The 72089-nt window shown below is 40.3% G+C and overlaps 1 protein-coding gene across 1 annotated transcript; it reads left to right on the forward strand.

Annotated features, from left to right (window-relative positions):
* Window positions 1-9491: 9491 nt before the first annotated feature.
* On the forward strand, window positions 9492-54826 carry LOC118556959 (NACHT, LRR and PYD domains-containing protein 12-like). Its single transcript, XM_036125727.1, has 7 exons — window positions 9492-9747; window positions 16359-18144; window positions 32659-32844; window positions 46543-46713; window positions 47980-48153; window positions 53091-53261; window positions 53943-54826. Exons 1-7 carry the CDS (start codon window positions 9492-9494, stop codon window positions 53962-53964), a joined length of 2766 nt encoding a protein of 921 aa, XP_035981620.1. The 3' UTR covers window positions 53965-54826.
* Window positions 54827-72089: the final 17263 nt, after the last annotated feature.

The following is a 72089-nucleotide window of genomic DNA, read 5'->3' on the forward strand; positions in this document are numbered from 1 at the left end:
TCACAAAGAAAATTGTAGTTTGGAGGAGTTAACTCCAACAGAATATGTGCTTCATTAAGGTCATGTAACCATGTTTAACATCAAGATTATTGTCAATATTGAAGTCATTAATTAAAAGGGATTTTCCTGACAGATAATTAATGTTGAATAAACCCAGTTTAAATGACTTAGTTGTGGATGTTGTCTCTTTGGGACGTTGCATCTGACAGTTTGACTTTTAAGTAAGATTTTTTATTCCTGTTTGTTATCCTTTTTCTTTTGTTATTTCTGCCACGTATCATAACAGATATTCCATAATCTCGGCGTCCATAGGAGAGTTTTCAGTTACGTTATGCAAACCTTGACAGGAATCTACGACAGTAAGCAGTTTGTGAAGAGGACAGCTTCACTTGTCAGAGAGGCAGAACTTGAGTTCACTCCGTCTGACCTGGTCAATGCATCTCTGGGAGAAGCTGGAGATTAAATGTGATTTTTAGTTATTGATCAAAACGTACTGTTAGGACCTGCAGAACAGCTGACTACCTATACTGAAATACTGAAGTCAGCAATTAATTTGTGGCTTTTTGATTCACCAGCAAACCTGTCATGGTTGATTTGATAGCCTCGACACTTTACATTATTATTTATCCATAACCAATATTTGTCCAAGGTGAATATTATCAATATAAAAACTAATGGTTTAACAATGCAAAGTGGAAAACAGTTTTCGGCTCTCAAATTTTTGAGAAGAAACATTGGAGGTAACCTGCTCCTAACTAGGTTAGGAGCAGGTTAAGCAGCCTTATGAGGACACTGAATTGTTCACTAAAACAGGATTAGACTGGTGTAAAAGTCAGGGTGTGATAATGATCTGGTTGATAGTGGCAGGTATTCAAATGGGTAGAATATCCACTGATACATGAAACCACTGCATACATGAAACCTCAAGTCACCTGTTTTAACGACCACCGGCCTGTTGCACTGATTCCCATCATGATGAAGTGCTTCGAAAGGTTGGTGAAAGAACAGATCATCTCCAGTGTCCCCCCAACACTCGCCCGTAGACCAGTTTGTCTACGGGCTCCACTGAGGATGGCATCTCCTCCGCTCTTCATCTGAGCCTGGCACACCTGGAGGAGAAGAACACGCCCGCGCGGATGCTGTTCCTGGACTTCAGTTCAGCATTCAACACCATCATCCCACAGCATCTGGTGGGAAAACTAAAATATCTGGGCTTCAGCACACCCCTTCGCAACTGGCTGCTAGACTTCCTCACCAACAGACCTCAGTCAGTCCGGGTCGGTCAGAACAACTCCAATGTCATCACCCTCAGCACGCACCCCCCGTTGAGTTGAGTTACATTGAGTTATTCACAACTCAACGTAAATGCATTTTTGCACAAATGCCTTTTTGCACCATTATTTTAGCACATAAAAATGTTTTGAACATTCTCCTGCACACTGTGATTTTACACTGTTTTTCTCCTGCATTGTTTATTCCACCTGGAATCTCATTACACTCTTGCAAGCTGTATGCTACGAAATTTTGTTCTGTATGCACACTGTACATACAAAATGACAATAAAGTTGTCTAGGTTATTGTCAGTATGTAGAGAGTACATACAAAACGAAATTTCGTTGCATACAGCTTATGACAGTGTAATGGGATTGCAGGTGGAATAAGGTAACGTTACAATATAAAGTGCAGCATTGATCAGATGTAACAATACAAGAGAAAATGTAATGTTTATATAATGCCTGATCACAACAACAGTTAAAATGTCCTACAGAATAGATCTGTTATTCAAAGAAACATTTTAGTTGGAGCTTTCTCACAAAAAAGATGTTTGATTTTTTATAGATCCCAGCAACATGGTGAAGTGAGAAGTGTCATGTTTTGTAACAAACCGCCTGCTTTCCTGTTAATGAGTACGGGAGGGGCAGGCTGAGCACTTCCTGTTTCTCATGTGTACTTGCAGCAGGAAGTGAAGCTCAGGTTCCATTTAGTCTCAGAAGAACAAAAAGAAGAAACACGTTTGTGTCAGAATTAAAGGTAAAATCATTTTATTCCAACTTTTCTTCTGCTTAGTGAGTCTTTTCTTTGGAAAGCCAGAGTTCTGTTTGATCGTCTGTTGACACCCAGATCTTTGTTACAGAGAATACTTTATAACCGCGTCAGAAGCTATCAATGTGTTTATGATGATAGTTTCTGGTCGTGGGGGGGGGGGGGGGGTTGTATGGACGCTGAAATAGCGGTCCAATCAGCTTTGTTTCATATTTATCTGACCAGACATGGAAGTGGATATGTTTTACTTTTATGAAACTAAGGCCTCCAAACATGTTTGGAGGCCTTAGTCGCAAATACCCCCCCACACACACCCCCATCGCAAATCCCCCCGGTCCTTCGCTGCATGTCTCTCCACCTCTTCCAACCGATTCCTGTCAGCCTACTTTTAGATCCCAGCAACATGGTGAAGTGTTGACTTATTTAGCAGCTTTCAGACACGGGTTTGTTCAAACTGTAATACAGGAAGATCATAGAAAAAAAATAAATCACCTGGAAGATTTAAAAGATTGACAAAGAACCACAGAAAAAACATCAAAACGAGAGACATAACACAGAAAACACAGATGTTGAAATTACAACATTTTAATTATAAAAAAAAAATTGAGAGAAGATGCTGATAATAAATCAATCTCTGCCTTTATTGGTAATAGTCTGGCAGTAAATTGTTTGCTACTGCTGGTGTTTATCAGATCATATTACATTTTGAGGCTTAAATATCTATATTAGGAATATTGTAAAAGGCAAAGGGTTTCTCTGTTAAAATGAACAAATACTTTAAATAGAAATATCAAGATTCGTAGTAGAAAAATGGAGCAGACTTTAATTAAAGTAAAAAATAAAATTATTCACCTTACCAGTTATGAAACCAGAAACAGATAGTGATGATTTTAGAGCAGCTATACTTGTAATGTGTCTATTTAATATCTCTAAGCAGTTTTAGAAATATTAAACTAACTAAAAAAGTATCTCCTTGTCTCCTTAAAAGGCTTCATGTCTTCTTGAAGTTAAAATTATCCTCCAAATTACTGAATGTCTTTGAACACATCGTGTTTGGTAACAAACCGCCTGATTTCCTGTAAATGAGTACGGGAGGGGCAGGCTGAGCACTTCCTATTTCTCATGTGTACTTGCAGCAGGAAGAGAAGCTCAGGCTCCATTTTGTCTTCGAAGAACAAAAAAAAGAAAAAACACGTGTGTGTCAGAATTAAAGGTAAAATCATTTTATTCCAACTTTTCTTCAGCTTAGGATGTTTTTATATGGGAAGTCAGTTCTGTTTGATCCTCTGTTGACACCCATTTCTTTGTTACAGAGAATACTTAATAACCAGACCTCAACTTTTATCAAAAGTTAAGAGTGAGATTATGCTAATTTTGGGGGTGGGGCTTGTTTGGGTGGGGCTAACTAGACCCTGGAAGAGCCGGTGGAGTCAACTCCATCTCATTTTTATCCCACCAGACATTGAAGAAAACATGTATTACTTTTGTTAAAAAAAAGAAAAAGACGTGTTAATATTTTATTGTTCAGTTAGTGGATTAAAACATAAAAAACACACAATTGTAAAAATAATACTGAATAAAATAAAGTAGTTTTAAGTTATTGACTGAATTATTACACAGTTACACATTCATCTACGGGCTTGGTTATCATTGTAGATCTATAACCTATAGGCTGAGTTTCATCAAGCCTATACGGCATATGGCATATGCAACAGTTTCCCCTGAGCAGCAACACTGAAGCACACAGAGGTTCCCGCTGTGTCTTTACGCACAATCCTGCTGCTGATGTCTCCCTCTTTTCAGCTCAGTGGACTTCTAGACTGTTACAGTTTATAACATTCTCATCACCTTTCACAGCGACAGGTTTCTCATCTCAGTCGCCGCGCTGACCAGATAAATCTCTATTGGTCTCATCAGTGCGCTCTGGGCGGTGACGTGGGCGGATTTTACCCCCGTGCGCTGTGTGCGACGGATAAACAGCGGGGAAATGCATAAATAAAGACTGTAAAGGGCTTCGATAGAGAAAACAGGGGGACTGACGGGTCTGAGATCAAGCCCCTGATGTTACAAGTTATTTAAAATGACCCTTAAAAGTGCGCACCCAAATTACATGTAACATAATTTTGAGCACCTGAATTAAAGCGCGAGGCAGCAGCCCACCGAAGCGCCACTGGTTCTATGTTGTTAAAAACAAAAGAGCATGAAACACAGTTAGTAACTCTCCTATTGACTTTAACTGGCACACTTTGCTACCGATGTGAGGACATTAAACGTAGTGATTCACGTTTTGAATGGTGAATGGTGATAAAAGCACCTGGGTCTGAGGGAAGGGAGGGGGGAGAGGAGCAAGCGCTGAGGAACAGAAATACGGTGCATGTAGTTAAAAAATGCAGAATTAATAAAAACGAAACTTATAAACAGACTAAGTGGCGTTTTAAACTGCATCTGGTTAGCAGAACTGTTTTATGATCCAGAGTGCAGCCATGACTGGTTCTAAATGAAGGCAATATCTGGCAGCAGCTCTTCCCCCAACCCCCCCCCCCCCCCCTGTTAATAACCCCATCAGAAGCTATAAATGTGTTTATAATGATGGTTTCTGGCCGTGGGTTGGGGGCGAGGGGGGTGTATGGACGCTGGAATAGCGGTCCAATCAGCTTTGTCTAATTTTTAACTGACCAGACAAGGAAGTGAAACAGTGAAACGGGCGCGCTGATGTCACAGTGGGTAGCGCGACCCATGTTTGGAGGCCTTAGTGGTCCGTGTACCTTCAGGCAAATGTTTTTTTTTTGTTGAAAACCAATACCAAAAACGGATACTACTTCTGTTTTTCCATTTACAAATCAAAAACGGAAAAACGGAAAACAAAGCCGTTTTTCCTTTCCTGTCATCAGAATTTAGAAACGAAAAACCAGAAAAACGTAATGAAAAAAAGGCCCTTCTTTGTATTTTGCCAATTCCTTTTAGCATTTTCTTCTTCAGAGTTGAAAGACAAAGACGGTTTCACGGCTGGCCCGGAAGTGCGGGAAAATATTTCAAAATAAAAGCCTAGATGTACGCGTAACACAATGCAAGCATGAAGAAAAAAATAATGACGCGTAGAGATGTCTGTAAAAAAAACACCAAGATTGAGATTGTTCAAATTTCTTTAAAATTTGTTGTTAGATTGCTGTTTACAAATGCTATTATAATAAAGTTTATACATTTTATAAAAAATATTGTTTTTAAAGCAATGATTTCCAATGAGGAAGAATCTTTCGTTACTGTCTTGGTTCTATGTGGAAATACAGTTATTTGCTTGATAAAGCATGAATTAACTCACAGTTTTTGGGTTTGATGTCGCCAAATTTAGACATTGTTAGTTGTTGATATTAGAATCTTGAAAATCCCTGCAATAAAACCTGTACACTGTAAAATGTAACATTCAACAATGTCAAGGGAGCAGAACTCAATTCTCATCAACTTGTTGTTTATACTGATTTCAAATAAGTATTATGAGCTGTTTAGATTAAAAAATGCTTAATCTCAAAATACTGAAATAGAGTCCATGCATAAAAATTAAGTATTTGAAAGAGGTGGAGATTTGTGCAGAGCAGTTTAACCTCATTGGCAGATTGTTTTAGCCATGGGTGAGGTTTGTCAAAACCATGCGTGAAGTTTTTATCATGATTAACGGGAAATATTTAATATTATGGAATACAGGACTTACTAAGAAGTCTAACATGTGATCTATTGGTGGTTTGATGACTCAAACAAATCCTTCACCCAGATAAAGAGTCAATTGTCCTGACTGATAAGTCTTGTCAAATTGTAAATGCAGAACTGCATGATTAACAAAAATAATGTTCCTCTGGGATTATTAAAGTATTTCTGATTCTGATGGGAATATAATGGGGAAATATACAAAGTAGTTTAGAATCCAAACAGGATGCTACCTGCTATCCTGCAAAGTTACTTTATACTGGAATCCACTGCAATTCACTGAAATTCTTAAGCTGTATGCAAATGAAATTTCGTTCTGTACGCACTCACTACAAAATGACAATAAAGTTCGTCTAAGTCTAAGCAGATGAGCTCTAAAATCTGACTCACCAAAAAGAGCTTACAGTCACTATTAAGTTAATTCTAATAAAAATTATTTAAGTTCATAAAGTTGTGCAAACAATGTGTTTTAAGTTCATAAAAATGTTTTTATTTGTTTTTTGGATAAGTTTGCAAACTTTTTTTTAAAGCAAAGTGAACTTCATGCATCTCAAAGTGTAGATTAACATGAAGATGGCTAAAAGAACCCAAAACTATATGCCCTCATCTAAATCTGAGAACAGAAGAAACAAAGTCACTCAAGTCTTTCAGTCTGGAGAGGGATTATCACAAGATAATTATGACAGGAAGCAGTTTGTGAAGAGGACAACTTCAAGTTGTCAGATGGAAGGAATTTGAGTTTCACGATCAATGCATCTCTGGGAGAAGCTGGAGATTAAACATGATTTTCAGTTATTCAGCAAAACATCCTGTTAGGACCTACAGAACAGCTGACTGCCTCTACTGCTGCAAAATACTGAAGTCAGCATTAGATTTCCGCCTTTCATACTAAAACGTGGCGGTGGTGAGAAATTTCAAAAGTTGTGGCGCATAATAAACGTCAGATGACAAACAATGCCTAGGTAAATCCAGGTAGAATAAGCTTTTTGCTTTACATGATATTTATTAGAGCTAAATCACTGGGAACTGACTGGTTCTGGTTTCTCTCTCAGGCTGTCTGAAGTCCAGAAGATGGAGGATCTAAAGGAGGACAGAGCAGAACCTCCAGGATCCAGCTTTCACTCTATGAGGAGTGACTGGTCCAAAGATAAACCTCCAGAATTGAAAGAACCTGGACCCTCAGAGTAAGAACCCAGTTTCTAACTGATCCATGCGACTCTGCAGGTGTTGGTTGGACCCATTTGATCCAGACCAGTGGAACCAAGTTTTTAAGATAATGTTCAGTTTGGTCCAATAGATCCATCTGAATGTTTCACTCTGGATCTTTAAACTTTCTGCTTCTCTGCAGCAGTTTGTGTTCAGAGCTTCTTCTCTGGTTTTATCTCAGAGTTTCTCACTGATTGATGTGATCTGAATAACAACATGTTGGTGTTTCAGAGGTCAGAACCACAGACAGAGAGCAGAACCTCCAGGATCCAGCTGTCCGTCTATGAGGAGTGACTGGTCCAAAGATAAACCTCCAGAATTAAAAGAACCTGGACCCTCAGATTTAGAGTAAGAAACCAGTTTCTAACTGATGGATGTAAATCTGCAGAGAAATAAAATGTAGAACATTAGCTGATTGATCTTCAGGGTCAGAATCCAAAATAACTTTATTTTTCTTTTAACATAAAGCTAAATAATTCTGAAGGAAGTGAGTCAGGGAACCATTAGTGTTGAACTGAAGGCCTGAGAATCAATGATGGTTCAGTTTATAAACTGGGAAAACTGGTCTATCAGAAGCATTTAGAACCACGGTGTTATTGATACCTGTGCTGGTGACATACATGAGGACATTTCAAATAGAAACATTTCCATGTTCCATTTAAATCTTAAATAAAAGTCTGCTCAGCATTTTATTGGGGTTTTCTACCAACACACTACTCTTCCTATTGATCACCAGAGTGACGTATATAGATGTCCACCTCCCCCTCAGACCCACCGGGGGGTGGAGTGGTATTGATGAGGATGCACAGTTAAATGGACAGACAGATGATTCTCTATGCAGCAAGAGAAACAAATAGTATATTTTTATATTTATCATTATCATAATATTAAGAGAGAAAGGCAGAGTGAAGCTGGGAGACCAAGAAGTGTCTTTTTACCAGGACTTCTTAGCTGAGGTGGTGAGACAGAGACAAGCATCAGCAGGAGTGATGTGGGTTAAAGAATTTGTTCCTGTATCCTGCAGTGATGAAGGTTTTACCACCAAATGGAAACCCAGTCTCTCACTACAGTGAAAGGGGTAAATTATTTTATCAAGGCCATCTCTACCATGCAGTGACAGTGATCAGCTCACTTTAATGGGCGGGTAAACATTCACTATAATGTTAGAGAGAGCTGTTTCCTGAAAATGAAGAATTAATCGTTATATTTATTGCTATTTTTTCAGTTAATATGAGATTATTGGGAAAAAATTGTTTTGTCTGTGATGTATTTAAATAAATACCAATTATATAACTCCTCTGACAGAGAATCAAGATAAGAGCTCATAAAGTCAGGACTAGTCACAAATGTTCTTGACCTCTATAAGCTATATCTTATTTAGTTTATGATAGGTTATGGTTTTCTGTTTCTTTAAATGTGTGGTGTTAGCTTGTTTGGAAACCCAAGTTTTAGGCTGTTTTTTTGCTTGGGATGGGTTCTGTTATCTTTTGTCCAACCAGTTTATGTGATGTATAACAGACCCAGAGAGTCGTGAGATACAGCAGCAGCTCTACCAAGTGACTGATGAGTGTTAGAGGGGTCTGACAATAAATTTAATTTTTCTGAGGTTTTGGGGGCATTTTATGGTCTGATGTGCACTGATGAGTACCAAAGCACCCTTTCAAGGGTGGTCAGCTTTGCTGCTTTGCTCTAAAACGGTCGGATCAGAAAACAGTTTATCTTTCTAGGTAATTCATATTCTCCAATCACAGCAAACCATCAAGCAAACACACAAGAGTTTATGGGGACTTTACTGAAGATAGTTTAGTGTGAGGGGAATTCAAGTCTACCTGTCCAGGGTGTACCCCGCCTCTCGCCCATTCAATGCTGGAGATAGGCACTAGCACCCCTCAGGACCCCAACAGGGACAAGCGTGATGGAAAATGGATTGAATTCAAGTCATGGTTGTCAAATAAACTGATTAAAAAATGTCTGCACCAACACGGAAGGTTGCAGCCACAATGGTGTCGTTACCCATAAGTTTATTTAATTTCTAAATGCTCGTTAATGTAAGAAAAGCGAGTTTGTGTTTGGCAGACAGCTACATAATGTAACTGTGTTACAGGTATGCTGGCAGCTAGTTCTCTTTCTCTGCTTCAGTACTGCGGTGAATTACTGGGTCCCAGCAGCATATTCCTGTTTCACGGTGCGCCGTAGTGAGCTCCCCCACCATGCTGTGGTCTATGTTGCTTTGTATTTCGGTCTCACTTTATCGAATTATGCCACCAGTTTAAAGCCTTTGGATTTAGATTAATATTCTTTTAAATTAAATTCTTTGGAAAAGCTACATATGCAGTAATAGCAACTACATGAAATGGTTTATATGGTGATGTCATGGCACCATTAAGTTCTGTATTTGCACTCATTGTGCTTCCATGAAGAGAAAGCAAAGCTGAGGTTCTATTCTGACCCAGCTTCTTGTCCGCTGTTTGTGGTGGACTTTCATGAACATCTCCAGCTTCAGGAGGACAGCCCCACCCTGTTGGTAGTGAACTGTTTCACTGATGAAGAAATGTCTTCACAGATGGAGGAAGAGGAGCATAGTTGGTGAGGAGGAGCAGCGGTCCTGCTGTGCTTTGTGTCAGAAGGTCCTGATGGATCCGGTCTCTACCAGCTGTGGACACTGGTTCTGCAGACAGTGCATCACGTCATACTGGGTCCAGTCTGCTCCATCAGGACCCTCCTCCTGCCCCCAGTGTGGAGAAAGACCCAGAACCGGAGATGGACTGCTGGCAGCCAATCAGAGCAGCTGTGCTCCAGGTGAGACTGAACATCTCCAATCAGAACTTCCTTCTATCGTCTCTGTTGAACCAATTCCACGTCTTTAGTTGGGATTTGGAAATTCAACAACCTATTGGGTTTGCTTTGAAGTGGTTCTGTTTTCAGCCCTTTGTGCTAAATGCATTAAAACTGAACATCTCCTTAAAGGCATACTATGCAACATTTTTCAGTTAACTAATGTGTTCCATACAGTTTTGGATGATTAAATGAGTCATTTCAGGTCGAACAAAGGTTTTCTCGGCCGCCCTGGTGGTCTGTGGGGGAAAAACCATACTTGCAGCAATGGCGTACCGCGAACGAGCTATTTTTAGAAACGTAACGTCACGATGACGTCACATCACGTGGTACGCAGTAGGGCAAACTCCCAAACCCGCCGCTGTTTTGCTGTGGAAGAGACGTGCGTTAACCTAGGTTGTACTCGTTTAAAAGACTGCTTTTTCCAAAATCTAAGACCATGGTTTATAAACATTGTTGCTATGGAACGTGCAACAGCGACTCGAGGTACGCTGATCGGCCGCATATGAAGGATGTTTTCTTCATTACTTTCCCGAAATTCAAGAGTGCCAAGGAGAAATGTGTGCGCTTGGTACAACGGTGTGGTCGGGCTACATATATAGTATAATATACAACAGTTCAACCCGGAAAAAGTTACCAAATTCAAGTACATATGTAGCAAGAATTTTGTCGGAGGAAAGGGCACAACCGAAGAACATCCTGACCCAATTCCAGCGACATCAAGTAGTGAACAGGTAAGAGTATTTTGGTGGCCGACATGTTAATAATGAAGCACCTGCTACCATGATAGCATATAGGCTATCATGGTAGCAGGCGCTAACATGATACCCTGCTACCAGGATAGCCTACTCAAAAACATTTCAAATGAGACAAACATTAAACATATACCGATCCCTGGACGGTGATTACAAACAAAAAAAACAGCCGACGACGCCATGATCGCTGCGCAGGAAAAAAAAACAAAGCTTACCGTTCGATCAACTCGGCCCGTTTTCCGGTCTTTTTAAGCCCTCGACACTCAAGCCATCATTTGAGCTGAAGGTAGGTGTGTTCTTCGATAGTGCGACCAGTAAACCGTGCGCCTGGGACATCGTCTTGGGAATGTTTAATGGCTGCAAAGTCGGTCATATCGCTGGTTCTGTTGCGCGTGTAATAACTGGCTGCTACGGGCGTTCTGTACCTGTCTGCCCTACCTAAGCCCCAAAAGGGGCGTTGCTCTTGAGGCGGTGACGTCACGTGCGCAGTACCCCATTGCAAGAGCCCTCGGCCCGCACCCACAGGCTCAGAAGTCTCGTGCAAGACTGCGAGAGTCGGTCTTGCTTTACGCCGAGAACTCCATGTGTTTTTGCCCTGCCATTCACTATATGCATGCACGAAAGCAACAACAAAGAACCGCGTGTTAACGTCAAATAAACATGCAATTATTATTATTTTTTATTTTATTATTATTATTTTTTTATTTTTTTGAATGTTGGCGAGGCGGTAGCGTGAGTTTGGCGAGGCGGCCGCCTCGCCAAACTCACGCTACCGCCTCGCCAAGATAGCACTGCAGGAAACCCTGATGTTCATACTTTCACTGTGTTAGTCATTGTTTGTACTGCCATTTTTTCGACTTTTCATTGCGTTCACCTGTCTGCTAAGCTCAAAACAACCGCGCCTGGCTTGACGGAGAAACCAGAACAGCTGAGCATCTTTATGACAGTGCACTTTTACTTTCGCCCTCTGGGGGGAGCCTCGCTGGAAAATCAACCCCGGTTGCATAGCACACCTTTAAAGCTGCTGCTCATTTTGATGCATAAAAACAAAAAGGTGGAGAAAACAACCTGCTGCACTGCTGCTTTACAGAAAGAGGGAAGGAAAGTCTGAGAGACAGAAACCTTTATTTACTCTGAAGATAGATCCCAGAGTTCAGAAGATATATTTGTAGAAACATGCAATATTTATATATGCTGTTTACTTCTAAGGGTCAAATCAGTCCCATATCATTTCTAATCTGTAATCATTCTTTAATAACATCCAATCCAGTCTCTGAGGGAGAAAAGCATCTGAAATGTGAACACTACCTGATCCAATGAGCTGTTTCTCTGTCAGATTAGAGCATTTCCTCCAAATTTCCTTCATTAAGGCTGAAAATGCTGCCAGGAAACATTTTCTGTCTCCCTGCCTCTTCTGTAGCTGCTGTGTTTGTGGGAGAAGGTCAGATAGAAACAGTGAAATGAGGACAATGGTGACATGATGCTAAAGAGTTCATGTTGCTGAAAGCTGCTGCATGTTTCTGTCAGCATTTCTTCCTCTGATCTGCTTTGTGAATCAGATCCTGACAGTGAACAGATACTGGCCACAAAGCAGAGACAGAACTCTGCTGTCTGACCATCTAACAAGGTTCTGGTTCTAAGGACGGATCCATTTGTTTAGCATCACATCACGTGAACTAGAAACGTTCAATTTCTGAAGAAATTGAAGAAGGCGCCCGCCTGGTGGTGCGTATAACTGTCAAAGGCAAAGCTTCTGAGTTCCTTGGTTGTAGGCTTTTATTGCTTGGGGATTTTAAATCAAATCTTCTGAGTGAAAAGGATTTGTCTTCATCAAAAGCAGCCGACAGGAGAAGGTTCGCATCGAAGCAGCATGGAAAATTGGTGTTATTAAAACATGATTAAATACTTCAAAGTAGCATGAAAAAATGAAATATGTGAATAAACATGTTAAAGGCATGAATAAATGGTGAGCTGTATTGATTTAAATAGAAAAATGTTTTTTTAAAGCCAAAGGGAAAATAAATATTGGGTGAAAATGTAATGCACTGAATTTGCCGTACCGGGTGACGATCCTGTAACCTCTTACCTGGCAGCCAAACACCTAGCCCACTATACCAAAAACCAGCGCCATGCTCAACTGCGAATTATGGAGAGGTCAATTGTGTTGAAGAGGTTGAAAATTAAATATGTAAACAACATTTTTAAAGGCATCAAAAATGGTGAAGTGTACTGATTTAAATTCAAAAATACTTATTTAAACCAGGGCTTTGAACCGGTTCAAGGAACGAAAACGAAAACCGGGAACTTTTTGTATTTTACAGGGAACAGAAACGAAACCGGAAACGTTATTATTTTTTATGTTCTGGAACTGGAACACTTATTTAAAAATAATGGTAACCGGTTAATACGGGTTTTATTTCGTTCCTCAAAGTTTTCGTTGCCTAATTAACTAAAAAAAAAAAGTAATTATTTTCCTGCGCACGTTTAACCTGACTCCGCCAGCTGTATGTCGCTCCGCCTAGCCCCACTCACATACATCTGGGACATCGCCCATAGAAAGTAATTTCTCCAACCAATTTTATGGTCTGGCCAATCAGGACGCAGGGCTGGAGTTTCATAGATGTGACGTAGTGAAGATGCGACCATGACGTGAGACTGTTTTGATAGCAATGGCGGCTCGTCGAGGAAGCAAGCGTTAACATTGATGCTGCTATTTCTTCCGTGTTGTCTAATCTACCTAATATTGTTTCATTAAAAGAACATCAGAGGACGGCTCTGAAGGCTTTTGTTGGTGGAAATGATGTTTTCGCCCTTCTCCCGACTGGATTTGGCAAGTTTTGTTTTCCGGGGCGCGTCTGCAGAGGACATCTTGTAGGTTAGCGGTTAGCGCAAACCATGTTAGAAGGCCTTTAGTCCTCAACACGGTCGGCCCGGGATCGACATCCGACCTGCGGCGCTTTGCCACCTGTCTTCCCCCCTCTTCCTGTCGGCTCACTGTTATAATTCCGTTTCTGTTCGGAACGAACCGATTGGGAAAAAAAATCGGTTCAAAGCCCTGATTTAAACCCAAAGGAAAATTAAATGTTGGGTAAAAATGTAAAACTCTGAAATTGCCACACCAGGTATTGATCCCACAACTGCTTGATTGGCAGCCAAACACCTAACCCACTGTACCAAAGAGCAGTGCCATGCACAGCTCTGAATTATGGAGAGATCAAATGTGTTGCAGAAGTGGTTTTTGGTTAATTTTTTCACCAGGAAATGTGATGAAGATTTGTCTTCATCAAAAGCAGCCGATAGGAGAAGGTCTGCATCCAAGCAGCATGGAAAATTGGTGTTATTAAAACATGATTAAATACTTCAATGTAGCATGAAAAAATGAAATATGTGAATAAAAATGTTAAAGGCATTATAAACTACTAAAGGAAGTACAAACTCTGTGAAGCAGAAGTTGGTGAGACCTTCCTAGAGCTACTTCCGGTTAGCAACATGCTAAGCGTTAGCCGCTAACATGGTTGTGTCCAGTATGACCGGGTGATGGTACTCTGTTAGTTTGGTCCAAATCCTGTACTGGGAAGTTCCTCAAAAAGGGTGCCAATACTTAATGTCACCAAAGCTCACCAAAGGCCATGTGTCAGATCGGCCTCCTTTAGCAACTAAGCCTCACCAAAAAAAAACAGCCGACAGGAGAAGGTCTGCATCCAAGCAGCATGGAAAATTGGTGTTATTAAAACATGATTAAATACTTCAATGTAGCATGAAAAAATTAAATATGTGAATAAAAATTTAAAAGTCATTACAAACTACTAAAGGAAGTACAAACTCTGTGAAGCAGAAGTTGGTGAGACCTTCCTAGAGCTACTTCCGGTTAGCAACATGCTAACTGTTAGCCGCTAACATGGTTGTATCCAGTATGACCGGGTGATGGTACTCTGTTAGTTTGGTCCAAATCCTGTACTGGGAAGTGCCTCAAAAAGGGTGCCAATACTTAATGTCACCAAAGCTCACCAAAGGCCATGTGTCAGATCGGCCTCCTTTAGCAACTAAGCCTCACCAAAAAAAAACAGCCGACAGGAGAAGGTCTGCATCCAAGCAGCATGGAAAATTGGTGTTATTAAAACATGATTAAATACTTCAATGTAGCATGAAAAAATTAAATATGTGAATAAAAATTTAAAAGTCATTACAAACTACTAAAGGAAGTACAAACTCTGTGAAGCAGAAGTTGGTGAGACCTTCCTAGAGCTACTTCCGGTTAGCAACATGCTAACTGTTAGCCGCTAACATGGTTGTATCCAGTATGACCGGGTGATGGTACTCTGTTAGTTTGGTCCAAATCCTGTACTGGGAAGTGCCTCAAAAAGGGTGCCAATACTTAATGTCACCAAAGCTCACCAAAGGCCATGTGTCAGATCGGCCTCCTTTAGCAACTAAGCCTCACCAAAAAAAAACAGCCGACAGGAGAAGGTCTGCATCCAAGCAGCATGGAAAATTGGTGTTATTAAAACATGATTAAATACTTCAATGTAGCATGAAAAAATTAAATATGTGAATAAAAATTTAAAAGTCATTACAAACTACTAAAGGAAGTACAAACTCTGTGAAGCAGAAGTTGGTGAGACCTTCCTAGAGCTACTTCCGGTTAGCAACATGCTAACTGTTAGCCGCTAACATGGTTGTATCCAGTATGACCGGGTGATGGTACTCTGTTAGTTTGGTCCAAATCCTGTACTGGGAAGTGCCTCAAAAAGGGTGCCAATACTTAATGTCACCAAAGCTCACCAAAGGTCATGGCTCAGATCGGCCTCCTTTAGCAACTAAGCCTCACCAAATCTGGGCCCAGAACTCAACATTTGACCAGAATGGTGTGTAGCATCATTTCCCACAGGTGGGTGGTGCTGTATTGGCGGGGGGGGGGGGGGGGGGGGGGGGGGGGGGGTCATGTCTGTGCATCATGCCAGGTCCAGTTGGAGTCCAAGGGCAAATAGGAAAGCATGTGAAATCCAAAATGGGACACAAAAGTGACTCATGGCTGATAATCTCTGGAAAATTTTAAATTGTTAAGAGGAAGTGACTGTGCGAAATTCAGATTCCTACATTCATCACAGCCAATGCAGTGGGTGTCAAAAGGTGCTCCCAATGGAGGATGTCCATGACCTCATTACATTACAAAGTTTTCAATTATTAGGATAGCCAGCGAAATGCTCGTGGCAGGATTTGACAGGAAAAAGAAGGAGGTTATGTATTAATATAAAATACATTAATAAACAATACATAAAATACTTTAATGTTTTCTTAAAACGTCTGAATACAAACTGTCACAAAACATGTTAAATAAAGTCCTTTATGTAAAAAAAAGAAAAATAATTTTGGGGGCCCCCAGCAGGTTGTGAACCTAAAACCTTTGGAGTGCCAGCCTAACACCTAGCCTACTGTACCAAACACCACTGCCAGGCCCAGCTTTGCATTATGGAGAGCTCAACTGTGTTGAAGAAGTGGTTCTTGGCTAATTATGTCGCCACTGTAACTTTAAATGGCGTGAACTACAACTAGCACACTTTGCGGCGTTGAGACGCCGCAAAGTGTGCGGCGGTTCGGCTACGGTTCGGGCTGTATTAATGGTGACGGAAGAAAAATAAACTATAAAAAAATAAAGAAACCCTTATTAGGTGAAGATCAATAGGCCCTGCGCTGCATGCAGGCGCCCAACTAAGAGACCTTCTAATGATAACACCTCCTGATGTTCCAGATGTTTCTGTTCCAACTTCATCACTAAATCAGGTTTTTCCTTCAGTTGTCTTTTCTTCTCTGTTCCAGCAGATGTTGGTCTGCAGGAGGTTCTAGAGGAACATAAGATCAGTCTGAGGAGGAGATGTGAATGTGTGACTGAAGGAAGTGATGAACCAGGAAGTAGAACCCTCCTCAACAGGATCTACACTGATCTCTACATCACAGAGGGACAGAGTGAAGAGGTTAATACCCAACATGAGGTGAAGCAGCAGGAGAGAGTTTCCAAGATCCAGAACCTCCATGACTCTCCAATCAGGTGTCACGACATCTTTAAAGCCTTACCTGACCAACATGGACCTATCAGAGTGGTTCTGACCAACGGCGTCGCTGGTGCTGGAAAAACCTTCTCAGTGCAGAAGTTCACTCTGGACTGGGCCGAGGGCTTGGAGAACCAAGATGTCCGTGTGGTGGTTCTGCTGTCGTTCAGGGAGCTGAACCTGATCAGAGGTGAGCAGCACAGTCTTCTCACGCTGCTCCATGTTTTCCATCCAACCCTCCAGAAGCTCCCAGCAGAGCAGCTGGCTGCCCACAAACATCTCTTCATCTTTGACGGCCTGGATGAAAGCAGACTTTCTCTGGACTTCAACCACAGTCGGCTTGTTTCTGACGTCACACAGAAGTCATCAGTCGACGTTCTGCTGACAAACCTCATCAAGGGAAACCTGCTTCCCTCAGCTCTCGTCTGGATTACCTCCAGACCTGCAGCGGCCAAACAGATCCCTCCTTCATGTGTTGCCAGGGTAACAGAGGTACGAGGCTTCATCGACGCCCAGAAGGATGAATACTTCAGGAGGAGGTTCAGTGATGAAGAGCTGTCCAGCAGAATCATCTCCCACATCAAGACCTCCAGGAGCCTCCACATCATGTGTGGAATCCCAGTCTTCTGCTGGATCACTGCTACGGTTCTGGAGAACATGTTGACCACAGAGCAGAGAGGAGAGCTGCCCAAGACCATGACTGACATGTACTCTCACTTCCTGCTGGTCCAGATCAGAAAGAAGAAAAACAAGTACCATGAAGGACATGGGAGGAGTCCAAAGGGGCTGGTGGAGGCCAACAGGGAAGTTCTGCTGAAGCTGGGTAGGCTGGCGTTAGAACATCTAGAGAAAGGAAACATCATGTTCTACCAAGAAGACCTGCAGCAGTGTGGTCTGGATGTCACAGAGGCCTCGGTGTACTCAGGAGTTTGTACAGAGATCTTCAAGAGAGAGAGTGTGATGTTCCAGAAAGCAGTCTACTGCTTTGTTCATCTGAGCATTCAGGAGTTTCTGGCTGCAGTCTACATGTTCCACTGCTTCACCAGCAGGAACACAGAGAGGGTGGAGAACTTCCTGGGACAAAAATACAGTAAAACATCTCTGGAGGACTTCCTGAAGAGAATCATGCAGAAATCCCTCCTCGGTGAAAATGGCCACCTGGACCTGTTTGCTCGCTTCCTTCATGGCCTCTCTGTGGAGTCCAACCAGAGACTCTTAGGAGGCCTGCTGGGTCAGACAGAGAACAGTCCAGGAACCATCCAGAGAGTCATCAACAACCTGAAGGAGATGAACACTGGTGATATCTCTCCAGACAGAAGCATCAACATCTTCCACTGTCTGATGGAGATGAAGGACCTCTCAGTTTATCAGGAGATCCAACAGTTCCTGAAATCAGAGAATAGATCAGAGGGGCTCTCTATGATCCAGTGTTCAGCTCTGGCCTACATGCTGCAGATGTCAGAGGAGGTTCTGGATGAGTTGGACCTGGAGAAGTACAACACATCACCAGCAGGACGACTGAGACTGATTCCAGCTATGAGGAACTGCAGAAAGGCTCGGTGAGTCCAGATGTCTTCATTAAGTGATGCTGATTCAGCACTATTGTCATCCTGTTTATTGTTCATTATTCAAGTTGGTTCTGGATGTTTTTGGCCCTTTAACTTCTTCTTTCATACTTTGGACTGTTTCAACCATTGAGATTTCTAAATCTTCAGCTCATTCAGGTCAGCTCTGCTCCAGCTTTTGGTATTTAGAGATTTTTATCTTTTAGAAAGATACAATCATCCAGAGACACATTTTAAATAGCCCAATGAGCTCTTCACTCATTGGGCTGTTATCCCATAATTCACCTTTTTAGAAAATCACTCTTTAAGTCTGGGCTATTGAACTGATGGTGTGTGGGCCACTGCCAGTCCGTGTGTGATGGTAATCTGGTCCGTAAATGACTTCTTTGTAAAAAAATACATAAATAATTGAACATCAGAAACATTGTGTGAAAAACACCGCAGATGAGCGGCATGATTGAACAGCCTTGGTTTGTATGCTGTTCAGTAACTAACCTCTAAGTAATCTCCAGCCTCTCCAGCACCCCTAGACCAAGAAACCAGGAAAAAGACCAATCGAGATCAAGAAAAATTGTGAACAAATGAACAGTGTCCTGGATTTTGTTAAGAGAACAATAAATTCATGGTGTGAATAAATTACATAAATAATATAATAAATAAGTTAATAGTTTAAAATTATTCAAAGTAAATCCACGCTAAAAATAGTTAAAAAGGTTTTGTGTTTGATATTTAATCAGAGTGAGACATCCCATCTTTGTCAAATTTGTATGTGAATTACATTAGGGAGTGATTGCTTGTACCTTTCATTATCTTTGATGTAGTTTCTCCGGGAAAAGCAGCGTTTCAGTCCATAAGATAGAAAAACAGCTAATGTTCAAGCTAAATGTGTTCTACAGGCTTGCGCTTTGAGAAACATTCATCTTTGTGACTATTACTTCGTTCACAAAGCAGGTCAAGATGTTTTGAAACTATTTTTGGTAAAGAATAGAAAAATATGTCACCACTCTCTTTGTGTTGAAGCTAAGCTAGCTGAGTATGGAATGTACTGGTGATATTTAGACATGGGTATTGGTCAGTAATTAGCAGGGCTCTCAACTCTCACATATTAACCGTGTGACACATGCATTTCACTGACTTCATATGCAACACATGGTCATACCTCTCAACTTTTAGTAATAGTAATAGTAATAGTAATATCATCTTTATTGTCATTGAAACATACATTACAACAAAATTTGTTCTCTGCTTTTAACCTATCACCCTTGGGGAGCAGTGGGCTGCCATGTAAGGCGCCCGGGGAGCAATCTGGGGTTAAGGGTCTTGCTCAGGGACCCAGAGTGCAGGCACTGGGGATCGAACCGGGGACTTGCATCCTTTTCTGAGTGCAAGCACACTGCTCTAACGCTCCATTCTTGACCTCTTCCTCTTCACTTCGTCCCTCAGAAGTCAGTTATAAGAAAACAGTGTTTAGCCTTCTCTTTTAGGCAGAAGACAGTTAGACTTCTATGACACTTTTATGACAAAAGGAAAGTAGTTGCTCTAAAAGTAAACCTTTGAAAAGTTGATGTTGTGTGGGCTCCTTGATGTCTCTAACATCAGTGTTGACGTGGGACCTTAAAGTCAGTTTCTGACACTGACAGCTGCAGACCTGAGTGTAAGACTAGAGAATAATTTTAACTTTAATGCTCAGTTAAAATCTGTGTTCTAGTCAAGCTTTTTCAAACTGAGACAGCTCATTTAATATTTTTATCTATGCTTTAATTACAACTTGCTTAGATTGCTGCACTGCGCTTTACTCTGGACTTAATAAAACTCCAGTGGCTTGACTGCAGCTGATCTAAAATGCTGCTGCTCTTCTCTGAACTGCTACCGGAAAATGAGAGCACATTTCTCCAGTTAGCAGTAAGTCATTGGTAAATGGTTCACATTGGGATTGATTTTAAAATTATTTTATTTGTTTTTAAATGTTTTCATGGCCTTGCTTTCCAGTACGTCAGATCTGCTTCATATGCACGCTCCCTCTTGTTTGCTCAGGTCTGCAGATTAGTTTTTAAAAGCCATTCAAAAAACGAAGATTGCTTATAGGTAACCACATCTTCTCTGTTGTTGCACAAAACTCTGGATTCAAAAATGTTTACATATCAGGATGGCCATTTCACTTTGTGGGTTTAATTTTCTCTTAAAACACAGTTTGAAATTTTAGTGTTTGAGGTTTTTATTATTTGTTTTTGTGGATCTGCCTTTTATTTTACATTCTGCTGGCATTAACTTTGTATTCTGTTTTGAATTACTAGGTTTTTAGATTGTATAAATAATGCTGAGTTAAGAATATCATTTTTAAAAAGGGGAAATATGGTTGCTTTGCTCAACACTATAAAACAATATTTTTTCCCCTGATTTTTACAAGGAAATATTGTGGTTGATTATAAAAGGCAAAATCTGAATGATCAGATTCATATCCAGGCAATGAAAATATCCCCAATTACCATTAATCTATGAGTTTGTTTAACAGTGTAGATATATTACCTCATTGGTGAATCAGGCTGAGTTTCATCAAGCCTATACGGTCTGACCTTTTTCCCTCAGGTTCAACACTTAAAGCACACAGGGGTTCATGGTGCGTCTTTACCCATGATCCAGCTGCTCATGTTTTCCCTCTTTTCAGCTCCATGCACTTCTAGCCTGTTACAGTTTATAAGCTTAACCATTGTCATCACCTTTCACAGTGACAGGTTTCTCATCTCAGTCTCCGGCGTAACCAGACAAAACTCCTATAGGTCTAGAGGGCTCTCTGAACATGTTTTCTTTGTGGTGGCGCAGATTGAATGATTACTTTCAGCTTTGCTTTTAGCCCACTAATAGTCTTAAAAGGGGTCCTATAGGAAATGTAGCACTTCTTATGCATCACTACCCCAGAATTGATGAGTATAAGCGCAGCTTCTCAAACTCTGCGATCACTGGCTCCTGTGATCACAAGTGACTGTAGAAAAAACACTTTTTTTGGTAACGTCTGGTATCAGCATAATTTATACTTAATTACACCTGTTTGAGGCAATAAGGGCGGATTTTACCCCCATTGACCCAGGCCACGTGGGGCAAACCCAGCCTGATGTTGTATGTCTTCTCAGTAGGCACACTGCCAGAAAAGAAGAAAGAGCATCTTCACCTTTTAAAATCGCTTCCATGGCAACGAGATAAGGTTCCCACCGGGGCGGTCATAGACATAATATAAAGAGTAGACCCCGCATCGACAGCTTTCGCTTGTGGGCGCTGACGAGATTTAGGGGGGTTGTCGACAGCCATGTTCAGTGTAATGTGAATTAATTTTAATCAACTATAACTTGCTGAATTTTGAACAAATTTTTAAGGATGTATTTTGCAAAACACAGCCACACATAAATGTTAATCAGCCGGTGCATGGCAGCCTCGCTTCTGTCAGTCTCGCCCAGGGCAGCAGTAGATACTTACATAACACCACCGTCAGGGTGTGAATGTGTGTGTGAATGGGTGAATGACTGACTGTAGTGTGAAGCGCTTTCGAGGTTGTCAAGACTAGTTAAAAGCGCTATACAAGTACAAGCCATTTACATTTACCATTTAATATATAATCAATTACATTATAATTATGTAGATGTGATGATGATTATTATTTTACTCAATGTTTATAATAGAAGAACAATAAAAATAAACTAAATGTTTTTGAACTTGATATCCATCCATCCATCCATTTTCCAAACCGCTTAATCCCTCATGGGGTCGCGGGGGTTGCTGGTGCCTATCTCCAGCGTTCACTGGGCGAGAGGCGGGGTACACCCTGGACAGGTCGCCAGTCTGTCGCAGGGCAACTGAACTTGATAATTATTGCATATTAACAAGCTAGAACTGGCTATAAAATGGTTGTAACAAAAATATTCTCCTCCAGCAATAAATCAAACTAAAATACACATAGTAAATTTAAATAGGGGTCCCACACTGTAGATAGCAGTCAGGTAGAGTATACTCCAGGTATTATACCACTAAAGAAGTAAAGTGCTAAACTAAGTCACCCACTGGTAAACTCCTGCAGCAGAGAGCATGCTCTGAATTAGCGCTGCTTTATTGATGCAGTTGTAGTGACACACTGTGTTATATTGGAAGTAACGTAACGCCGTTATCTGTTACATTAAGTTATGACTCTCTTTTACTAAATTAAAAATTGACCCTCCTATTTTCTTTGATAAATTACAAGTAATTTTACCCAGTCTGGTCACTTCCAGTAAAAGTAAGAGGGGTCATTTTTATGTATAGTTAAAAATGATTTGTAAGTGAGATGAAGCCAAAACCACCAATTCAATTCAATTTTATTTATATAGCGCCAAATCATGAAACATGTCATCTCAAGGCACTTTATAAAGTCAAGTTCAATCATATTATACAGATTGGGTCAGATTATACAGATTGGTCAGAAATGTCCTATATAAGGAAACCAGTTGATTGCATCAAAGTACCGACAAGCAGCATTCACTCCTGGGGAACCGTAGAGCCACAGGGAGAGTCGTCTGCATTGTACATGGCTTTGCTGCAATCCCTCATACTGAGCAAGCATGAAGCGACAGTGGGAAGAAAAACTCCCCATTAATGGGAAGGAAAACCTCCGGCAGAACCGGGCTCAGTATGAACGGTCATCTGCCTCGACCGACTGGGGTTACAGAAGACAGAGCAGAGACACAACAAGAGAGACAAAAAAGCACAGAAGCACACATTGTTCCAGTAATCTGTTCTACATTAGATGGTAGTAGCGGGTGAGCCGTCTTCTCTGGATGATGTCACAGTTAACAGAACGCCAGACCAGGTGTACCTACTATGAAGAAAAAAAGAGAGAGCAAAAAGTTAAAAGCTGAAGGAGAGGAGAGGAGCCTGATAGCTGAAGGATCTGCCTCCCATTCTACTTTTAGAGACTCTAGGAACCACCAGCAGACCTGCAGTCTGAGAGCGAAGTGCTCTGTTAGGAATATACGGGGTAATCAGAGCTCTGATATATGATGGAGCTTGATTATTAAGGGCTTTATAGGTTAGAAGGAGAATTTTAAATTCTATTCTTGATTTAACAGGAGGCCAATGAAGGGAAGCTAAAATTGGAGAAATATGATCCCTCTTGTTGATTTTCATCCGAACTCTTGCCGCAGCATTTTGGATCAGCTGAAGACTTCGAACTGCATTTTGTGGACTTCCTGATAGTAAAGAATTACAATAGTCCAGCCTTGAAGTAACAAATGCATGGACTAGTTTTTCAGCATCACCCCTGGACAGAATGTTTCTAATTTTGGCGATATTCCTGAGGTGAAAAAAGGAAACTCTGGAAACCTGTTTAATATGGGATTTAAATGACATGTCTTGGTCGAAAACAACACCAAGATTTTTAACTTTATTACCAGAGGCCAAGTTAATGCCATCCAGATTAAGTGATTGATTAAGAACTTTATTTTTTGAAGACTCTGGCCCAAAGATTACAACTTCTGTCTTGTCAGAATTTAAATGCAGGAAATGTAAAGTCATCCAGCTTTTGATGTCATCAAGTCATGACTGCAGTCGAAGTAACTGATTGGATTCATCAGGATTTATGGATAAATATAGCTGAGTGTCATCAGCATAACAGTGGAAATTAATCCCATGCTGTCTGATAATTTTGCCAATCGGAAGCATATATATAGTAAATAGAATTGGTCCAAGGACTGAACCCTGTGGTACTCCACAGGTGACCCTAGAGTTTGAGGAAGATTTATTATTAAGATGAACAAACTGGAATCTGTCCGACAGATAAGATTTAAACCAGCCTAATGCTTTTCCCTTAATCCCTACAGTATGCTCAAGTCTTTGTAGGAGAATATTGTGATCAACTGTATCAAATGCAGCACTGAGATCTAACAGGACAAGTATAGACACAAGTCCATTATCTGAGGCCATGAGAATGTCATTAGTGACCTTCACCAGAGCTGTTTCAGTGCTATGCTGAGCTCTAAAGCCTGACTGAAACTCCTCAAGTAGGTCATTACTTTGTAAATGTTCACATAGTTGATTAGCAACTACTTTCTCAAGAATTTTAGATAAGAAAAGAAGATTAGATATAGGTCTGTAATTTACTAACTCATCTTGATCAAGACATGGTATGTGGTACATATCCATTTACCAAGGATAGATTAATCATGTCTAAAATAGGACCACTGATCAGAGGGAATACCTCCTTAAACAACTTGGTTGGGATTGGGTCTAACATACAGGTAGAAGGTTTAGATGAAGCTAAAATTTTAGATAGCTCAGAAAGCTCTACCGCTTTTAAACAGTTCAGACACTGCGCAGGTTCTAAAGATTCCTCCAATGCTGTCTCACTTACTGAGGACAAGGTAATTATGTTTGGGAGGATGCTTATTTTTTTGTTTTTAATGGAATCAATTTTATTTATGAAGAATCCCATAAAATCATTAATGCTAAGAGCTAAGGGAATGGATGGATCAACAGAGCTATGACTCTGTGTAAGTTTGGCAACTGTACTGAAGAGAAATCTAGGATTATTCTTATTCTCCTCAATTAATGATGAAAAATATGCTGCTCTATCTTTGCGAAGGGTCTTGTTATACAACAATAGACTGTCCCTCCAGATTAGGTAGGATTCCTCTTGGTGTGTAGAGCGCCATTTTCTCTCCAATTTCCTATCATTGTGCTTCAAGGAACGCAGCTCTGAATTAAACCAAGGAGCCAGCTTCCTGTGAATAATCACCTTCTTTTTCAAGGGAGCTACATTGTCTAATGCAGAACGCAATGACGAAGTCATACCATTTACAAAGACATCTATTTGTGAATTGGAAGAAACAACATTGCTGCTATCTGCAGGGTATTTCTGCAATACTGACGATATTAAGAGGGGGACAGACTTTTTAAAGTTTGATGCAGCATTGTCCGATAAAGATCTACTATAATGGAAGGTCTAAAGTATGGAGCCAAGAGTGCGTCGGTTTATGCACATTTTGAGCAAAACCAATTGAATATAGGATAGTTTTAAAAGCTACACTAAGGTTATCTCTGTCCCATAGTGTATATTATAACTAGTGTTGAGGAAAATATTTCAGTTCTATTAATCAGACATTTGTATGGAAAAGAAATAAGGTACTTCTGGCCTCTAAACAGGGTCTCATCTTTCAGGACAAAGAAAAGCACGCAGTTACAGGATGTTTTGGAAGCTGGTTTATGGCTTTTAGGCCATTTGGCTGGACCCCTTTGAGTAATAAATTAGCCGTACTGCATGAGCACCTTAAGAGTTGATGACAGCTTGAAGCCATGGATTCTGCCCCCACAGATCTACAGCCTAATCAGGAGGGGGTTTTTGGTGTGATAAAAGAATGTCTTTGTGAACCTTTGATTAGACAAAAACTGCAATGCCTAAGAGAAGGAAGTGGGTAACAACTAGATTGTAAGTTTCTGTCTCCTTTGGAAATTCCAAATGAATTAAAGGAGAAGTCCGGTCAAAATTAGAATTATAACTGCTGAAAGTACTTTAAGTATAAAATTATTATATACTGTTCAATAAATGATAAGCTTTTTTAATTAAGAGTAATTTTCATTTGAAGGCCTTTTTACGGGGGCTGCCATCTTGGTGAAGAACACCTCCCAGGTTGTGACGTCAGGTCGCGGGATCGACTGTAGAGCAAGTCCCAATGCACTATCTGTCCCTTGTAAATAAATATCCGTTTTCATGCCAAACTGATTTTTTAACCCCTTAAACAAAGATAGACATGGTTTTAAGCATTTAAATTTAAACTAGAAACGTTCAACTTCTGAAGAAGTTGAAGAAGGCGCCCGCCTGGTGATGTGCGTAACCGTCAAAGGCAAAGCTTCCGAGTTCCTTGGTCGTAGGCTTTTATTACTTGGGGATTTTAAATGAAATCTTCCAAGTGTGAAAAGGATTTGTCTTCGTCAAAACCAGCCGACAGGAGAAGGTCTGCATCCAAGCAGCATGGAAAATTGGTGTTATTAAAAAATGATTAAATACTTCAATGTAGCATGAAAAAATGAAATATGTGAATAAAAATGTTAAAGGTATTACAAACTACTAAAGGAAGTACAAACTCTGTAAAGCAGAAGTTGGTGAGACCGTCCTAGAGCTACTTCCTGTTAGCAACATGCTAAGCGTTAGCCGCTAACATGGTTGTGTCCAGTATCACCGGTTGATGACCCTTCTGGACCATCACCAAAGAAAGCAAGGGACTCGATTGCTCCCCAGGCGTCGCACAGTGGCAGCCCACTGCTCCCCAAGGGGATGGGTTAAGATGCAGAAGTGAATTTCTCCATTGTGAGATCAATAAAGTTCAATTATTATTATTATTATTATTATTGTGCTCTGGCTGATCTTTTTGGAAGCGCATATACAACTCCAGTAGCAGTGTCCAGAACCACAGATACCAAGGCATTGGATGAGGTGGTGCGTTACAAAGGGGTACAACCACTGCCACTCTCAACAAATCCACTCAACTGGTGGAGAGAGCATGAGGGGGAATACCCTTTGTTGTCATGCCAAGCTAAAAGGTACCTTTGCATCCCAGGCAGTAGTGTGCCTGCTGAAAGGATCTTTTCCACAGTAGGTGACATAGTCACAGCCCAGAGAAGTGCATTGAAGCCTGAGCATGTGGATCAGCTGCTTTTTCTAAACAAGAATCTCCACGTGCCTACTTAGTCTGTAACCAGAAATGAAGAACTGTACTGTTACAGTACAATTCTTTATTTCTGGCTACAGTACTATAGTTCAGTTTAAGATATGTTTAAAAATTAGAGGTTAATCACTACATATTGAAAAGCTAAGAATGTTTACAAGCACTAAACTTATTCAGTGTAATTCAGTTGAATACAACCCTATGATTTGTGTTTAAATCTGCACACATATGCACAGATGTTATTGAAATGCATTTTTATTTATATTAGACTTTCAAGAGATAAGCTATGACTAATTTTATTTTACATGCACTTTATTTTTTATTGTTTATTAAGAACAGTTTTAAGCACATTGCATTAACAAGTTTGTTTCTTTGCTCAGAAATGTGATGTTACAGAAGTTTGTATGAAAATAAATATTTTAAAAATGTCAACATTATATAAAATCATTTGTGTCTTCACAACTTTAAATCAATATCGAATCGAATCGCAACAGCAATAATCGAAACGAATTGTGAGGTTCCTAACAATACCCAACCCTAGTGCCAATACTTAATGTCACCAAAGCTCACCAAAGGCCATGTGTCAGATCAGCCTCCTTTAGCAACTAAGCCTCACCAGAGAGTAGGGAGTAGCAAGATGGCGGCCAAATCCTATAGGATTCTGTGAGAGTAGGGAGTAGAAAGATGGCGGCCAGGGACTTCAGTTTTTCGGCAAAATCCGCACTCCAGTGTATAATCGAAATCAGTGAGACAGAACCAAGCAAACGGATTAACAAACGATCGAGCGCACACCTGGCGTTTAGCCTGGAAGGAGAGAAGGTTGCGCACACGAGCAAACAGAGCCGAGCGCGAGGGTAGTGTTTGAGCACAGTTTGAAAGTTGAGCGTGCATGTGATGTTTAAACGCTGAATACCTGTCTCGCTGCGCGCTCAGATTGGTTCCGACGCGCTCAATTCAGAAGACTTCATATGCTACTATGCTATACTGCAGTCTCCCCCCCTCCCAACCACCATATTATAAAGACCGCGGGGCGCCTGGCTTTTATTCCCCCCAAGACCAAGTGTTGTTTGTTTATTTCAAATACCTCTATGTTTTAAAGCAGCGCAATAATAACTTACCTGAAGAATGACTGTCGTCGGGACCACCTCTTGCTCTGCGTAATCTTGTAACGTCTTTAGTCGGACTCGGAGCAAAAGCAGTCCGGCTGTGAGCTACAGTGCGCATGCGCTTGCGACCGTTTCGAAACGCAACATTTTTTTAGTAAAGTTTATGCAGTATTTGTAGGTTTATGTGTTTAAACGCTTAATACCTGTCTCGCTGCGCGCTCAATGTGTGTGTGTGTGTGTGTTCGCGCTCCGCGCAGCACGGATTTGCCGACACACACACACACACACACACACACACACACACACACACACACACACAGCGGAGGAGAGATCGCTGAAGTGACTTAAGTTATATATTTGCCCCCTAGTAAATAGGGCAGGTGGTAATTATTCTATAAATATTAAAATATAAAAGCTTTCAGCACATGCTGGGGCGGAGGGATATCACATCACATGTGGTATCCCTCCGCCCCTCTGGTCGGTAAAGTCCCTGCAAATTCTAATGTAAAAATTTAAAATTTAAAAATAACTTACCTAAAATCCTTGCTCTCATGTCATGTTCAAAACATTCTTCTTCGAAATGGTCACTGCATATGACGTGTTTTCTCTCTGGCCAGCTCTCTTCAAGATGGCAATCCAGCTACGAGCCCGGTTAGCTCATGGAAAGTTGAAATAAGCAATGTTTTTTCCAATTTTACCAGTTGTGTTGGAGCATCCAATGGCCATGTACGTGGGCTTTGTTGCTTCAGCAATAGCTCCTGCGAATGTCAATGGTGAAGACCTCTGGAAATCCGAAAAAATTGTTGATGATCAGCTGTGTAAAACGGCTCCAACTCGGCTGGTCAGATCGACTCGGGCGCTTCCCGATGACGTCATCATAAGGCAAATCCATCCAAAACAAACTGCCCGTGGTCCCCATTTGTTACAAATCAAATTTATTTTGTTAATTTACGGTTATTTTCCAGTAACTTAATCAAGACATGAAAACTTTTAACATATTTTTGGAATGCTTCTGTGGTAGTCTGACAATTTAATCGGTAATTTTGCCGGATCAAAGTTACATCTTAAGAGAAATTCCTTCCTCCAATTTTTTTTTAAAGTTGTGAAGGGAAAATAAACCATAAATTCTTTTAATTTTTAATTAAAGTCTGCAGCCATTTTAATTTAATCACGACATTAATCACTTTAAAATCAATAACGTTTGTTCCTCCTTTTTCTACTGATGAATTTGATTATGTTTTATTGTAGTATTTGGTATATTTAAGATATATGCTGGATAAATTAATCTGGCTAATGTGAAAAAAACGTTTTTTAAAGCCAAAGGGAAATTAAATATTGGGTGAAAATGTAATTCTCTGAATTTGGCACGGCTTGGAGTCGAACCTACGATCTTCTGCTTTGCAGCCCAACACCTAACCCACTCCCCCACAACACCAGTGCCGTGCTTAGCCGCGCATTTTTGAAAGGTCAACTGTGTTGAAGAAGTGGTTTTTGGTGAATTTTGTGTTGAAGAAGTGGTTTTTTGTGAATTTTGTTCCAACCGTAAGCCGAAACGGCGTCAAGTACAAAAAGCCCTGATCGCGGCGTCGAGACCAACATTTCGATATATAGTATGTGGGGGTAGACCCTACGGTTCGGGCTGTATTAACGGTACTATAATAATAAAGAAACCCTTATTAGGTGCATAGCATAAGGCCTCCGCCATGCATTTTCAATGCATAGGCGGGCGCCTAATAAAGAAACCCTTATTAGGTGCATAGCATAAGGCCTCCGCCATGCATTGAAAATGCATAGGCGGGCGCCTAATTACTACTAATTTTACATTTTAGAAACAAAAAGACAACAATATAAACATTAAAGTACAGTTTATAGGTTGGGTTCTGCAATGTTATAAGATGAGTATAAAACTCATCTTTAGAACAAATCTCTGCTTAATATGGTGATCTGCACCGCCTAATCTACTTTCATTAGTTTTCAGGCATTGCAACCGTAAAATGCAGAAAACACGGTCAGAGTGGCTCTTTCTGAGTTTTCTCTCTGCTCCTGTCACGATGAGCTGCAGCGTGTTATGAGGCGGAGGGATATTTCTGCGTCACTTAGTTTAGACCCCAAACAATTGACTTCACTTTCAGAAACAAGCCCGAAATAAAACTACAACCCACAACTCATGAAATTTACAAGCGAAAAAATAAGACCAAAGTTGCATAAAGTAAGTGGGCTTTGCAACAGTGAGCACTCTAAGTGTGTCGTGTCACTCCGCCACTCTGATGGGGTAAACAAATGTTCTGGCAAATTCTACATTATAAAACAGAAAAACCTACCGAAAAGTTTCGCTTTCATTTCATCCTGAAGACATTCTTCTTCCAAATTTTGGCTACAGACTGTCAGGATTTGTTTAACGATGAACTCAGAACACACACACAGGACAAAAGTTTGAGAGGTTAATTGAAGGGTAGAGGATTGATGGGAGATGTAACCAGAGATGCAGAAATACGGAGGCTCAGGAGTGCAGGTGAAGGCAGGAGCTGACAGCCTGGAGAGAGAGTCCAACGAAGCTGGAAGGCATGGCGCAGAGCTTTCTCAGAGCGGCTAGTCAGGTTAGCAGATCACACGAGGCACCATGCCATCGATACTTGATCACTGGAGACAGCAGAACACAGAGCAGAACTTCCCAGGAACAACAGTGAGGTACAAAGTCTTTCAACGAGGCAGGACTAACCTTAAATGAGAAAACAAAAATAGATCTTCCAAGGCGAGGACGAGGACTGGCATGGAGTGGATGAAAACAGAAGACGGACCGGCACAAGAGTGAGACAGAGGGAGGCTTAAATAGGGAGACTAGCAGGTGAAATGCATCTGACTGAATAATTACCAACAGGTGTGACTGACTGCAAAGGGGGTGAAGGGAAAGCTTAAGTGAGGGGAAGGGAGGAGCTAAGACTAACAGAAATAAAGGTCAAATCATAACTACAACCTAAAAGAGATGAAAACTGAAATATAATATTAAACAGAAAGCTAAGTCAAAACTCTGCCATGACACAGACAACATGTTTTATCTCTGGCCAGAAGCATGATGGAAAATCCTTTCTTCAAGTAGGTAATCCAGCAAAACAGCCCTGGTGGATCATGACTTGGAAAGGTGAAAAAACAAATGTTTTTTCCACTTTTACCCGATGTATTGGAACATCCAACTGCCATGCTCGTGAGCATTGTTGCTTCAACTCTAGCTCTCGCAAATTTCAGTGGTGAATTAATCTGGAAATCCGAAATAATTGTTCCTGATCGCAGCTGTGTACGACAGTTCCTATTGAGTTTGCTAGTAAAGCGCGGTGAACTGCCATCGGCTCTCCGCTTATCCACGTCACAGGATGTGATGTCAGGCCATTACTGCCCACATTTGGGCAGTAATGGCCAGTATTTGGGCCATACACAGTGATCCAGACAACAATTTATCCTTTTTTTTCTTATTGATTAACGCTAAATTCATTAAATAACCATAAACGTATTAGTTTTAGGTACAGCTAATGATCCCCTGATTTTTGCTTGTTGACCGGACTTCTCCTTTAAATATGCATATTTTAAATGTTTGCCTCTGATCATTGTTTCTCCTTTACTGTCAAATCTTAAACCGAGGTGAGACGGGCCTTCAGAAATAATCAGGAGCAGACCCTTATTAATATTAACACTAGACTGAAAATGTCTAGAGATAATCTGGTGATAATTTACATACAGGAGACGGCCAAATACTAACATGGACATCCAGATATATTTAGAAGCTTTTTACCAAACCAAAGACTCAGCAGCTCTGCAGTAGAACCAAGACCTGAAGAGACTGAAAAGATTCTCTGTGTGGGTCAAACAGGACATTGATGTGAAGAGCAGATGTTCATCTGATGATGATATCACTGATAAGTCATCATATTTTAGTCTGTTTATCAGTGTTTATCAGTCCAAAAGCATCTAAAGACAGTTACAAGGTCGGCTTTCTATCACCTGAAGAACATTTCTAGGATTAAAGGACTGATGTCTCAGCAGGATCTAGAAAAACTAATCCATGCGTTTATTTTTAGTCGAATTGATTACTGCAACGGTGTCTTCACAGGTCTGCCTAAAAAGTGGATCAGACAGCTGCAGCTGATCCAGAACTCTGCTGCCCGCGTCCTCACTAAGACTAAGAAAGTAGAGCACATCACCCCAGTTCTAAAGTCCTTACACTGGCTCCCTGTATCTCAGAGAATAGACTTTAAAATACTTCTGTTAGTCTATAAATCCCTAAATGGCTTAGCTCCTAAATACATCACAGACTTGTTATCAGTGTATCAACCATCCAGACCACTAAGCTCTTCTGGCTCCAGCCTACTCTGCATACCTAGAACTAGAACCAAACACGGAGAAGCAGCATTTAGTTCCTATGCTCCACTTATCTGGAACAAACTTCCAGAAAACTGTAAAGATGCGGAAAACCTTAGTTCCTTTAAATCAAGATTAAAAACACATTTGTTTAAAATTGCCTTCAACTGTCCTAGTTAACTGAATCACCACTTTTTGTTCTATTTTCTATCTATATTTTATTCCTACTTGCTTTTATTGTTTTATTTTGCTATATTTTAATCATGTAAAGCACTTTGCATTGTCTTTGTACTGAATTGTGCTATATAAATAAATTTGCCTTGCCTTGCCTTGCCTTGATTTAACTAACGGATGTTATTATTTCTCCACAGACTAGTAGGCTGTATTCTCGCACTGACTGAATGTGAAGCTGTGGCCTCAGCTCTGAAGTCCAACCCCTCCCATCTGACTGAACTGGAAATAGATGAGATCCATGGAGGGAGAACCTTTGCAGACTCTGGAATGCAGCATCTCTGCGAGATCCTGGAGACTCCAGTCTGTAAAGTAAAGAAGCTGAGGTTGGTTTAATCTTCACTTGCTACTTTAAAACTTATTTTAATCAATAATTTTTTTTACATATTTTCTTTACAGCCAAACAGCTGTCCAAATGTTTTGCCTTGTAAATCATTTTTTTTCCTGATATGTTCAAAGGTTTTAGTCATGAACCAAAATTGCCCTGGTACTAAAAACTCATATTTCCCCCCTGGTTTTCGGATGGGCTGCACAGTGGTACAGTGGGTAGTGCTGTTGCCATGTAGTAGAAGGTCCTGGGTTCAAGTCCTATCCTTGCCCTGGGTCTTTCTGCATGGAGTCTGCATGTTCTCGCTGTGTATGCATGGGTTCTCTCCGGGTACTCTGGCTTCCCCCCACGGTCCAAAAACATGACTGTTGGGTTAATTCTCTTTATGTGTGAGTGTGTGCATGAATGGTTGTTTGTCCTGTCTGTCTCTGTGTTGCCCTGCGATAGACTGCCGAACTGTCCAGGGTGAACCCCGCCTCTCACCCATTGACAGCTGGAAATAGGCACCAGCACCCCTCACGACCCCACAAAGCATAAGCGTGTTTGAAAATTGATGGATGGATAATTTCAGTTCACACTTAAAATGTTTTGGAGAATAGGTCAAATGATGTGAATTAATGATGGAGAGGTTTCAGTTTGATTCTGGAACGGTTCAGATGACAAGATAGGACACATAAATAAGGTAAATAAAAAATAATAAAATAGTAATATCTAAAAAAAATACTGTTTGAGAAGAACAAAGACAGAAAATCTAAAATAAATAAAACCGATGGAGCCACTAGGTTCCACCACCTCAGCTTTGTCCTGAAGCTGCTGTTCTGTTGGGCCGGGTCAGAGAGGAACAGTCCTCTTCAATCTGACAGCTTAGTCAGACAAAACCGGAACAAACTCAACGTGCCAGGCCCCAGCAGAGTGGGTATTAAAACTTCACCACAATATTGAAAAGTAAAAAAATCTACTGCAGCAGACGGTCTCTGCAGTGGTGTAGTGATCCCTGGAGAAATGGGTATACTCACTGTTTTTGCCCTTTTTTAACGCAGGCCAGAAAAATGCCCTGTTTAAGAAACAATCACATGAAAGACTATTTAGTTTGCCCCTCAGTAGTGTTTCCTTATTCTCACATAATTTTTGCTACTTGATCTCAGGAAGAAGTATTATGAAATAACTAAACCAATACTAGCCAACAAACAAGTAAGAGGAAACTATACATTTGAGTGAACTATTCCTTATTCCTGAGTCAATGGATAGACTCTTTCGTAAGCTGATTAGCTGATTAGCAACAGTTACCGTGGGACGGAGTGTCACTGTTTATAAATTGAACATGACTTAATCAGGAGCGGTTTGTTAGGTATTACTGATCACACAGGCAGTCTACTTGAAAGTAAAATCATTCAAAATCATCATTCAAATTATTCAATAAAACAATATGTAATAAAAATAATTACATAAAAAAGCATTTACACTGCGACAGACTGGCGACCTGTTCAGAGTGAACCCTGCCTCTCGCTCATTGAACACTGGAGATAGGCACCAGCACCCCTGTCGACCCCATGAGGGATAAAGCGAGTCAGAAGATGGATGGATGGATATGCATTTACAACTGTAATATACTCTCTGAACCTAGTAACCTTTGCTGATACCACAGTATATTAGATACTATATTAGTATATAAGACAGACCTGCTTTCTGCAGGAGTGTAAAGAGATTGCAGGTGGAATAAAACAACATTACAATATAAAGTGCAGCAGTGATCAAATGTAAAAATTCACATGAAAAACAGTTTGCAAAAAACTGTGCAGAAGTATGTTCAACCATCGTTTATATGCTAAAATAATGGTGCAAAAAGGCATTTGTGTAGAAACGTACGGTGCAGTGCAAATAATATGTGCAAAAATGCAGTAAATGTTGAGTTGTGTATTGTTTGAATGGATAATAAAAGTTCAGCAATGTTGGTAGTGCCAAATATGGATGTGATTATGATGTGGAGTCCAGTTTAAAGTTCAACAGTCTGATGGCAACAGGGAAAAAGCTTTTGCAGAACCTGGTGGACCTGCAGCGGATGCCGGGGAACATCTTCCCAGAGGGCAGCAGGGAGAACAGTCAATGGTGGGGTTGTGAGGGGGTCACTGATGTTATTGGCTAAGCAAACTCTTAAAACAAACCAAATACCTGTAACTAGATAGAAATAAAATGATTACATTCACATTTTTCTAACAGTGATGACATCAGAGGTGTTCTGTCTGACCCAGACCAACTGAGGTCTGTTGGTGAGGAAGTCTAGCAGCCAGTTGCGAAGGGGTGTGCTGAAGCCCAGATGTTCCAGTTTTCAGTAATAGTAATAATAATATCATCTTTATTGTCATTGAAATATACATTGAAACATACATTACAACAAAATTTGTTAACTGCTTTTAACCTATCCCCGTGGGGAGCAGTGGGCTGCCACATGCGGCGCCTGGGGAGGAATCTGGGGTTAAGGGTTTTGCTCAGGGACCCAGAGTGCAGGCGCTGGGGATCGAGCCGGTTACTTGCATCCTTCTCTGAGTGCAAGCGTGCTGCTCTAACCACTAGGCCAACACTCCCCCCTACCAGATGCTGTGGGATGATGGTGTTGAACGCTGAACTGAAGTCCAGGAACAGCATCCGCACGTAGGTGTTCTTCTTCTCCAGGTGTGCCAGGCTCAGGTAAAGAGCAGAGGAGATGGTGTCCTCAGAGGAGTGGTTCTGCCGGTAGGCAAACTGGAACGGGTCGAATGTTGGGGGGAGACTGGAGACGATCTGTTGTTTCACCAGCCTTCAAAGCAATTCATCATGATGGGAGTCAGTGCAACAGCCCGGTAGTCGTTGAAACAGGTGACTTGAGGTTTCTTCGGCACCGGAATGACGGAGGCAGACTTAAAGCATGCTGGCACTGTGGCTTGGTCCAGCGAGGTGGTAAAAATGTCTGTGAGGACCCCAGCCAGCTGACCTGCACACTCCGTGAGCACCCCATTACCACAGTAATTCAGGGTCGTTGGTTGGCCCGGGTGATGATGGTCTTGGTGGTACTGACGTCCTTGTTACTGTTTCACTGTGCCGTGTCTACGGTGAAGCACCCTCGGTGGACCCAGTTCGTTTTACCCAGTCAGGCGACCCCCACTTACTTTACTACCTTGAATGTAGGACGCATAAAACAGACAAGTATGCTTTTAGTTATATTTTATCTACGTAAAGACAGAGAAATGGTTACAGTCACACCAGCGCTGATGGGCCCCTGATCGGCAGGCGGCCTCGAGTGCTCATCACACAAACATTATAAAGGGATCTCGGGACACACCCATACAAGGGCGGTACACATCCAAACTGTGACATCAGCAGGGAAGCTGTGTCACCTCCGGGGTGGTATCTGATAGATATGTGCCAATCTTTTGGGTCAGTGCCATCTAAGTGTGCCATGCAGTTCTGGGATAAACAGCTCGTTCCACTTGACCTTGTTGATATCCTAACAGACCCCCTGATGATGTGTCATTATGGCACATCACCAAAGATGATCAACCAGTGGAACGACAGCTCTCAGTCTGTCCCTCTCCCAGAACAGTCGGTCATTCCGTCCAGTCCAAGCAATCCACGCACGTCAGCTTCCGGCTTCCAGAGTCCATCCATCCGTGTTCTCCATGGCAGTCGATAGTGCGGCTCAGTCTCTGGGGTCACACAATCTCTGCTGGTGTGACTGAAAAGCACTTTGTAAAAACCAGTCCAGTTGTCCGTTAGCCCCCCCTGTTGGTGTGCCCCAAAGGCACATCACAACGAAAACAGTTCCAAGGAATGGGCCGGACAAACCACAATGGAAAGATCTTAGCATCAATCAGCATGAATACTTCATAATTCAGCATTTTTTACTCAAGCCCACAGTCCAAGCATTTTATCTACAATTCAGGGTTCAACTATTTGAGCTAGGCCTGTTTTAGGTTCCTATGCGCACATTATTTTAAGTTTACTTTAGACTAGATAAGCTAAAGGTGTACCTTAATCAAGACCAAATTTGTCTACTCTACCCCCACCCCAAGAAACCTCCTACTCGGTCCTCCACTCTCCATTCCTATGGACAACCATCCATCACCTTCAATCCTCACAAATCCAAGAGTACCAGTAGGGGGCATCAGAGGGCAGGCTGAGCCTCAAGCAGGAAAAACCCATCTCTCTAAGAAATGGTAAAAAACCCGATAGAGCCCAGTCTAGGGGAATCCCACTCTGGGCCAATCTGAGCGAGAAGACACCCTGCATTGAATCTAAAAATTAGCCTTACCAAGTAATTTATGGATCTGTGATAGCCATCAGATCCTGGTTCTCCACATAACAAAGCAAAAGGATTGCAAGAACTGTAGGTCTTGGTGTGTGTGTCTGTAACAGAGAGTTTTCATTCTTAGTCATAAAGCCATAGCGATCGACTTAATGCAACATCACAGTATAAACATCATAACACATAAAATCAAACATGGAAGTCAGTCGAAAACAGAAAGGAGAAAGAAAAGAGAAAAAATCAGTTTTGTGATATAAAAAGAGTCTGTACGTCAATAACGCAAGTAAAAAACGTCAGCCCAGTCTGAGCACGTGGCAGACATGAATCTATTCGCGCATAAGTGGTCAGCTCAGTGTTCTCAGGCAACTGCTCCTTCATGGCAAACAGAAAGAAGAAAACATAAAAAAAATCATAGGTCTCTGGCATGTTACTCCCAAACTTCTTAAGTCCTCTTCTTATTCCTCAGCATGGACAAAAACGATTTAGATGGATGGTAATGAGTGTTCTGTCCTTTGTCAGGCAATAAGCATTTTATCCCCAGTAAAATGCTCTGTTGAGATGGTTGGCAGACACCAGGCCTTGTTTACTGTTGAATAACTGAAACAAGGTGTAATTAGTGTTCTTATCAAGACTCCCAATCCTTCTGTCATTTACCTTCTTCAAACACTTTCACATCCAGATATTTCCGTTCACAATTATTGTGCTCTTAGCTTAACCTCCTTTACTGTAATCATTAGATCTTGCATTACTCTTATATAAAAGGAGAAATCTGAAAGTTCAACATTATCTGCAGCAGCATTTCTCTATAATTCTTTCCCATGTGTGTCTCACCTTACAATTGTCCAACAGTTGAAAAATCTCTGCAATAGAAATTTATCATCATATGTTTCATGGCTACTGTGACACGGTTCATCTCAATTTATCTAGTACACAGGGAATTGTACTAAAACCTTTCAGAAACTTCTTACTGAACCAGCTCTAAAATACTTCACATTTTTCTAAAAGGTCCAACAGAAAAACCCTTAAGTTTGTAAAAGAAAACTCTACTATATATATTTGCAGAATAATGTTGTGATATTAATCAGAAGCAGCCCTATGTACTTCTTATCTTATTTTGAAAAGCTCAGCTAAGAGAAAGGAAGTGTGTGCATGCCCCTCGCCCACACGGAGTTGTGATTGGTTGCTATTCAGGAAGTGGGTGTAGCCCAGGGCGGAGACAGGAAGTAGTTCTGTGAATCAGTTTCAGCTTGACGTGCATCAAACAAAAAGACTTGTAGTTGAATGCGCCCTTCACCTGACGCGAAGAGCAATTCTAACCCCATTAATTCTTGATTTTTTAATCACTTCTGCTTGTTTTAAAAGACAGCTTTTGTATGTCCCCCTGTTTGAATCTTGTTTGAAACAAACCTTTAAACTGTAGTATGCTGTGGGCAGTAAGTCATTGTTGCTTATTAAACACATCGCCCCCTGACCATGTAAGAAGCTCCATACTGCTCTAGGTCTTTAAACCTTTTTCAGTCATTCAACATTAGTTTAACTGATAATACATCCAAGCATAATTATATCCCCAAGTAAATCAACCCTTTAACAAGTATCTAGTTTTTGTTCTCATGTGTTTAGTTCATCCTTGAAAAACTTTAAGCAGACATTATTCCGAGTGATTTTCTTACAGTTTCATTCATTCATTTATTATTATTATTACCGTTGTGATCTTATATCACCCAGTGATCTATAAATCCTTATTTTATGTTTGCACCGTCTTGTCCCAGCAGATTAAAAATTCCCATTCTAGAATTTGCTTGTTTGTTTCATCAATCACTGTCTGTTGTAATTACTCGAGAAATTGTGCAGTTCCTTTAAACCCCCTTAAACATTGACCACCCATTGGTAAATGATCAGCTTTAAGTTTTGCCCTTCTTCTAATTCTTTGTTTAGCCTTAGTATCTGCACCTTAAATTGACAAATAGTGGAATTCTTTGTATAAACACTTCTCTGTGTCCGTATTTGTTTTGGCCTCTATAATTTTGTTTTTTGCATTTTAAGTGTGAACCTGGTCAGGATAGAGAAAGTCATCTCCGATGCTCCTTTTGGCAACCCCAGCAAACCCAAAAACAAAAATTTTCACTGTCAGTGTTAGGTTATAGGTAATCCCTGTGGGAACACGACGCCGTCTCCTTGGTCCAACCTGGTTCCAAGCGCCTGGGTCATCGAAACACTCCACCACCTGCGACAAATCTCTGACATTTTCAAACCACAGCAGCAATTCCTGGGTCTCCACACCCCCGGTCTGAAATGTCTCTAGTCGTAAGCCCAGGCTTTCAGTTTATCTCCTCTTTAGTGTCCCCCTTTCGGGCCCATTAACCCCAAGTTGCATATTGTTGAATCCCCATTTTCAAATGTTCTTTTTGTTGAGGGTCCAAGAGTGTGTTCTAGGTGCGTTTCCTGAACGCCAACCTCTCCATGTCATGTTTGTGAAACCTTGTAGTTGAATTTCATCACCTGTGAAGCAAAGCAGTCATGCATAGTCTTGTTAGCACAGCAGGAGTTTCACTGTCCGGTGCCATTGCAGCTCTGATATTCCTCAGAGCCAACCTTCATGCATTGATATCATGTTGAAGCCGTTATCCTCCTATCATCATCTTGTGTCCAGGAGTCACTTCTGCTGTCCTGACCAGATACCAAATGTACAACTAATCTAATTGACCTCATTAGTTTTCTGCATGTACGCAAGAAGACAATCGTTAGATTATTCTGGTCTAAAAGACCACTAGGTTAATAGATGGCTAAACTATGTTTATGTGGGGCTTTTTTTTTCCTTCTGGATGTTTTAACATTTAGTTAAAGAACAACTATTGTAATATTTCGTGTTTGAACAGAGAGATGTTAAGTCTCCTCAAACCTTTTAGGTAACTGCGTACAATTCCAAACTATTTACACTGGTGCTTTAATCCCTAATTTACCCAAGTTATTTATTAGAATAAGGCATTATATTAAACTTGCAGTTTTATCCATTTAAGTCCTTAACCTTTGTGTTGCTTTACATCCTAATAATTAATTTCTTAGTTGCGCCTCTGCTTACTTTAGGATACCCAGTAAATGTTGTGCTCACAATTTCCCCTTCGCTTGAACAAGGTTAAAAGGTTTAGAGTTCATTCTGCTCATATTGAAAAATTAGCTTGCTCACTCATTCGTCCATTCGTTTATGCTATTAACTGTTGCTGTAATGCCTACTTTAACTTTTTCGCCCACTAGTTTTTTTTTCATGATCATATTTATCGCCCATTGATGTAATAGCATACAATGTTCTTATCCACTTTCCTTTTACGTTTAAACGGCCCCTCTATGTATCCCACTCCTTACTTTAATCACCAATACTCATAAGTTGTTGAACCGGTTTTAGGTTTAGCATAATTTCTTAACCTTCTCTATGCTCTCATCAGGTAAATCAACATTTTGGTGCAAAATGGATGTCTATTAGCGGTGTTCCCTATTTCTTCTCATGCATGATGTATTTTATGAAGCTTATTGTATCTTAAAGGTATACTATGCAACCAGCGTTGATTTTCCAGCGAGGCTCCCCCCAGAGGGCGAAAGTAAAAGTGCACTGTCGTAAAGATGCTCAGTTGTTCTCCTGGTTTGTCCGTCAAGCCGGGCGCGGTTATTTTGAGCTTAGCAGACAGGCGAACACAACGAATACAAAAGTCGAAAAAACGGCAGTACAAACAATGACTAACACAGTGAAAGTATGAACATGCACACAGAGAGAGAGAAACCGTTCCAATGCAGTGTTTCCCCTAGGAATTTGGGACGACCGGCGGAGCGGGGGGGAAACAAACTTTGCGCCGATGAGCGGAAGGGGGGGGGGGAGACAAGCTTTGCGAGCATATCGAGTTAGTTTTATTTTTTTATTATTATTTTCTTGAAATGTCGGCGAGGCGGTAGCGTGAGGGAAACCCTACAATGTTACTTATCGCATCAGCAGAAACGCGAGGTCCGAGTCAACCTGGCAGCCTTCTTTTTCTTTTAGCTCTCGCCATTCAGAAAAAGGTTGCCCGATGTTCACCCGTGTACGACTCCTCTCTCTGTCCAGAGCCTTTTTGCTCTTTCTTGCCTGCTCCGACATGGGCTTTCGCTGTTTCTCGCTGGTTCCGCCATGATAACTGCACAAATATCGCCACTGCGCTAGCAACGAGCACACCTTTCACTGCGGGCGTGTAGCAGTTCTCACCGTAAAGCAAGACCGACTCTCGCGATGCACACGAGACTACTGAGCCTGTGAGTGCGGGCCGAGTGCTCCTGCAATTGCAAGTGCGGTATTTCCCCCACAGACCACCAGGGCGGCCGAGAAAACCTTAGTTCAACCTGAAATGACTCATTTAATAATCCAAAACGGTATGGAACATATTAATTAACTGAAAAATGTTGCATAGTATGCCTTTAAAGGTGCCTCTTTGAATCTTATTCAAACCCCTTGTGGGGTTAATAAAATTCCAAAACATATCTATATGTATTCTAAATGATTTAAATAAAAACTCTGTTAGAAAAGTAAAAGAAAACCCTTCTTATCAGCGGCCCAAAATCTCTACCAGCTTTGTTTCCAGACCAGTACCACTTGTCCGAATGCGTTTGACCCTCTTATCGCTCGGCAATAACAGCTCTGACTTAAAACACCTCCTAGGGGTTTAATAATAATCTTGATTGCTTTGAATCTGAAAGTTTTCTTCTAAGCGCATCCGCCAATGTGTATGTTTCTACTGTGTGTTTTGCGTTTTAATTATGTGCAGGAAAATCTGATGTGAAATGCAGAAGGGGTGTCTGCCAACTCATCTTTGTTTCGTGTTGCGGTCCATTGAAGGTTATCCGATGCCTCTGTCTTTGCCCCCGCAAATAGTTGTCCATTTTCAGTCCTCATGTCTCAGTTCAACAGCACAACATCGTTCCAGGACGAGCTTTGTCCATGAATCTTCTTTCTCCAATCGTTGTGTCTGAAACCACAAGGAATTCTGCCAGCATTTTGCCAATATGGATTTTGTCCAAAATCAAATTGTCTAATAAAAGAATTGTCCATCTTCATCCGTAGTGTAGTGTAAATAAGTTGAAAAGAAAAATCAAAACAAAAATTACAAGAAAACTGTCTCAAAACAAAATCAACCACATCGTTCCCTCTAAAACAAAATTATTCTTGAAGTTCTTCACCTTTACCCCAGATCTTGATCCCTTAAAAATTTATCCAAGCAAAATATTTTTACAGACAGTTCAACCTCTTTGTATAAGTTCAATAATCAAAAATATATTTCTCTTAACCTTGTAGCATCACATTCCCCATTAAACCTCTATGCAGCTTCTGCAAAAATTACTGATTTTTCTCCAAAATTTGATTAAAAACTGGATTAGGCAGGAGTCAAGTACATCACCTTTTTCCCCTGGACCACTGTGGCACCGCTTGGTACTAACTTGTCTCTGAGAATGCCTAATAAAAGAGACTAAAATCTCTCCGTTAGCACATTCCAATTATATATGACCAGGTTTCCTTGCAAGAAAAAGCAGAAAACAGGATAGAAATGTTAATGTGAGTCAGTAGAGAGGGCAGCAGTGGGAAGGGGTACATGAACAATTTCCAAAGCCACCTTCTTACCGCTAGAAGGATACTGAATACTGAATTGTACTTTATAACCAAATTTGCCTTGCCTTGCCTAGAAGGTCTCAATATTACCTGTCATAAGTTTGTTAAACTTAGCATAATTTAGTCACTTTTGTCAATCCCTGCACGTCCATTTTAGATCATGACTTCTTACCATACGGCCTGAAAGAGCTCACTTTCCAGAGTCTTCTGTTGGAACAAAGGTGGCTTTACAGTTTCATCTCACATCATCTGAAAGAAGTAACTCAGAGAAAAACAATTCTGTTAGTGTATTAGGTGACAAAAGAAAACCTGGTCTTTTTAGTGTCTTGGTTCTTAACGTGATGTGTCTAAGTTCTTGCTTGGTCCAGGGGAGGTAGGAATCTCTCGTTCCTTTACTTTCATCATTTTGTATTAAAACTTCTCATCTTCTTAAATTATCTGCCGAACAACCTTGAATGTTGTCACTTTTTTGCCACTGGTGATGCAAAAATTAAAGCAAAGGAATAATTTAACAAAGGAATAATCAAAAATGCACAAAACAATAAAAACCCGAAAGTAAAAAGTCTCCCAAGGAGTGCATTATGTGTGTTCCAATATCTTATAGCATTCTTTTGATTTCTTTCTAGCTCTTTCGATCATGCAAACTTAGTTATTAATGCTTTTCAATCTTAATTGGTCAAGGGTGAAACTTTAAAGCAACCATTTCCTCTTTCAGTGTTTTGAGCTTCTGGTGTTTTTCTATACATGATAAGAGTTTTCCCCGTAATTCAGCACATTGAGAAAGCTACCCAAAAACAAAGAGATTAGAAGTAGAATCTAACCCTTCACAAGCTGGCTTTATTTTATTTTTTCCCTCTGACATAGTTTTCGTGCCCCCAGGCCAGAACACACAGACCCAGCCTTGCCATAACATTCAGATGTTTACATCATGGTCAGATTTGTTTATCATATCTATTGTCCTGTTTCAGGTTAAACTGACCCTCTGAGGCTTGCCTCAGCTCAGCATAACTAATAACATCAGATGCTTTTGTAACTGATGACATGCTTAATGTGGCCTTGTGATATCTTGTCACTTCTCAAAATTTCTCATTAGCTGCATTCAAATCCCAAGTAAAAAGAAATAAAATAAATTAATAGAGAAGCCTTAGAAAAGCAACCATATTTAGTCCCATACAGTTTGTTTAAAGCACAGTTTGTCTCATCTATTTAAATCAAAAATCATGTATATCTTAATGCTCTTAAATTCTTCTCTTTAGGCAGCTGTAAAATCCCCTTAAACATATCCCATCCGGTTCCATTTCTCCCAAACATTCTCCCATATGCTCCCCATATGCTGTTTGCCATTTTATTAATGTTCTAAAATTACAATATAAAAGCTTTTACTCTGTTATTATTTCAGCTGTCATGAATTCATTGACAAACACAAGCCAAACACAATCTAATAGCATAACTGAATACACCCCAACGCCTCTGTTTGCTGTAATGCATAATTAAGCTCCAAACTAAAAAAACTTTATCCCCAGTCCCAAGTATTTCCTACAGCCCTGGGATATTTTCTGTTTAAGACACGTTAGCATATCTCAGTATAATAATTTAATTTGGCCAGATATTTAATGTTAAAAAAAAAAAACTTTGTTATTTAAATCTCTCTTTTACTTTTACCTTTTTGTTAACCTAGTCAATGCTTAAAAATGTCATTTGAATTACGGAGCTGCAGTTCTCCCAAAACAAATGATCATTTTGAAACCATGAACAATAATTTTAACCGAATTAATTAATTCACACAGAAGAACGTTTAGTTACAAACGACACATACACACGTACAGTTACATACAGTTACATACATACAGATACATAGAAACTGACGACATTCAGACAAACAAACACACGCAGGCCTTTACTTCTGACAGGGAGGAAGGGCTGGTCAGATCCTAACGACGGTTAGGGCAGCTTCTTTCAAAATGCCCTGGGTAACCACACATCCAGCACAAGGGCATATCGTAATCTTTGGTTAGTCCCTTTCTATGATTTCTGTACTGCTGTGTATCTCTGCTGGGAATTTGTCCCCATGGAGGACTCTGATACATCTGAAATGGGACATCTGGAGGGAGGGATCCCACAAACTGGTCTGAACCAAACACAGGTGTCGGGGCCATAACCATCTGAGCTTTTGCAACATTCTCTCCTCATTTTTTCACACCACTCCTCAAATTGTTTTAAATGGTTTTCAGCATCTTTATGTGGGAAGCTTGCCATTATGCTCCTTTTTCCTGCCTCCAGCAGTGTTCCTAAAGAACCCCCCTGGAGCTCATTTTCTGCCTGATTCTCAGCCATTCCAGCACTCACACGTTTTGGCCAACCTGCTGGGACAGCGTCCTGACCCCGGTCCAATGAGAGCTTATTTTTTATCTCTCAGACACCAAAACTTATTATGTTCCTATGTGCCTTATTATTGTGTTTTTACACGGCAATTTCAATGAGCCAGTGTACTCAGGATGAGCAGGTTATATGTCACCTGAACAGGTGCACCCTTACCCTTCACTTCCAAAGGCTCAATGTAGTAACGTGTCTCTCTCACACACACACACACACACACACACACACACACACACACACACACACACACACACACACACACACACACACACACACACACACACTCTGGCCAATCTTTAGTTAACTCAGTAGGTACCTACGGTCTTGCTCTCAATCTCATACGCGCTCATTTTTCGAAAAAGGCTGCTTTTATATTACCGCAAAAACGAAGATTGTTATGTTCGTCCTCGCGGAAAATAAGGGAGCTCTAAACCCACATTTTCTAGGCTACACAATGTTTAAGAAGCCACGCGTAACGGCGTGCCTGTCAGAATGCGCATACATTTGAGTGTTTTCATTTCATAGGTTTAAAGTGAGGCACTAATTATCCATATTTTGTTGTTTTAAGTTTTATAAATCCTAAGCACTTTTTGTCAGTGTGTCCACTTCAGTAATAGTAATATTTGTGTCCAGTAACAGTAATATTTTTTTTCATGGCAATACCTCCAAAAGTTGTTTCAATAAATACAGCTATGTATGAATTCAGTTGCTTTTAGTTATGTATCAATTGAAGACACTATCCAGATCATACACAGCCAGTCAGCCACTGGTAATGGCTGTATTTTCTTTAACAGTGTTCAGGGAAAATATCACAATGCATCGCAATAATTCTAGTATCGTGATGCATCGTGATAGAATTGCATCGTGACATGTGAATCGTGATTCGAATCGAATCGTGACTTCTTTGGCAATACCCACCCCTAGCTGAAAGTGTTAAATGATCCATGTTTAGAACATTATGGGTCTGAGAACCACTGTTCTACCAGAACCGTGACCCAGACTAGAAGACAGCAGCATTTTAAACAGATGCCAGAGCGATTAGACTTAAATATCCAGCAGCAGCAAGTGATCATGGATGGATTTATGTTCAAGTAGAGTTTATTGTTGTGTGGTAATCTCCAACCTCTAGTCCCCCCCCCCAACCCTAACCCCAGAACATCTTCATCACCAGCCACCACTGCTGAGAAACACACCTTGATCTTGACCTTCACACGTCATGATAACATGTTCTGGTTCTGCTGGGTTTAACTCTTTAAATCAGTTCTACTGGATCAAATATCAGACATCAGTTCATCATGTTTCGGGGACTTTTACATTCAGGGAAATTAATTTTCTACATTTTATTATTTATTTGTTCATATTTCAGTTTTAACCTGCATCCTGTTAGCTTCAGCACACATCTTTTATTCTTTGTTCAGATTATGGAGCTGCAGGTTGTCAGAGATCAGCTGTTCTCTGGTCTCTGCTCTGAAGTCCAACCCCTCCCATCTGACAGATCTGGACCTGAGCTACAACCTCCTGAAAGATGCTGAAGTGAAGAAGCTCTGTGGTTTTCTCCAGACTCCCCTCTGCAAACTACAGCTATTGAGGTCAGACTCCATGTTTTAGTTCGGATATTTGTGATGTGAAAGTTGTGTTGACACTAAACTGCAGACATCTGGCTGATATTTTAGTGATCCACACTGAGAATCTTCGTGGTAAAGTCTGATTTCTGCTTCACTGCTTTGGCCAAGTTAAAGTTTCTTTCTGTTTCCAACTGCCTAAAACAGAAACTCTAAACTCCATGTTGCCCAACTGAGAGCCTCCGGGGTTGTCAGCGACTCCTGGATCAGGTGTTGAAACGTTTTCACAGAAACTGAGTGAAAGTCTGTTAACCCTGGATTTAATCAGCTGCTTTGGCTTCACATGTTGCTGCCCTGGACCACCTTGAGAGTTGACCTTTTCCCTCACCTGCCTCTTCATCTGGACCAGCTGCACATTAAAAGGATCCCCCATCTACCCTTCCCCATCCAGTCCAAACTCTAAAGGATTTGGGCTCCATGAACCAAACAAGTTCACGTGATTTTAGTTGGTTTGCTTAGCAAGTAAACTGGATGTTTGTTTTTAGCCACAACAAACCCAAGCAACGACTCATGCCTGCAGCGCTTTATTCTGGCTTCAATTATCCGTATTTGAGTCAATATTAGCTGACCTGATAAGTGAGGTTTTGGACTGAGAGCAGTTTGACATGATAAACCTGAGAGGTGAATACTGTTAGAAACTATTGTGACACTGCTAAGATCACATTTGGTGTGTGTCATGGTTTTAAGAGCTGTGACCCAGATGCAGAACACAGTCAGGAGACTGGTGAAGATTAAAAGGTTTATTGAAATAGGTTTGAGAAGATGTTGTCAGGAACCGGCAACACTGAGTGGATCCTCAACTGTTCACAAACAGAACATGTAAGTTAATGAAAATGCTGAAAAATCTGGAGAATGTGTTTGGTTGAGTTTGCTTACTTGAGGGAAAGTGGAAACCACCAGGGAGGAAAAAGCAAATTCTGGGAGTCCAGTTGATTTATATGATGTGGACCTAATCAGAAGAGCACGATGGATGGAGAGCCAGGTTCCATCACAGGAGAGTCCAGGGGAGTCGGAGACCATATGCTGCCTTCCAGGAGCATGGTTTGCGTTCTGCTGGGTTTAACTCTTTAAATCAGTTCTACTGGATCAAATATCAGACGTCAGTTCATCATGTTTCTGGAACGTTTACATTCAGGGAAATTAATTTTCTACATTTTATTATTTATTTGTTCATATTTCAGTTTTAACCTGCATCCTGGTGGCTTCAGCTCACATCTTTTATTCTTCATTCAGATTGGGGCGCTGCAGTTTGTCAGAGATCAGCTGTTCTTCTCTGGTATTGGCTCTGAAGTCCAACCCCTCCCATCTGACAGAACTGGACCTGAGTGACAATGACCTGAAAGATGCTGGAGTGAAGGAGCTCTGTGGTTTTCTCCAGACTCCCCTCTGCAAACTACAGAGACTGAGGTCAGACTCCATGTTTTAGTTCTAGTTCTGATATTTGTGATGTGAAAGTTGTGTTGACACTAAACTGCAGACATTTGATTAATATTCTACTAATCCACACTGAGGATATTCATGGTAAAGTCTACTTTCTTCTTCACTATTTTGGTCCAGTTAAAGTTTCTTTATTTTTCAACTTATTCCAGGATTTATTAAATAATCAGCGGAAAACACGAAACAATGAGTTGAATTTCATTTTAGGGTTTCAACTTTTATCCAGGACTAAGGAAGAGGAAGATAGAAAAAATTAACAATACTGATGTTTCATTTATCTGAAGGTTTTTAATCTCTTTAAAACTTCATCAGATCAGTTTTTCTAAATTAGATTTTATGTTGATTTTAAAATAGTTAAATTTATATTTCTCTGAATTATTGGATAAAATTCAGCTGAAAAACAAAGTTCAGATCTTCTATTCTAATAAATATTTCCTGAGTTTGTTCCTGGACTTGGAGACAGTTTTTCATGTTGTCTCTGTGTAACTGAGTCTGAGCCCTGATCTCAGGTCAGAACCGGACAGCATTCGGACCCCCAGTGTGTATAAATGCCCCTCATGTGAAGCGGGTCAGAGGGGATTCAACCCAGTTTAGAAAAGTGAATTTCAGCTCCTGGAATCTGTCTGACAGGAACAAATCTATAATCCCTGATTGATGCTTCAGCACTTTTAGAAGCTCTGGAAGGATTTTACTGACTAAAACACTCAGACACAACATGTCACAGTACCAGGTTCTGGTTCTGGGGCTTTCAGCTCCTAAAGTCAGTTTTACATTAAATATTCTCCATGACATCATGTTTTATGGGTGTCGAATAATTAAAATAGTTCATTTATCTTCATTAATCTCCACGTCTTCATATTCCACAATTGCTGCTGACTTGTTTGTTTTTTGTGAAACTTGAATAATTTGGCTGCAGAACCTGAGTTTGTATTGATGGAGCTGCTGGTGGAGCTGACAGAGCTGAAGAGCTGAAGTCAGCAGGGCTGTCATTTAGAAAGCTTGCTTATTCACAAAATTGACCTGAAATGTGCGTACACCACTTTCGGCGCAAAGGTTGGGATCTATAAAAAATGAACTTGAGGGGAAAATGTGTGGTCCTCATGCCAACTCTGACCCAGGCATACACTCATTTTGGAGACAGGGAAATTGGTGACGCGGATGGTGAAGTGGTGAATTACAGCCAACCTGCATGAGGATTCCTCTCAGACGTCCAGTTTCATTCCATATCAGACTTTAATCATAGATCATATTGATCAGAAGCCTTCATACCCACAGTATTATTGATTCTTATCCTTAAATACACACGGGACATTTCTTTTTTTTTTTTTTTTTTTTTTTTTTTTTCCCAGTGTCCTGTCTAGCAATAATTGATATCTCAATGCCAGGTAGAGCTCGACAGATTTTGCTTTTACAAGTGGGGCAAACAGCTTTCGCCATAGTGCTCCACTTGATTTATGCTTGTAAATAGCTTTATTATGATTCCTGCAAGGAGAATTTCAAATTATATGGACATGACAATGTCCATATAATCCATATAAAAAAAAAAAATAAATAAATATACACACGGGACATTTCAAATAAATAAAAATGCCCATAAGCCATCTTAAATCTTAAATAAAACTCTGCAAACATTTTCTCTGGGTTTGCTACGTTCGCATTCCTCTCTCCAATGATCACCAGGGTGACGTGTTCCACAGATTATTGTGACGAGGTGAGCAGCAATCACTTTAATTGCTGGAAACAGTCAAACACACTCGTGCGTAATGCTGCTCGGTGGATGCATTGGCACTGCTGGAAGACCGTGCAGATGGAGAATTGAGGAAACGCGCTTTCAGGGATCAAATATTTCCTGGCGAATAATGAGGACTGGCCAATATCCTGCTTCTGACTCCCAGCATGCATTTTGCTGTTACCCACAGGGGAAAGTGGCTACACCTCCTTCTGAGGAGCTGAAAGGCAGCTCTCCAACCCCCAGAAAGCAGAGAAGGAGGATTTCTGCTCACACCCAGGCAGTCATAACCTTTTTAGGGTGGGGGGGGGTAATAATGGAGGGGAAACCTCTCTTCTCTGAATATGGATCTGAACCCACAGCCACAGGGGAATTTCAACACGGAGCACAGCGTGGTTTACTTTTTAACAACTTATTTTAACACCTTATTAACAACATGTTTTAATGTGGACAACATCTGAGCTTTTACCTCTGATTTCCACATTTAATAAACGCCTCTCTGGGAAATTTTCCCAACGTTTCTTTGCTTTTTCTCTGTGGCTGCCACGTCACAGAAAAACATATACACATTAACATTCATGAGGTGCTTTGCATCGACCGTTTATGGTTGAATCTGGGCGTGTAGAGGGCAGAACCTGAGCCAGAACCTGGTAACAAATGTACAGGTTGTCAGATTTTTGGCTTTGAACTAAAACCCCACTTCCCCCACATCCTTCCTATTTTGGGTTAAAGCTCAAATTAGCTGGGGTTCTAAGGACCTCTGAATCTAACGACCCTGTTTAGAATTCCTGTGAGACCTTTTCAGCTAGATGAGTAGGATACGACTGACCGGCTAACCACCTTCGTCCTAGGGCCACACCCTTCTGCAGTGGAAAGGTCAGGCAACCTAGTAGCCCGAAGCCACCTGTAACCCATCCACCGCCCTAGTTAACGGTGGCTCCTACTCCTATAAATCAGCACTTGTTACACGATCAGTATTTTTTAAAGACTCAAAAGTCCCTAAGGGTGTTGTTTTAAAGTTTGGGCTATAGGCAACCTTTTAAGACCTCCAAAATATTTCTAGAACCATGCACCATGACTATTTTACAATCATAGAAGAACTCAGAAAAATGTTGACTCACAAATTGAATGTCCACAACTTTGAACAAAATTGTATATGCTTCTTTAATTAGTACGCTTTAGCAGGGGATTAGAAACAGCATTAAGCAATTTAACAGATTACAAATGAATATTTAATCAACATCCTATCTCTTATCTAAGGCTGCTTACTAATATATTTAGGAGAGGATTTTAAATTTGGAGGAGCAAACTGACCCGAACCTCAGATGGAAACTTATAGTGGCTTTGATTGCTGGATAAGGAGTTGTCCAGCCGAACAACGTGCCTTCTCTTGATGGCAAACCCGATGTCCCGTTGATGCCCCACTCACAAAGACTCACGCCTTGAGTCTCTGCCTTGATGTCCGTGCCTGGGGTGCGTCTCCTTGGCTTGAGAGGTTGGTCTAACTGCAGAGCTGACATCTCATGGGTGCAACTCGCATCTTCTGGACATCTAGGATCTTCTCATCAACCAGGTCAAAACCACAGCAGTTCTTCTTGACAGGATTTGCAGATCGTTGGCCCCGAATTGTGGAAAAACACGAAAAATAGATAATCTGACTTAGTCTCGGCGGTTCTCAGAGACACAGGCGCCGTGTTCTTCCTTTGGCTCCACGATCGTCCTTCCGTCTTGGGTCTTCTTCTCTTCTGCTCCCCGCTGCATGTCTTCTGAGATGAGAATCTGAGCAACGAGTACCCAAATCACCCTTCTTTTATGTGCTGAGAGAGCCGTTGGGAGGTTGCAGACCTCAACCCCCCCTGTCTCCACCGAACACTTGCACCCAGTACCTTATCACCTCATAAACTTTTCACCCTATGCAGATCTCTGGCCGAGTCAAAAGTTTTCGCTCCTCTTTCTCCGACCCCAGGCAGCAGGTCATTGAACCAAAGCATCTGATTCCACTTCCTCTTTTCTTCTCGGCAGATTTCCTGTAGCCAGCAGCTGCAGTCTCCTTCCAAGCGCTACTTCCTTTTTCCACAAACTATTTTCTCCTTAGCCTGTCTGACACTTGGACTGCACTTAAAATAATCATCATTTCACTCATTTAATACATGAATGCTTGATCTTTTTAAGAAAGAAAAACAATCAGTCAAAACATGCAGTTTTTTTTTTTTTTTTTTTTTTAATTCTTTATTTTGAGTTTTTCAACAAATTTATACAAATGGGTATTTTTTACATGTACAGAAAAGTACATATATCATTAGTATTTAGACATCTTAACATGTTTCCCATTGTTGAAAGAAAAGAGAGCAAACAGAAACAAAAAAAAAAAAACACACACATAAGGGAACAGAAGGGAGTGACCATTGCCATTATCTCACATATTCACATTTTCAGAATGAAATCGGGCCTTTTTAAGTTTGTATAATCAATCCATTTTTCCCAGCATGACATGAACCATCCCTGTCTGTTATTTATAGCTGCTGTCATCTCTTCCATTTTATAAATATCCAACATTATGTCCCACCATGTTGACAGATGTGGTACCTCCTGTGATAACCATTTTTTGGTTATACCCTTCTTACTAGCAACTAACAACATGCTCAAAAGAGATTTATCATTTTTCGTCCAACCTTGTGGTATGTTTCCAAAGAAAATAGTTTTCATATCAAAGGGAATTATACATTTAAATATCTCCTGTAGTGTTTTGTGGATGTCTTTCCAATATTGTTTAACTACCGAGCAGTCCCACATAATGTGAAAATGGTTTGCTTGCAGGTTTCCACATTTTCTCCAGCAAACAGGAGGATTTCCATCATAGTGTGATTTTTGATATGGGGTAATAAAGTATCTTATCAGTGTTTTCCATCCAAACTCTCTCCATCTCTGTGAAGACGTACATTTCCACTGATGCTTCCAGATCAGAGTCCATTCTTCTTCTGTTATCAAAACATGCAGTTTAATAAAAAGAAAACAATCAATTTAAATACACAATTAAAGAGCTCTTTATGTTATCTGTTTTATGTAATACCTTTAATTTCCAAATTATCTCTTAATTTGTGAATGGTAGAGAATATGGTTGGACTGTTAGAACCTGCATCCTGGTGGCTTCAGCTCACATCTTTTATTCTTTACTCAGATTGTGGGGCTGCAGGTTGTCGAAGATCAGCTGTGATTCTCTGTGTTCGGCTTTGAAGTCCAACCCGTCCCATTTGACAGAACTGGACCTGATGTACAACAACCTGAAGGAGTCAGATGTTCAGCAGTTGCAGGATCTTGTAAAGAGTCCAGACTACAAACTGGAATCTGTGTAAGTAGATGGTTGGAGTGAGTCCAGCTGCTGTCAGCAGAACCGTTCTGAACCCAGTTGGTACCAAAGCAAAGATCCCGTGTTTCCAGTAAAGCTGCAGCTTCTCAGTGGGAAGAGAATGGCGAAAGGCTTCCTGATTGGACACAAAGACAACAACCAGCCAATCAGAGGAGCCAGCAGCTTGTTGTGTTCCTGTCTTTGTGTCCATGTGAAGATGACTGTTGTTGTTGTGTTCAGGTCTCCAGCAAATGCAGCTGGATTCCAGCTGGCAGCCTTCCACCATGTCTAGAGACATTGGTCCTCATTCATCAAGCTGTGGAGCATCAGATCTGATCTCAGACTCTTTGTTCTCTCATTTCAACAGCAAACAGCTGATCAGTTTCCTCTTAGTCACAGCTCTGAGATCAATCTGACTGCAGCCTGGAAATCACTGATTTCACAGCCCATCATTACATTTAGTCACCATGTGGTCTTTCTACAGAGCAGAAGCTCTGCTGAAGTCCACTCAGCACATCTGGACATGAGTCCTTCTCTCATTAGTTTCATCCAGATGTGTTCAGGGACAGCCTCCATGTTTCTTAGTCAGCTGGTGTTTCACAAACAGATGAGATGTTCATGTTCAGCTTCCAGAGGCTGGAAACACTCACTGATCTCCTCTGTTGCTCCTTCTTCTCTCTGCAGGCAGTGGAAGGATCGACCTTAGTAGAGCAGAGAAGCTGAGCTGTCCTGATGATCCAGAGGTTGAACCTGCAGCAGTTTGAGTTTAAATTATTTTTACTATTTCTACATGTTTTATCTTATCTACTATGTTCATTGCATTTAAAACATATTTACTCATTACTACTAGGAAATTTTAAGGTTTTAGTTATTCAGAAATTAAAGTGTTTTTCATGTGACTGATTTTGTTTTTCATTTATTACTGTTTTTGTGTTTATGGTTTTTATCATAGATTTACTCGAGCATGTATACCAATGGTTACCATTTCATTTTACTGTATATGTGTATTGATTTTCTCTGTCGGAACTATGATTAACTGTAGTCAGCCACCTGGAGTCCTTACACATAACTGTACTGTGTGAACTGGTTTGTATTATCTCAAAGGTCTTATAGTTGTTTTGTTTCTCCCTACTCCTCAGCTTAACAATGTAACCAGGGATTCCTTTTTGAAAAACAAAGAGAGGAGGCAACGGTGTATGCTTCAGAGCAAGCAGGGGAATTGTAACTGAGCATATCTCCATTCGCCCTCCTTGCAAGATTTATAACTAAGTTCTCTGTTGTCTCTCTTCCTTGTGTTGTTTAATGAATGTTTTAGGTGTTTGAACCTGACTGAACTCTGAGTTTAGAGATGTTGATCTTGTTTATCTGATCATGTCTGTCATTTAGTGTCTGATATTCTTTGTCTCTTTGGACCAATGAGGATGAAATGAAAACTAAGCTGCATTTAATGGCTCCATGTAGTTTAGATCTGAATTTGATGAAACTGTAAAGTTGATCCTTTTTGTCTCTGCATCATTTTCAGCCTGTAACCAAGAAATCTGAAATAAAGGTCAACTCTAAAGTTTTCAGGCTGCATGTTTGCTTCATTGTGAAGCAGTTTCTGGAGGTTTTTCAGGATATTTTAGATGTTTTCGGCAAATGTTTGGGCAGCTCTGGTCAAACTGTGTGCAGGTAACATGTTTTCGTGCTGCTGGGCGATCATAAACGACAAAGAACTGGTTGTAGGTGAGGCCGGCAGTTCCTCTGACATAATGTTGTTGAACGAAGAGACGTAGAAGTAGAATAGATTAAAAAAAGATGTTAAAATCCAGAAAAGGATCTGGAATTTACCGGGACACATTAAATAGAGAAGCCAGGGACCGGTATGTTGATAAAATCAGCATTATTAATAATTTGGATCCATATAAAGTGGCAAACAATGAGTGGAGCACCGACGGCGACTTTTTTGCATATCAGACGTCCTCGGCTACCTAGTTTGTGGTGTGAGCGTCTATACTTCAGAACAGTTCCGAAGCTACAAGTCCTTGGAGTCTCATGTGCAGTTCACGAATGGATGGGTTCAGGAGCTGCAGATCATAAAGCCAGCAAACAGTGGGAACACAGTAACTCGTACAAAGGTAAGCTGTGCTCAGATGGGCTCTGGCACCTGCTAACCGTTAGTGCTAACAACCACTCATGCATGTAATGTACTTTTAACTAGCTGCTATGTGTTTCAAAGGTGTATTTAGTAACGTTAACTGCCAACCCTCCCTAAACCCTCCGGGTTTCTCACGTATTTGAGCCTTTTCCCGCTGCCGTTTTAGTATTTATGTGCATGTATGTGGTGTCGTGGCTGAAGGAAAGAAACAATGTAGGCTATAAAATAAAACCGTTCAACTTACCAGAATGAAAATGCAGGGAACACACTCTCATTGACATCGGGATACTGTGGAAAGTTATGATCGGTAGTCTTAAAGCCGCGATCCAAGCGAGCCGACGACTCCGTGGTTGCGCCTCCAGGCAGGAAAGCGTTGGAAAGTTAACCCATTTTCTATGTATTTCCCATGGCGATCATGTGTTGCGCTGTTACAGCCCACAATACAGCAACGGTTTACCATGGTTGAAATCAAGTTAAGGTGAAATTAATCAAATTAAAACACGGCTGAGAGGGGGAGTATAGTACGCGGTAGTCATGGGCAGTAGTCTGAGTAGCGGCGGCAGAGGCAATCAACATGGCGGCCCACAAAGTAATTACGTCATGATGCCCAAGCCCTATTATTAGCGAGTTTTGCTAAACAAGTAAAGCACTAAAGAGACTCTAAACATCCAGCCGGAACAGGACTGATCAAGGAAGGCTTTCCTCCCTGGCAGTGAGCTCCACTGAGACTGAGAGACTTTTAAAACTGAAGAAGATAAAGAGAAGTTTTTTTAAGTTTTAGAATGTGTTACAAATGCAGAATTCATCACAACTCATAAACTGTTACAAATGACAGATAATTTATTTTTATTTTTTCATCAAAGAATCAATATTTTTCCATGTATCTTGGTGAATTGATTTGGCTCAATCAGTCTCCTTCACTTTGCAATGAGTCTACTCTGTAGAGTATTTATTTGTAAATCTGACTCTGATGACGTCAGTGCCTCACCAGCTATGAACCCTACTGCACGTCACTGCAGTGAGTTATTAATATGAACAGAAATATTAAGTCAAACATTCAGGAAGATGCTCACATGCATATGTGAGAAAAGGCTATGAAATCCAGATGACTGTTTTTGTCCTGACATTTTTTCAGCAGCTCATTGATGATAGATTCTAGATCTGCAAGCCTGTTTAGAGAAGAAAAAAATTATAAATACATGAGAAAATATGGAAAAACAGAGAATTAAGCTTTTCTGGAAAGCATTTGAGGGTTTTCCATTTTTAACCACAGGTAATGACTTCTGCACAGATTAATGAACGCACCTTTCTCCACCAGTCATGTTCAACAACATTAATGGTATTTCATGGCGGCAGCAGCTCCACATACACCAGTTACGTCACGTTTGCTTTGCTGCTTTTGGATCCAAGTAAATTTGCAGCTTTGAAGTTGCTACAGTCCTGATCAATGGAGAAAACAGAGGTCGTCAGTCAAGCTATTAGAACTGGAACAAAATGCAGATTATCTCAAAGAAACTCAGGATCCCAACACTTAACATCTGCAAATGCAGAAATCAGTTTGTTCTCTATCAGAAACATCATTTAGAGGCAATGAGGACTGATGACACAGGAATGACAGGAGAAACATGACAATATTTTCTCCCTTCAGTTGGTTTGGAGCCATCAGGATGTGACAGGAGATCTTCTCCATCTTCATCATCCTCACAAACATGCTGCTACCATCAAGGCCTCTGTCACACTTCTTCCAGAGCTCCTTTTTCTCACAAGGCCAAAGTTGGCATCCATTGTGACCATCATGGTGCCATCAGTCTGAAACAGAAACAGCAACAATCACTGATGAATTTATGATTTGTCAGCACATTTTCTAATGAGATAATAAAGAACTTGGACGACATCTAAGAGAATATTCAACATGAGCCTTGCATGAGGCTTTAATAGAAATCCTTTCTAAGAAATCTGCTCTGCAGTTTCTATCATGATGTCCAACCTTTGGACCTGCTGGGCCTGCTGTCCCATCATCACATTGGTCCCAAAGAGCCGCTAAGGTTCTTGGTCAGGAGTAGTAGTGACCAAACTGGGAAATGGATTCTCCACCAGGGCTCTGTAGAGCACGTTAATCTCTGGTAAAAACAGCAGGAGGATTTAAAAAGCTTGATTTAGTGTTGGGCCATTTTGCGGGTTTTTAAGGTATTTAATGTTTATTAAATAACCTGTTAATAATAATCTGTTAGGAATTGTCTGACGTGTAAATACTTTAAAAAGTCCATCATTGTAACATGACTTCAGTTCCCCCAAGTTAGTCCACATATCTGAATATTTTTAATATTTACCTTCTAATTTTCAAATATATGAACACTTATTATTCGTTGTTGTAAAAAGTATATTTAAATAGTTTTAGATTTCCTAACTGTAAGCATTTAAAATTAAAAATGATACAACATAAAAGCAGAAAAGCTTTTCTCAATCGTGGTAAAAACATTTAGACATTTAACCATTCACTCCAGATCTTCCTGTAGTAGCCAAACCTACCGGCCCAAACATCTTGCTTATTCATTTAGCTCCAATTTTTACTTTTCTCTCATCCTGCAAAGTTATGTTACATAATTGTTCCAAAAAAAAAAAAAAAATCAAAAACCGGGAGAACTGAACAGCTTGAAAACTGACCCATAAAGAATAGAAAGATATCTATGCAGCACCTGAACAGACTACATTCAACGTTTCTGCAGTTTTAGAGTTACGAGTTAAAGTACACTAGAAAACATACTTAAGGGCTAAGAAAGACGTTTTTGCATGATACGTCCCCTTTAAAACAGTCGTTATATAAGTTCTCCTGTTTGAGCAGGCCAGTCGAATCACAGCAAAGTTTGGACAACCTGAACAGTTTTCATCACTGTGATGGCTGCAGATACAGCCACACAAACGGGTTACCTCAGTGGCAGCTGCTCCAGGCCTCTGTTTGAGCAAAGAGGTGGAAAAGGGGCGGCGCGAGACCGGAAAATTGGGTCATCCCACATTTCAAGATCAGGGTTGGGAGGGGGGGGGGTAGGATTTGTTTTTGTTAGTTTCAGTTAGGCTTTTGGTGTTTTTCACACCTTTTTGTGTCTTTGTAGGCTGATCAGCAACTATTTAAGTTCCCCTTCTGTGTCATTAGCGAGGTCTGTAAGTTTGAGTTAGATTGATGTTAAGTTACGTTTTTGTATTTTGACCTCTGTTATGGGCAAAACATTTTGATTCAGCCTGTGCTGGACTGTCCTTTACTGCTTGGACCATCACAGTCCCATTGCTGTGACTTAATCAGTCGACAAATCCAACCTTCAAAGGATGCAGCCCCAGAATCTGGACACAGCATCCATTGAAGGCCACATTTATAGGCCGAGTACGTAACAGCGATGCAACGAAGGCTGACTAAATTTGAAGATTCCTCCAAATGCAGCGAAAAAATCTTTTCTCCAGATTTACGGATGGGTTAGAGTAGCTGCTTTGCCTCTTTTTTCATTACTCCATAATTTGAACTTTTTCCCTCTGCAAGGTCTGCAGCTGTAAAGTTAGTGTGAACTGCTTATCTGATTATTGCTCTGTTTTCTCTTCTGCTTAGGAGTCCAGAGTCCGTCTGAGCAGCAGAACCGGTTCCCCTCGTCTCTCATTTAGCTTCTTAAATGCACATGAGCAGCAACACTGGAAAAAACTGAACTTTATTAAAAAATCTTCCTCCCGGAATTATGTCTACAAAGTAGCTAAAGCTGAGCTCATGCTTCTGAATCTGCTTTAAATCTGATCGGTTCTGGATCCATTCAAAGTTAATTAAAAATCAAAGTTAAACGTTTACCTTCATAAAGAATATTTTAAAGTTGTTCAAAGGTTCTGGGGAGACAAATCAAAGGCAGTAGGAGATGGTTTCCACATTCCTCAATTCAATTCAATTCAATTTTATTTATATAGCGCCAATTCATGAAACATGTCATCTCAAGGCACTTTACAAAGTCAAGTTAAATCATATTATACAGATTGGTCAAAGATTTCCTATATAAGGGAACCAGTTGATTGCATCTAAGTCCCGACAAGCAGCATTCACTCCTGGAGAAGCGTAGAGCCACAGGGAGAGTCGTCTGCATTGTACATGGCTTTGCAGCAATTCCTCATACTGAGCAAGCATGAAGCGACAGTGGGAAGGAAAACTCCCCATTAACGGGAAGGAAAACCTCCAGCAGAAACGGGCTCAGTGTGAACGCTCATCTGCCTCGACCGACTGGGGTTACAGAAGACAGAGCAGAGACACAACAAGACAGACAAAAAGCACAGAAGCACACATTGATCTAGTAATCTGTTCTACATTAGATGGTAATAGCGGGTGATCTGCCTTCTCTGGATGATGTCACAGTTAACAGAACGCCAGACCAGGTGTACCTACTATGAAGAAAAAAGAGAGAGAACAGAAAGTTAAAGCAGAAATGACGACACATAATGCATAATTGAAGAACAGTAGAACTCTATAGAGTGAGAAAATTAGACCCTGATGTCCTCCAGTAGCCTAAGCCTATAGCAGTAAAACTATAAAGGTAGCTCAGGGTAACATGAGCCACTCTAGTTATAAGCTTTGTCAAAAAGGAAAGTTTTAAGATTAGTCTTAAAAGTAGACGGGGTGTCTGCCTCACGGACCAAAACTGGGAGTTGGTTCCACAGGAGAGGAGCCTGATAGCTAAAGGATCTGCCTCCCATTCTACTTTTAGAGACTCTAGGAACCACCAGCAGACCTGCAGTCTGAGAGCGAAGTGCTCTGTTAGGAACATACGGGGTAATCAGAGCTCTGATATATGATGGAGCTTGATTATTAAGGGCTTTATACGTTAGAAGAAGAATTTTAAATTCTATTCTTGATTTAACAGGAAGCCAATGAAGGGAAGCTAAAATTGGAGAAATATGATCCCGCTTGTTGATTTTCATCAGAACTCTTGCTGCAGCATTTTGGATCAGCTGAAGGCTTTGAACTGCATTTTGTGGACTTCCTGATAGTAAAGAATTACAATAGTCCAGCCTTGAAGCAACAAATGCATGGACTAGTTTTTCAGCATTCACTCCTGGAGAAGCGTAGAGCCACAGGGAGAGTCGTCTGCATTGTACATGGCTTTGCTGCAATCCCTCATACTGAGCAAGCATGAAGCGACAGTGGAAAGAAAAAACACCCGTTAGCGGGAAGGAAAAACCTCTAGCAGAACCGGGCTCAGTATGAACGGTCATCTGCCTCGACCGACTGGGGGTTACAGAAGACAGAGCAGAGATACAACAAGACAGACAAAAAGCACAGAAGCACACATTGATCTAGTAATCTGTTCTACATTAGATGGTAATAGTCGGTGATCTGTCCTCCCTGGATGATTTCACAGTCAACAGAACGTCAGACCAGGTGTACCTACTATGAAGAAAAAAGAGAGAGAACAAAAAGTTAAAAGCTGAAATGACAACAGTCATTTCAATGTAATGCAATGCAAAACTGGAGAACAGTAGACTGGAGAACAGTAAAAATCAGTAGAGTGAGAAAAATAGGCCCCGATGTCCTCCAGTAGCCCAAGCCTATAGCAGCAAAACTATAAAGGTAGCTCAGAGTAACATGAGCCACTCTAGTTATAAGCTTTGTCAAAAAGGAAGGTTTTAAGATTAGTCTTAAAAGTAGACAGGGTGTCTGCTTCACGGACCAAAACTGGGAGTTGGTTCCACAGGAGAGGAGCCTGATAGCTAAAGGATCTGCCTCCCATTCTACTTTTAGAGACTCTAGGAACCACCAGCAGACCTGCAGTCTGAGAGCGAAGTGCTCTGTTAGGAACATACGGGGTAATCAGAGCTCTGATATATGATGGAGCTTGATTATTAAGGGCTTTATACGTTAGAAGAAGAATTTTAAAATCTATTCTTGATTTAACAGGAAGCCAATGAAGGGAAGCTAAAATTGGAGAAATATGATCCCTCTTGTTGATTTTCATCAATTCAATTCAATTCAATTTTATTTATAAAGGCCAATTCATGAAACATGTCATCTCAAGGCACTTTACAAAGTTAAGTTCAATCATATTATACAGATTGGGTCAGATTATACAGATTGGTCAAAAAATGTTCCTATATAAGAAAACCAGTTGATTACATCAAAGTCCCGACAAGCAGCATTCACTCCTGGAGAAGCGTAGAGCCACAGGGAGAGTCGTCTGCATTGTACATGGCTTTGCTGCAATCCCTCATACTGAGCAAGCATGAAGCGACAGTGGAAAGAAAAAACACCCGTTAGCGGGAAGGAAAAACCTCTAGCAGAACCGGGCTCAGTATGAACGCTCATCTGCCTCGACCGACTGGGGTTACAGAAGACAGAGCAGAGACACAACAAGACAGACAAAAAGCACAGAAGCACACATTGATCTAGTAATCTGTTCTACATTAGATGGTAATAGTCGGTGATCTGTCCTCCCTGGATGATTTCACAGTCAACAGAACGTCAGACCAGGTGTACCTACTATGAAGAAAAAAGAGAGAGAACAAAAAGTTAAAAGCTGATATGACAACAGTCATTTCAATGTAATGCAATGCAAAACTGGAGAACAGTAGACTGGAGAACAGTAAAAATCAGTAAAGTGAGAGAAATAGGCCCCGATGTCCTCCAGTAGCCCAAGCCTATAGCAGCAAAACTATAAAGGTAGCTCAGAGTAACATGAGCCACTCTAGTTATAAGCTTTGTCAAAAAGGAAGGTTTTAAGATTAGTCTTAAAAGTAGACAGGGTGTCTGCTTCACGGACCAAAACTGGGAGTTGGTTCCACAGGAGAGGAGCCTGATAGCTAAAGGATCTGCCTCCCATTCTACTTTTAGAGACTCTAGGAACCACCAGCAGACCTGCAGTCTGAGAGCGAAGTGCTCTGTTAGGAACATACGGGGTAATCAGAGCTCTGATATATGATGGAGCTTGATTATTAAGGGCTTTATACGTTAGAAGAAGAATTTTAAATTCTATTCTTGATTTAACAGGAAGCCAATGAAGGGAAGCTAAAATTGGAGAAATATGATCCCGCTTGTTGATTTTCATCAGAACTCTTGCTGCAGCATTTTGGATCAGCTGAAGGCTTTGAACTGCATTTTGTGGACTTCCTGATAGTAAAGAATTACAATAGTCCAGCCTTGAAGCAACAAATGCATGGACTAGTTTTTCAGCATCACTCCTTGACAGAATGTTTCTAATTTTGGCAATATTCCGGAGGTGAAAAAAGGAAACTCTGGAAACCTGTTTAATATGGGATTTAAATGACATGTCTTGGTCAAAAATAACACCAAGGTTTTTTACTTTATTACCAGAGGCCAAGATAATGCCATCCAGATTAAGTGATTGGTTAAGAAGTTTATTTTTTGAGGATACTGGCCCAAAGATTACAACTTCGGTCTTGTCAGAATTTAGATGCAGGAAATTTAAAGTCATCCAGCTTTTGATGTCATCAAGACATGACTGCAGTCGAAGTAATTGATTGGATTCATCAGGATTTATGGATAAATATAGCTGAGTGTCATCAGCATAACAGTGGAAATTAATTCCATGCTGTCTGATAATTTTTCCGATCGGAAGCATATATATAGTAAAGAGAATTGGTCCAAGGACTGAACCCTGTGGTACTCCACAGGTGACCCTAGAGTTTGAGGAAGATTTATTATTAACATGAACAAACTGGAATCTGTCCGACAGATAAGATTTAAACCAGCCTAATGCTTTCCCCTTAATCCCTACAGTATGTTCAAGTCTTTGTAGGAGAATATTGTGATCAACTGTATTAAATGCAGCACTAAGATCTAACAGGACAAGTACAGACACAAGTCCATTATCTGAGGCCATGAGAATATCATTAGTGACCTTCACCAGAGCCGTTTCAGTGCTATGATGAGCTCTGAAGCCTGACTGAAACTCCTCAAGTAGGTCATTGCTTCGTAAATGTTCACATAGTTGATTAGCAACTACTTTCTCAAGAATTTTAGATAAGAAAAGAAGATTAGATATAGGTCTGTAGTTTACTAGCTCATCTTGATCAAGAGAAGGTTTCTTAAGTAAAGGTTTAATAACAGCTACTTTAAAAACCTGTGGTACATATCCATTTACTAAGGATAGATTAATCATGTCTAAAATAGGGCCACTGATCAAAGGGAATACCTCCTTAAACAACTTGGTTGGGATTGGGTCTAACATACAGGTAGAAGGTTTAGATGAAGCTAAGATTTTAGATAGCTCAGAAAGCTCTACTGCTTCTAAACAGTTCAGACACAGCGCAGGTTCTAAAGATTCCTCCAATGCTGCCTTACTTACTGGGGATGAGGTAATCATGTTTGGGAGGATGCCAATTATTTTATTTTTAATGGCATCAATTTTATTTATGAAGAATACCATAAAATCATTACTACTAAGACCTAAGGGAATGGATGGATCCACAGAGCTGCAGCTCTGAGTAAATTTGGCAATTGTACTAAAGAGAAATCTTGGATTATTTTTATTCTCTTCAATTAATGATGAAAAATATGCTGCTCTAACTCTGCGAAGTGTCTTGTTATACAATAGACTGTCCCTCCAGATTAAGTAGGATTCCTCTTGGAGTGTAGAGCGCCATTTTCTCTCCAATTTCCTAACATTGTGTTTCAAGGAACGCAGCTCTGAATTAAACCAGGGAGCCAGTTTCCTGTGAATTATCACCTTCTTTTTCAAGGGAGCTACATTATCTAATGCAGAACGCAATGAGGAAGTCACACTGTTAGCAAATGTATCTATTTGTGAATGGGAAGAAACAGCATTGCTGCCATCTACAGGGCATTTCTGCAATACTGAGGATATTAAGAGGGGGACAGACTCTTTAAGTTTTGATATAGCATTATCCGATAAAGATCTACTATAATGGAACCCTCTTTTGGGGGTGGAGAAATCAGTTAGATTAAACTCAAATGTTATTAAAAAATGATCAGATAGGACAGGGTTGTGAGAGAATACTGTTAATTCTTCACAATCAATGCCATATGTCAGCACAAGGTCCAAAGTATGGAGCCGAGAGTGCGTTGGCTTATGCACATTTTGAGCAAACCCAATTAAATCTAGGATAGTTTTAAAGGCTACACTAAGGTTATCACATTCAGTGTCAACGTGGATGTTAAAATCACCCACTATAATAACCTTGTCAGTATTTAACACCAAATCAGATAAGAAGTTTGACAGCTGATCCAAAAACTGAGTGTAAGGGCCTGGTGGACGATACAAAACAATAAACAGAAGAGGTTTTATTGCTTTGCAGTTTGGATGAGGGAAACTGAGGGTTAAATGTTCAAAAGAACTGTAATTATTAATTGGCCTGGGACTAATTAATAAATCAGACTGAAAGATGGTTGCCACTCCTCCTCCTCTTCCCACAGATCTGGGAATGTGGAAATTTGAATAACTGGAGGGAGTTGACTCATTTATACTAACGTAGTCGTCTTGTAGCCAGGTTTCTGTGAGACAAAACAAATCAATCTGATTATCAGAAATCAATTCATTAACTAACAAAGTCTTTGGAGGGAGAGACCTTATATTTAATAGACCACATTTAATTCTTTTATTTTTAGGTTCAAGGTGAACAGTATTGATTTTTATTAGATTTTTATGATTTGTTCCCTTTAGATCAGTTTTTGATCTGTTAAGTTTTGGCCGTGGGAAAGACACCATCTCAATAGGGTAATGGATGGGTAACAGTACAGAAGCTGCAGAGAGGTGTGTTAAAGTACGACTCTGCTTCCTGGTCTGGACCCTGGGTTGTCAGCATTTAGGAGAACTAATAAATCCGGCCAGATTCGTAGAAAGAAGGGCTGCACCATCCAAAGTGGGATGAATGCCGTCTCTCCGGATCAGACCAGGTTTTCCCCAGAAAGTTTGCCAGTTATCAATGTAGCCCACGTCGTTTTCTGGACACCACCTAGACAACCAGCGGTTGAATGATGACATGCGGCTAAACATGTCATCACTGGTCAGATCAGGCAGGGGACCAGAGAAAATTACAGAGTCCGATATTGTTTTAGCAAACTCACACACCGAAGCAACACCTACTTTGGTGACCTCTGATCGGCGTGATCGGGTGTCATTACCGCCAGCGTGAATAACAATCTTACTGTATTTACGCTTATCCTTAGCCAGCAGTTTTAGGTAGGATTCTATGTCGCCCGTTCTGGCCCCTGGCAGGCATTTAACTATAGTCCCTGGTTTCTTTAGTGCCACGTTTCTTAATACGGAGCTGCCAATAATTAAGGTCGGCTCCTCGGCGAGACTGTCGCTCAGAGGGGAAAATTTATTAGAAACGCAGATGGGTTGGTGGTGATCTGGGGGCTGAAATCTAGAGCTATGCTTACTACGAACCGTCACCCAGCCGGCCTGCTTAACCGGTTGTTCGAGTGCGGCTGTTGGTTCGCTACGTGAAGTTACTCTTTGTGGCTCCGCGCTAGCAAAGGAGCGGCTATCAGCTGGTTTTTCAACAGCACGGAGCCGGGTCTCCAGTTCTGACACCCTCGCCTCCAAAGCTACAAAAATACTACATTTATTACATGTTCCATTATCACTAAAGGAGGCAGAGGAATAACTGAACATCTGACACAGAGAGCAGCAGATAGGAGACTTAGTCAGAGACGGAGAAGCCATTATGAGTCTAAGGCTTGGCTAGCGCTAGGCTAACGCTAGGCTAAAGCTAGGCTAGCGCCCTGTTATCACGCCAAAGAACAAACCGTGTGAAACACGAGGAGTTCCCAAACGTGATGAGCAGCCACAGAAAATGTTTTAAAGGTGCTTATGTTTGGAAACAGATGTTACAGCAAAGAGGTTTAAAGATAAAAGGCGAGAGAGCCTGGAGCAAAAATCCGTCGTTCACACAGCAACAACAGGAAGTGATACAATACGCCTTACCGCAAACAGGAAGTCCGGTTCAGAGAGAAACTAGAACCTGTACCAGAACTCTTGCTGCAGCATTTTGGATCAGCTGAAGACTTTGAACTGCATTTTGTGGACTTCCTGATAGTAAAGAATTACAATAGTCCAGCCTTGAAGTAACAAATGCATGTGTAGCCGGCCTCAGGCGTGCTACTTGTTTGATTCTGCGTTGTGTAGTTACCACCGCTCAGGCATTCCAGGTCAGCCTACTGATGGCGTATTTATTCTGTACAGAGTGATATGAAAACTGTTCAGCAGCAAATATCATACCCAGCCGACATCAGCCCACCTTCCTCCGTAACAGCCATGAACGGTCTGTTCTGAATTATTACATATTTTAAATCAAGATGAAACAAATGAAGATAACAGAAACACGCCACCAGCAAACCTCCACAATAAGTAATGTATAAAAAAACTTGTACATTGTGAAAAATAAAAAAAAGTATAAAACTCCGACATTGAACAAAAAAGTTCAATAAAAGAATAAAACAACAACATACCTGTACAGAGTGATATGAAAACTGTTCAGCAGCAAATATCATACCCAGCCGACATCAGCCCACCTGCCCATGACAAAGGGAGCAAAGAAAATTTAGCATTGCGCGGGAAAAACGGTCGGCTCATTCACAGAAATGCTGCGACAGTAAAACTCTTTCACTCCATAAAAAAACATTCCATTCACCGTTAAACAACTCACAAACATGTTAGCTTTAAAGGCTGTGTAACATTTTTCATTACACTCAAACTTCTAACCAACAAACTAACAAGAGCTCCGTGAAAACTCACCTTCCTCCGTAACCATAGACATCATATACGTAGACGCCCCATTGTACGCTGCCGGCCGCTGGGCCGACGTGCCTACAGGGCAGCCATCTTGGGTCAGACCACAGATCAGACATCTGCTGTCAAAATGAATAGGAGGCAGCTCAGATCTCATTTTAATCATATGTTCACAATGCTCGTGACCTTTCAGACAGATTACATATATTTATTCAGAACCAAAACTATTTAAATTGAAGTCAAACTGGATGAAAAATGTACATGCACTTACATATTTTGCAGTTATATATTAATCTAATATACACACAATTTATACACACATACATCTCTCTCTCTTTCTTCCAATATATATATATATATATATATATATATATATATATATATATATATATATATATATATATATATTAGGGCTGGGCAAGTTAACGCGTTAATTTCGCGTTAACTCATTAGACTATTAACGGCGATATTTTCTTTAACGCGCATTAACGCATGTTGCACACATGCTTTTATTTTGTGAAGGTCTGTTGCTGCGGTGTAGGGGTTTGAATCAGAACAGTAGGTGGCGATAATGCGCCAATAACCTCGCTGTCAGCCAAACCTCGGATGCAAAGAAGAAGAAAGGTGCTGGCCGGAAAAAAACAAAGCCGACATGCGGAAGGCGGTGTTTCCCGTTAGGCGAGGCGGTGAGTTTTTTTTTTTTTTTTTATTTTATTTTATTTTTTTATTTATTTAAGCAAATCCAAAATACAATTTTCAAAATATCAGATAAGTACAATTAAACATATGGCAGCCATAACAGATTTTTTTTTGAAAGACAAAAAATAAAATAAACTTAAACAGTCTCATTAAAGTTAAATCAAAAGTAAAAAGAAAATAAAACAAATAACACAGGGGTTTAGCTAAAGTATACTGTTATCAAATCTGAAAACTTTAAGGCTTTGTTACTTTCCAGTAATTTGATTGAAGCATACAAATTCTTTACATCATTTTGGAATGCTTGAAAATTTGGAGAAATTTTAAAAAATTTGCATTTGTGAATAAAGAATTTTCCAATAATGAATATAGTATTACACAGAAATTCTACCCTTTTATCTTGAGAAGTAATGCCAAATTTAACTCCTTTATATTCAAAATTAGGAATCACATTTTTCGTTGATAACCAATCATGAATCTTGTCCCACAAAGACTTAACCACACAACAACTGTAAAAAAGATGTTCTTGTGTTTCCAAATCTTTCTGACAAAAATTACATACATCAACATCAAATTTAAATCTTAAGCTTAGGAACTCTGCACAGGGATAAATATTATTTATAGTTTTAAAATGAACTTCTTTCATCTTGGGTAACACAGGAAATGAGAAAAATCTGGTTCTAATCTTAATCACATCCATCTCTGAAAATTCGTTTAAAGATAAATTCTTTTTAACTGGGAGAGGGAAAATTTCGTTATTTATATGTTCTCTCATCATTTTGTTACTGAATTTGAGATCAGTGAAATCGTATTTACCTATAAGAAGAGAGGGAAAGATCGGAGTTACATCAGAATATTGAATCATTCCTTTGACCAAGTTTATCATGGTTGCTGGAATTGCCTTGATCACAGATAGAAACTGACTCTGTGGGCAATCTAAATGATATTTTCTTTTAAATTCTGTGTAATCTAGAATATTACCTCTTGTATCCATTAGATGTACTATGGCCCAAATTCCTTTTTCATCCCAGTCCTTGTAATATAGAGATTTTCTCTTATATAGAATATATTTGTTGTTCCACATAATCATATTATGTGGTGTAAAGTTGTGCTTGTATAGCATTTTCCAATACTTAAGAACTTGTGTGTGGTAGTCTGATAATTTAATTGGTAATTTTGCAGGATCAAAGTCACATTTTAAGAGAAATTTTATTCCACCAATTTTTTGAAATAGTTGTGATGGGAAACTAAACCATAAACTTTTTTCATTCTTAATAAAAGTCTGCAGCCATTTTAATTTTATTACGGCATTCATTACTTCAAAATCAATAATGTTTAATCCTCCTTTTTCAACAGATTTTACAATGTCGTTCTTTCTGATCAGATGTTGTCTATTATTCCAAATGAAATTGTAATGAATTTGATAAATTTTTTTTATTGTAGAATTTGATATATTTAAGGAATATGCCGGATAAACTAATCTGGCTATTCCTTCCATTTTTGTCAACAATATTCTACCAAAAATTGAAATGTTCCTTTGGAGCCAGCTGTTAAATATTTGTTGATTTTTTTGTAGGATGGGTTGAATATTTATTTTTTCATTTTCAGTGTGGTTCTTGTTAATCATTAAACCTAAATATTTTACCTCATTTTTTGTTTTGATATTATGAATTAAAGTGGATTGATTATTTTGAATAGTTAAAATTTCACATTTTTCCATGTTAAGCTTTAAGCCTGAAGCTTTTGAGAAGAACGAAACTGCTTCTAAAGCCTCAGGTATTTGGTCAGCATTTTTTAAAAACAATGCTGTATCATCTGCTAACTGTGTGATAACAATTTTTGTACCGAGGAAATTTAGTGGACTTATCTTGCTGTTATTTTTAATGTATAATGCTAATAATTCTGTTCCTATTATGAAAAGTAGCGGGCTAATCGGGTCTCCTTGTCGTATACCTCTTTTTACATCAAATCTCTTTGTAGTTCCTGACTGAAGTAGAACCGAGCTCGTTATATCTTTATATAATGTAGAAACAATGTTTATAAATTTTTTCCCAAAGCCAAATTGTTGTAACGACTGTAAAATGAAAGGGTGTTCTATTTTATCAAAGGCTTTAAGGAAATCTAAGAACAAAATGATACCTTCATCTTCTATAAAATGTTTGTAATCCATCAGATCCAAAACTAGGCGGATGTTATTGTGTATTAATCGACCTTGTAGGAAGCCAGATTGATTTTCACTGATGATTGTGTTTATTCCACTTTTAAGTCTATTAGCCAGGACATGTGTAAGAATCTTATAATCTATATTTAATAAAGTAATTGGTCTTAGGTTTTCAATAATTGTTTTGTCTTTGTTTGGTTTAGGTATTAATATAATCAAGCCTTGCTTCATTGTAGTTAATAATGTGTTGTTTTGTATGCATTCATTCAGTACTTCATACAGTAATTCTCTTATATCCAACCAGAAGAACTGATAAAAATTTGTAGTTAAACCATCTTGTCCTGGTGATTTACCCAAAGCCATTTTCTTTACCACTGCATCTAGTTCCTCTATTTTTAAATCAGTATCACAAGTCTTTTTAAAATCCAAATCTATCTGTTTAATAAATGGTTTGACTGTTTTAAAGAAGTTGTCAGAATGAGTAACTGAAAATTCTGAAGAGTATAGATTCTGATAGTATGTGAATATTTCGTAAGATATTTCTTTTGATGTTGTTACAAATCTATTTCCAATATTTAGAGACGTAATTATATTTTTCTTTTGTCGGGTTTTTTCTAATCTACTAAAATATGAACTATTTTTTTCTCCTTCTTCAATCCATTTGGCTTTTGATCGAATAAATGCACCACGTGCTCTGTTTTGATAGAATTCATCCAATTTTGATTGTAATTCGATATGTTGTGCCAGTTCAGACGTGACAGAAAGCGGTAACGGACTACGTTACCCATGATGCAATGTGGTCAAAATGGCCACCAACTCCCATCACGCAACACGGCAAAATGGCCGCCGATCAAGATAAGGTTGCTATGGTGATGGCTATAAAAGCCGATCACACACGATGAGCTTCCTTCTTCCCTGGCTTTTAGCCAACCCGAGAAGACACGCACAGCTGATTCCCACGCCACGTGTTCGATTGCTCGCTGGACCGAGATTTTTCGACGCAACGGTTATTCCCTGCTTTATAACAGGAGGTCGACTTAAATAAGTACTTTTAAATTCCCTCTGATCAAAAGACTGAGAGACGCCGCATCTCCCACTGATCGAAGAGGACCCCGCTTTTGTCTGGCCAACAAAGCGACTGTTGTACCCGGAGGAAGAAACGAAGCAGCTTCTTCCCCGTCCCGCTGCAGCCTGTGGACAACTGCGCTCGTCGAAGCGCGTCCAGAAAGCCACACTCGGAGCGTTCCGGACCAGCCCCGAGGCAACTCAAAGTAACGGGGTTTTTCCCCTTTCATTTCTGTTTCACCAACAGGGTGTTTAGAAGTGCCTGGGCAGGCGGTAGAACTTTGTAGGTGTTGGTTAATGCTTTTATTCCACGACGAAGTTGGAATTATTTTGCTGAACATTTTCTTTGTATGTGCATGCATTTTACAATTGATTTGCTGTGTTGATTTGTGATCCATCAAGAACCCCGCCGTGGGTTACCGATTTATCTCTTTTCATCTTCTTCCCTGCTTCCCCCCTCTCTCTCTTTTCGCTCCTTATCAGTTTAATTTCTTTGTCCGAGCTCAAGTCGCGGGCTTTGCTTTAAACTCCTAGTTAGCCCCCCCTCTCGAAACGAGGCATTGTCCCATCAGCGTAAGCGTGGTTACGTTATTAGGACCTCCCCTCATACGTCATCGTAGCAGCCATCTTGGGAGGGTCACGTGTATCTGGACTGTAGGTAGCTTAGCTGAACTAGCTTTGTGTACGACATCAAAGCGTCCAGTGAGATTCCCGAAGCTGTTCTGTCTGTCAATGCTGATACGTGAAATGCCGATGTTTCGAGGGCGGTGTTAAACAACTTTGAGTTAAGTTAAGATCTGCTAACCGCTCATTTTAATCCATTGTTTATTTTTGTTTTGTTCTTTATTTCCACATATATATTTTGCATGTTTTAGTTTAGTAATGAGTAAGAATTCCAAAGTTGTTTGAATCAGAGAATTACTGTAACAGGGAATTGCTTTTGGTTCAATAAAACCAACCACTGCGGAATAGACATTGTTTTGTGTTCAGTCCAATTCACAGTTGCCTGGGTATTCAGAAATCAGAGCTAACCTCCTTTGGAG

The sequence above is a fragment of the Fundulus heteroclitus genome, chromosome 21 (genome assembly GCF_011125445.2).
Source record: "Fundulus heteroclitus isolate FHET01 chromosome 21, MU-UCD_Fhet_4.1, whole genome shotgun sequence".
In the NCBI taxonomy this organism is placed as follows: Eukaryota; Metazoa; Chordata; class Actinopteri; order Cyprinodontiformes; family Fundulidae; genus Fundulus; species Fundulus heteroclitus.

Excerpts from the sequence above, each read along its gene's own strand:
- LOC118556959 (XM_036125727.1), top strand. The coding sequence starts at position 9,492 with ATGAAGAAATGTCTTCACAGATGGAGGAAGAGGAGCATAGTTGGTGAG. Across the intron at positions 9,748-16,358 it reads TCAGAGCAGCTGTGCTCCAG|ATGTTGGTCTGCAGGAGGTT; the intron begins GTGAGACTGAAC and ends CTGTTCCAGCAG. Across the intron at positions 46,714-47,979 it reads TGCAAACTACAGCTATTGAG|ATTGGGGCGCTGCAGTTTGT; the intron begins GTCAGACTCCAT and ends TTCTTCATTCAG.